The 72,089-nt window shown below is 46.0% G+C and overlaps 1 protein-coding gene and 1 pseudogene across 1 annotated transcript; both read right to left on the reverse strand.

The window, feature by feature from the left end:
* Window positions 1-13,447: 13,447 nt before the first annotated feature.
* Window positions 13,448-18,897, reverse strand: LOC133922168 (probable protein S-acyltransferase 14). Its single transcript, XM_062367377.1, has 7 exons — window positions 18,401-18,897; window positions 17,174-17,417; window positions 16,975-17,066; window positions 15,731-15,854; window positions 15,551-15,636; window positions 15,406-15,471; window positions 13,448-13,971 (listed from the first exon to the last, which is right to left on the reverse strand). The coding sequence occupies exons 1-7, from the start codon at window positions 18,614-18,616 to the stop codon at window positions 13,846-13,848; spliced, it is 954 nt and encodes a 317-aa protein (XP_062223361.1). The 5' UTR covers window positions 18,617-18,897; the 3' UTR covers window positions 13,448-13,845.
* A 10,780-nt stretch (window positions 18,898-29,677) lies between these two features.
* On the reverse strand, window positions 29,678-42,690 carry LOC133923093 (cocosin 1-like; annotated as a pseudogene).
* Window positions 42,691-72,089: the final 29,399 nt, after the last annotated feature.

The raw sequence follows: 72,089 nt of genomic DNA on the forward strand, positions 1-72,089 counted from the left end.
ATCTCCCACCATCCTAGAGTCCTCGACCGCCCCGTGAGTCTCGTGCCCGCCTAAATAGGTTAGCCTCCACCCACGATCTTTCCCATCGCCTCAACCCATCGAAACCCGAGCCATCTCGCTAAGATCTAGAGCGCTGTCATCACCATAGCCACTGCTTTGCGTGATCTCATCGTGAAGCCACCCTAGCGCCTCTTGCCCCCAATCGAGCCGCCCAATAGCTTCTCCACAGCCTTCTAAGCACGTAGCCGCTATCACCTTCTCCTCTTGGCCAGTGGAGCTGCTTCCTGTCGAGATCTTGAGAACCATCGATGTCTCTGTCATCACCAAGCACTCTCCCGAGTTGAGCCAAGCCTCCAATCGAGTTTGTTGTTTTCCCCTTGTCGAGACCGCCGCTCATCGTCGCCACCGACAAGCCAGAACACCTTCCTGGCGATAGTCTGGCTGTGCGCCGTCGTGTTTTGCTTAGTGCCACCATCCTTTTCTCCTCCAGCCACCCATAACCCGCTGAGCCGTCTGATCTAGGATGCATAGCCTTGATTATATCTCAGGATACCCCCTTGGTAGCCAACAGGTAGTCGCCACATGTCGCTTCTTTAACCCAGTCAGCAGACCCTGCCATGTCATCAAGCCACCTTAGTGCGACATCTTTACATTACTGACGTGTTAGCCCAATCAGGCCTAGTCAATAGCTAAGTCAACACAAGGCGCAATAAAATGTGTTTTTAGCATAAAAGTAATTCCAATAATTCTAGTATTAATGTAATTTTGCACTTAAGCCCCTAAATGTTTCTATTTTTACTTAAAAGCCCCTATCTTTTTATAGTTTTGTCGGAGGGTTAACTCCTCAAGCGGGGATCCGGAGGAACCCCCTTTGAGATTTGGCCGGGGGATGATTCTGAATCCGCTTTGTAGGTGAAATAAATGGGAATAAATGAGATGCAGGTGGAGGCGGATGGTCGGATGCAGGAAGTAGTAAATGCTCAGGGGATTTTTAGACAAGTTTGAGCCGCACTGAGCGTAACACCCTAGTCCTATGTGTATGCTATATATGCTCTGAGAATGTCTCTTTGAGGATCTGCTGGGTTACAAGAATGTTTGTCTAGTCTAGAGCTTCGTGCTCCTTGTTCTTCGAGACTTGTCTTCAGCTCAACTTGAACTGAACTTGACCTGGTCCGTCTTTCTCCGGGGAGCCCGCCCCGCCTATATACCCGCTGGGGCGGTAGCGTGCCCAGAAAGGATGGCACGAGTTCCGAGGCACCATAAATAGAAAGCAACCATCATGGGCTGCTGTGCGAGGTGATGGGGAGGGTTGAAAACTCGCCCCCGTCCGGTCTTGTTCGTTATCATGCCGTTTTTCAACGGGCGCCGCGGGGAGGGCCCACTGGGCAGCCACCGAGCAGCCCGGCGTGCCCGCCCGATCAGAGCAAGCCTGACACAGCAAGGCGGCAGGTGGGGCGCCTCGAGCTCTGCGACGGTATCCCGAGGCGCACCGGATGATGCGCGATGGGACCCGTGCATTAAATGTCCCCACGCCTCCCTGTCAGGCCGTGGCAGGGACTGACAGCAAGCGTGGGGGGGAGCAGTTGGAAGTGACAGGCCACACGCCCTCTTAAATGCGGCATTGAGCCTCTCACCAGTTGACAACTCACCGCTGGGCCTCTGTGGGGACCACCGGCGAAGGACTTCTCAGGCCCTCAGGGAACCGAGTGCTCAGGGGCCACTGTTCGTAGCTCCGAGCACTCTCTCCCGGATATGCCCTTTCTTGGTACTCGGGGAACCGAGTGCTCGGGGGCCACTGTTCACGGCCCCGAGCACTCTCTCCCGGAATTGACTGTTCGGATCCTCAGGGAACTGAGTGCTCGGGGGGCCACTGTTCACGGTCCCGAGCACTCTCTCCTGGAACTGGCTGATCGGGTCCTCGGGGAACCGAGTGTTCAGGGGCCACTGTCCGCCGCCCCAAGCACTCTCTCCCAGAACTTGGCTTTTCTTATCATCGGGGAACTTGGGTGCTTGGGGGCCACTGTTCGCAGCCCCGAGCACCCTCTTCCCGGTACTTGGACTTCTTGGGTCATCGGGGAACTCGGTTACTCGGGGACCACTGTTCGTGGCCCAGAGCACGCTCTCCCGGAACTTGGTCTTCTCGGACCTCGAGGAGATAACCCCCGAGGGAGGGCGCCACGTGGCACTCTACTGATTCTGGCATCGGGACTCGAAGACCCCCGGTTCCTGTGTCACCGACAAGTTTAGACCCTAAACTTTTTATAATCTATTTTTACAAAAAGGTCCACAATCTTTCTATTTATTTCAAAATAAGTCATTTTCTTTTTCAGAGTTAACCCTAAACTTATTTTTAGCGTATCTTTTTTGTCTTAGCTCATTTTAAATGTTTTGGGCTCAAACTAATCGGCTGCCAATGACCTATGTTAGGGTTTACATAGGTATTCCCTTATCAATCCTTGAAACCTAAGTAGTTTAGGTTTAGGTGTCTTTTATAGGTAGAAATGCTTAGTCATGCTGTCGGGAATATCGGGAAATGTCTTATACTTGACTAACGATCACATGTAACAATGATGGGAAATATGATGCTGAATTTGATTTAGGAACATTGAACCTTAGGCCTTGAGCAAAGAGGTGTTTATGGTTTGTCATGGTTATGTTGCTGGTTAGTATTTGCTCAAGTAACCTAAATAAGGACTGGTTTGTGGAGCGACAACCCAAGAAGTGACGTACCAACAACGAGGCCGATATGGGTAAGGCTTTACATACTAGTTAGAGTTCTTTCCAGTGTGTCTTGGGTTAGCACAAATGGGAGCTTCTGGGTTGGAAGAAAATTCTGTAATCTCTGGCGGTGAAACCCAGTGGGCAGATGCATATATGATTAGATTCTGGTTAGTGGAAAATGCCATACAGTGATTTCTTGGTGGCACACCACCGGCATGTGTTAAGTGTTTCGTGAACACGGCAACATGAAATTCACTGACTTGTGGGAAAAGCTGGACAACCACTGCAGAGTGTAAAATTTGATATATCAGTCATGCTCACAGTCCTGAGAGACTTGAATTATCACATGATTAGTTGGTCTTGGATATGGTTGTGGAATAGTCATGGTTATGGTATGGTAGTATTGGTGGTACTAATGGTTATGGTTTGCAAGGTGGGTAACCTTGGGTAATAGTTATTGGGTCATCTAGGTTACATTCACTTAAATAATTGTTTAATACTTTTCAATTATATTATTGTTCTTTTCTTGCATTTATACAAATATACCTTGTGTTAGCCTATTTTTGTTGAAAGCCTGCATATCATTACTTTAGCACACTTGTTGAGTACTCTATGTGCTCACCCTTGCTATCTGCCATAATACATTTGCTGCTCATTGGAGGACTTTAAGGATTTTCAAGATGACGACCTAGTGTTTTAGGAGCGTGTCTTCTGGTCGATGCCTATAGAAATGCTTGGTCATCGATACATTTGTTCCGCTGCTGCCGTTTAGTTTACTCGTTTGGTTAACAGAGTTGTTTAGGTGATTGTAAGTAAAAATATTGCTTTTGTTACTTCACCTCTGATGTCCTTATATATGTTAACCCGCACTTAGTTTTGTCCATTAAAACTAGGTGTGACACATGTCGGATGGTGCTTCGGCTCACCGGCGGCAATGGTGAGCGACAGAATAGCTACAGGTGCTCATGGTGAACTCGTTTGAGGGCTTACCGAGGGCGACATGACTCGGGAAGATGCTTGGAAATGGTAGAGGTGGCAAGGGAGCTCAGGATCTCGACAGGAAGGTGGTTCTAACGGCCATGGAACCAATTTGATGACGGCAAGAGCTTCAATGAGGAGCGGCAAAGCGATTGGGTGGCTCGGGTGGGGCTAAGCGGTACTGGAGCGGCACGGCTGTGAGCTCGACTGAGGGCGGCAGCTATGGCGATGGAGGGCTTGAGATCTTGGTAGATTGGGCATGGGTTTCTATGAGTTGAGGTGATGGGAAAACCCGAGGGTGGTAGGGGAATATATAGGCAGGGAGAGAGGTAGTGGGTTGGTTCAGGACTCACTCCAGGTGGTGGTGGTTTCTTACTTGGACATAGCGGCGCGATTGACTCAGAGTCCTTGTTTAATATGCAATTTGTTGGAGATAAGGACGACAATAGATTGAGGGGCTCTTGGGAATTTGATTAGGAGAGCTTCTGGAAGATTTGCCATTAGAGTTAGAAGATGGTGGAGGTGCACTTAGCTACAGAAGCGAGTGGCGGAGCTGGGCTGACCATGGAGCATGGTTGGGCCGAGGTGCAACCCAAACAGGGTGAGAGGTTAAAGAAATCTGGCTCAGCTGGGCCAAGCCAAAAGGGGAGTGTAGCCGAGTTTAGTTTTAGGTTTTTTCTTTTTATTCTTTTCCTTTTTTCTAGGTTTTTCAATAAACCAGAAAAATGCAAAAGAAGGCCAATAAAATTCTAATAAATCCAACAACTCAAACAAAACCCTAAATGCCTATTTTTAGCATCAATGCATAACAATAAAAATACATCCTAAGTCAAATTAAACTTATTTTATATAATAGGGTTTAACCAGTTAAATCCAAATTAAAATCTAGAAAATTTTAGGAAATTGCAATAATTGAAAATCAGGTTGTTACATAGCGCTTTTTCTTGGCATGAGTATGGCGTCCTCTCCCTCCTCATCGTCGAAGATGACAATGGTTTCGATTGGCTTGTCGCTTGGGACGCGAGTGCCGATTTCGCCTACTGTGGTGCCTCTCTGGTCGAGCGGTACCGTGGGCATGCTTGCAAGGTTGGAGCCGGTACTTGCAAGGTTGCAGCCGGCAACTATCATGCTTCCAGCCTTGCAGAGGGAGCCGCCCCGCGCCGCTTTGTCTCGATCTCCAGTTCGATCGACCGCTCCAATCGAGATTATCAATATCTTTGATGATGAAGGGGAGGTCAACTGGGATCTCCGGGACAAGGAGATCGATGAGGAGAAGGCGAAAGCAGAGAAGGAGGCATCCAAGGTGGGGAAGAAAAAGACCAAGGAGGAGGGAAAGAAGGCCACAGAGTTCTCTTCTCTGACGGCTTGGGGGCATGCTACTACATCAGCTTCCAAAGCGGTAGGCCGTAGATGAAGCACATACATCGCGTCATGCACCGCTGCTAGGGCTTGTGGTTTCCTCGATAGTCACCTTGTATTTTTTTTCTCCCCTTGGTTTGCTCTCTCAGGGTTTGTTTCTTTGTATGTCACCTGTTTGTTGGTGCTTCTTTTGTAAGCGTCTTTTGGATGTACAAATTATTAATAAGATAAAAAAATTCTTGGACCCACTCATTTTTTCCTTTGATCGAAATGTAGGGCGATCCTTCGAACGTGTAGACTTTCATGTTTTTGTGTGAACCTAAGCCTCCATGCCTCACCTCCTGATCCCTTGCATGATGTGGTTCTCTAGCGGCCGGAAGGTGTGATGGTAGGTATGATTGTACGATACTAGGTGCAACTGGAGTGATGAAGCCTCACATAGGTTTTGGCCTAAAACGATCGTGACAGGTGCTATAGAGGTGCGGAAGGTTTGGATCCTGACACCTTTGGTGGAGGACATGGAACTTATCGTTCTTGGCAGCGGAGTGTGCATCCGATTGTGGGGGCATGAGAGGAGCTCTTTTATGGAGGCAAGGTAGTCTTGGAGCCTAGCAGCAATGGACAAGCGAAGCTGATGATTAAGGCCAAGGGATGTAGTTTGTGACCCCCTCAACCCTGGCTGTCGCTAGGTTCCAGCATGACATGAACATTGTTCTGTCCGATGCTGGTATAGACTCCTTTCCAAATTTGTTATGGATTTCTGACTCAAAGTAATTCATTATGAGCCTAGTGACAATTGTGGCCCAAGGAGGCAGTCCGTGGCCCCTTAGCCATGGTGAGGCTCCAAAGGTAGGGCCATCTGGAGGTGACGCTGATGGCTAGGCTGAGGGAGGCAGTTCGCGACGCCCTCTGCCGTTAATCGTGGCGAGGCTCTGGAGTTTAGACCATCCAGAGCCTGGCTGCAGCTGCCAGAGGTGACACTGATGGCTAGGCCGAGGGAGGCATCCCACGAACCCCTTGGCCCTTAACCATGGTGAGACTACAGAGGTAGGGTCATCCAAAGTCTGGCAGTAGTTGTCGGAGGTGACACCGATGGCTAGGCTGAGGGAGGTAGTCCGTGACCCCGTTGGCCCTCAATCATGGCAAGGCTCTAGAGGCAGGGTCATCCGAAGTTCGGCAGTGGGTGTCGGAGGTGATGTCGATGGCAAGGCCGAGGGAGGCAGTCCGCAACCCCCTCATCCCTTAACCATGGTGAGGATCCGGAGGTAGGGCCATCTGGAGCCCAGCAACGATTGCCAGAGGTGACACCAATGGTTAGGCTGAGGGAGGCAGTCCGTGACCCCCTCGACCTTTAACAGTGGCAAGGCTCTAGAGGCATGCCATCTGGATCCTAGTGGCGGGTGCTAGAGGTGATGTCAATGACTAGGTCGAGGGAGGCAGTCTGCGACCCCCTCGGCAGTTAACTACGATGAAGTTTTGGATGCAAGGCCATCCAAAGCCCGGCGGCCGCTAACGAATGTGACGCCAATGGCAAGGCTAAGGGAGGCAATCTGCGAGCCCCTCGACCCTTAACGATGGTGAGGCTCTAGAGGCCGGGCCATCCGAAACCTGGGGGCGGCAGTTGGAGGTGACACTGATGGCTAGGCCTAGGGAGGCAATTTGTGACTCCCTCAGCCCTTATCCACAGCGAGGCATTAGAGGCAGGGCCATCTGGAGCCCAGCGGCAGCTCTAAGAGGTGATGCCGATGGCTAGGCCGAGGGATACAAAATGTGACACCCTCGGCCCTTAACCGTGGAAAGGCTCTAGAGGCAGGCCATCCGGAGCCCAGTGACGGGTGCCGGAGGTGACATTGATGGTAGGCCAAGGGAGGGAGTCTGCAACCCCATCGACCCTTAACCATGGTGAGGCTCTAGAGGCAGGGCCATCTGGAGCCTAGCGGCATGCTAGCGGATGTGACGTCGATGGCTAGGAGGAATGAGGTAGTTCGCGACCCCCTCATCTTTTAACTACAGTGAGCTTCGGAGTCAGGGCCATCCAGAGCACAATGACGGGTGCTGGAGGTGACGCTGATGGCTAGGCCGAGGGAGGCAATCCGGGACACCCTCATCCCTTAGCCGCACTGAGGCTCCAAAGGCAGTGTCATTTGGAGCCCGATGGTGGCTACCGATGGTGACGCTGATGGCTAGGTCAAAGGAGGAAATCCGTGACCCCCTCAGCTCTTAACAACACGGAGGCTCTGGAGGATAGGCCATCTGGTGCCCGACGGTGGGTGCCGGAGGTGATGCCGATAGCTAGGCCAAGGGAGGAAGTCTGTGACCCCTCGATCTCGAACCATGGTGAGACTCCGGAGGCAGGGCCATCCAGATCCTGGTGGTAGCTGCTAGAGGTGAACCAATGGCTAGGCTCGGGGAGGGAATCTATGACTCCATCGGCCCTTAACTACGGTGAGGCTTTGGAGGCAAGGCCATCCGGAGCCATACGGTGGCTGCCAGAGGTGACACCGATGGCTAGGCCAAGAGAGGCAGTTCGTGACCCCCTTGGCCCATAACTGTAACGAGGCTCCGGAGGCAGGGCTATCCAAAGCTCAGCGACGGTTGCCAAAGGTGACTTTGATGGCTAGGTCGAGGGATCTAGCGACCTCCTCAGCCCTTAACCACGGCGAGGCTCCGGAGGTAGGGCCATCCAGAGGCCGGTGGTTGCTGCTGGAGGTGACACCAAAGGCTAGGATGAGGGAGGCAATTTGTGAACCCCTTAGCCCTTAACTGCGGTGAGGCTTTGGAGGCAGGGCCATCCCGAGCCCAGTGATAGATGCCAGAGGTGATGTTGATGGCTAGGCTAAGGGAGGCAGTCCGTGATTCTCTTGGCACTTTAACCGTGGCAAGGCTTCAAAGGCAGGGCCATCCAGAGCCTGGTGGTGGCTACCAGAGGTGAAGCCGATGGCTAGGCCGAGCGAGGTAGTCCGCAATCCCCTCGACCTTTAACCATGGTGAGGCTCCAAAGGAAAGGCTATCTGGAGCCCAATGGCAGTTGCCGAAGGTGATGCCAATGGCTAGGCCAAGGGAGGCAGTCCGTGATCCCCTCGGCCCTTAACTACGGTAAGGCTCCGAAGGCAGGGCAATCTAGAGCATAGCGTAGGTGAGTGAGGTGACGCCGATGGCTAGGCTAAGGGAGGTAGTTCGTAATCCCCTCGGTCCTTAACCGTGGCGAGGCTTCGGAGGAAAGGCCATCTAGAGCCTGACGGTAGCTACTATAGGTGACACCAATGGCTTGGCTGAGGGAAGCAATACGTGACCTCCTCGGCCCTTTCTGGCGGCTGTCGAACGGAGGGTGCGTTTATGCCACAAGTGTATTCATGCGCGCATGCATGTATGTAACTGTGTATGAAATGCAGTAATTTTTGGGTTAATCAATAAGCTAATCTAGATCATGACGGTATTGGGGCTATGCGCGTGCCACTCCTCTCCGGCATGTAGTAATGCCAGAGGGTTTGGGACCTCGACGATACTGAGGCTATGCCAGTTCCACACCTCTCCAGCATGTAGCAATGCCAGAGGGTCTGGAACCTCGATGGTATTAAGACTTTGCCCGTTCCACACCTCTCCAACATGTAGCAGTGCCAGAGAGTTTGGGACCTCGACGATATTGAGGCTTTGCCTGTTCCACACCTCTCTGACATGTGGCAATGCTGGAGGGTCTGGGACCTTGACACTACTGAGGCTTTGATTGTTCCATGCCTCTCTGACATGTAGCAATACCAAAGGGTCCACACATCACCGGCACAGAAGCTATGCCTTGAAGACGCCGGTGGGCCATACCTCCTTGGCACGTAGGCTTCAAGATGCCGGAGGGTTTTGTTACCTCTCTGGCATGGAGGCTATCTTCTTCTAGATGCTAGGGGGTTTTCTTACCTCTTTGGCATAGAGGCTATTGGCTTCAAGATACCATAGGGTTTTCTTACCTCTTCAGCATCGAGGTTGTTGCCTTCAAGATGCCGGAGGGTTTTCATAATGCATCTCCTTTTGCGGAGGTTTTAAGACATCTTTGTTTTGTAGAGGTTTTTCAAGACATCTCAGTGTTACGAATGTTTCCAAGACATCTCTATGTGAGGATTTCAAAACATCTCCGTGTTGCAGAGGTTTTCAAAACATCTCCGTGTTGCTGAAGTTTTCAAGACATCTCCATTTTGCGGAGGTTTTCAACACATCTTCATGTTGCGGAGATTTTCAAGACATCTTCATTTTGCGGAGGTTTTCAAGACATCTCCATTTTGTGGAGGTTTTCATGACATCACCGTGTTGTGGAGTTTTCAAAACATATCTGTGTTGCAGATGTTTTCAAGACATCTCTGTGTTGCAGAGGTTTTTAATACATCTCTATTTTGCGGAGGTTTTCAAGTGTTGTGTGCTATTTGAGCAAACGTGTGACGGTTTTACAGCCTATTGTTTGAACAAAGATATAACTTAAGTTTTATTGTCTACTTTTGAATAGAGATATAGCTTAATTTTTATTGTCTACTATTGAAACAGAGATATAGCTTATGTTTTGTTGCCTATTTTTGTTACCAAATAGTTATTTATTGTAGAGGCCTTCAATAGCTAGGCTAACTACTTTAAATGTACGCTGCCCCTTCTGTCTTGAAAATTTAACCAGCAAGGCAAGCTATTGCTAGGTGGTCATGGGTGTACCTTTGCCAAAATGAGGCCTCCCTAGCAAGGTTGGAGGCCCGAAAGCCCTTGTAGCTCATAGGCTGGGAAAGGGTTGGTCTCTCTGGAATGTGTCGTCCGCCGAAGGGTCTTCGCTTCGCGGACCTTCTGGACACCTAGGACCCTCCTGGGTCCCCAACACCGAGGGCCTGTTGGACTCAATTTTGGCTAGGGTTGTTGGTGTGACTCAATCCTCATCACTAGGGTATTGTACCATCGATGGAAGAGTAGAAGGAGGTAGAGTAGGCTGAGGGGGGCTTGGTATGGTCCAAAGACCTACCTGGCGGCCCGTTTCGGTTTTACGACCCTTGGATCGCCTATCGTCAGCTCTTTCCCCTGCCAGGTGTCCCGCCTACCTCTTGATGTACTCCATCTAGAAGGCTTTAAGGCTTTGGCAATTCTGGGTATTATCCCCATTCCCGGCTCCGTGCAGGATGCACCAGTACCCTTTTCGTGGTACCAGAGCTTGTGGTCGCGTCAAAGGCGTTGGCAAGATATGTGTGTACCAGAGCTTGTGGTCTCTACGGAGCCCCCTTCCATCAAGGGAGGTAGAGGAGGCTGCCCGACAACTAGATTCTCAGAAGGTGCTGGCTCGACAAAGGTGTCATAGGCACTGTCACAAGAGACGCCATGAGAGTGGGCCCAGGTGTGAGTGCCCCTAGGCTTGAGTGCCAAAAACCACTGAAGGGTGGCCTGCATGGCCACGGCCTCAGCCGCAATCCATTGGGGTGCTGCAAGGTCCTCACTACGCCATTGTTGGAAGGCCTCTGCACCGGCTAGTGCCTCCGCGTTAACCCGAGCCTGGGCCATCGCTAGGTAGGCAGTGGCAGGAGGGTTGCCGTTCCGTCTAGAGACAGAATTGGTGGGTGTACATAGCTTGCATGGTTGTGGTGGTCGTGTGGGCCCTCGCACAGGGGTGGCCAATGAGTCGGCCACCTGTGCTGCGGCCTTGGTGATCTTCTTTTTGGGTGGCATCCTACCTCTCTTTGCAATTCTATGTTTGAGTCCCCACGGACGTCGCGCTATTATTGCAAGAAAATGTCTTCCACGAACAAGTGCGGCAAGTGCCTCCTCTAGAGGGGAGACTCAAGCTTGAAGAAGAAGTGGAGAGGAAGGAATATAAGTATACTTATATTTATCACCAAGAGATTCATCCATGGCCAGATAGCCATGGGTCTGTATTTATAGTGCCATTCAGGATATAAGTATACAAATATGCCCTTACAGAGATAGCGATGCAAGTTACCACCATGGTACAGGGACTTGGCGCTAGTCAAATTACGCAACCTGGGATCATGCAGAGTACATTTACCCCTAACTAGAAAATATTATCCACTATTACAATGGTGCAAGTGGTCCTAATGGCAATGTATTAGGCCGACCACCTTTTACGGTGCCGCACTGTCCAGGGTGCCAGGCCGATCACCACTTGCACTGCGATGTCAGGATAACCTCCACTTGCATGGGTATTAAATGCTGATCACTTTCTTGGTGGTGAAGTACACCTGACGGGACCCCTCTGGCTGATCTTTTGCTAAGACCTGACTCATCCTTCGAGCTCCGAGGAGGCTGCCCTATCCTTCAAAGGACAGGGACTCCAGAGAGCCCGCCCAGGCTTCGAAGGGCAAAGGCTTTGGTGAGCCTCGAAGCCTAGCGACCTGAAGGGCCTTCGGAGATCCATGATCCTCAGGCATAGGCTGGCGGAGCCAGGGGCGTCAGGGGTCCTTAATGACAACCCCTAACATCTGTATAATAGAAACAGATGGATTTGTAAAAACATTTGTGCGCTCTAACACACCTAGACATCGGTCATGTTATAGACATGTCTATCTTAGGAACCATCTGTGGGTATTTTCAGTGGCAAGTCCTAAGAAACTATCTATCACACTCTTTCTGCTTTTACTAATTTTGTGGTAGTGTGTGCTAGAACATTTTAGAAGGACACCTCTTACCGCCTCTGCAAAACTTGGCAACTGAACACCAGTTCGATTATCATGCCATTTTTTGTATGACTGAAACACATGACTAAATATAGGGTGATACTTTCACTGTTAAGACTTAAGAGACAAGGTAACATGTGGAGGATGCACCAATCTTCTTTAGTTATCACAATGTGCTTTGAACTTTTGACACTTTTGATCAGTGCACTGGGTTCTTCATTGTTACTGCTGCTACAAAGAAGGAAACTATTGTTAAGCAGAGCAAAAATTTGTGGAAGTGGCCAACTGGGCTTGACGGGCTGGCCCAACATGAGCATGCCTAGGAATGACCCGGTTAGGGCACAGTCAATCAGGCCTGGCTAACTAACTGGGCTGTGCCATGCCATGTTGGCCCAAGCACAACAGGGTGGCAGTAGGGCTAGGTGGCGGGGCAGCACCAAGGCGGCGCAGTAGGGCGAGGCGGCGGTCAGGCGGGGTAGCAGCCGGGCGGGGCGACAACTAGCCGAGGCGGCGACACGGCAGTAGGACGGGGTGACAGCACGGCAGGGTAGGGTGGCAGCCATGCCGTTCCATACTCGCCCGTGCCATTCGCTTGTTTGGTTGTGCCTGTGCCGGCATGACTTAGCCGGGCCAAGCCGTACTAGCATGCCGTACCGAGGCGTTATCCCAGGCATGGCCTGGCTTGTCATGCCAGGGTCTTGGTACTGCTTGCGTTGAGTTGACTACGCTCAGATCATTCAATGGTTCAGAAGTCCTCCTCTGGGGACCGCGCCTTATATAGGGGTCGAGACACCGCCTTAGTCCCGGTCATAGTCAATATGGAGTCCTCCATCTTGTCGGCCAAGGCAAGGCAGCCAAATCCAACCTAGATACTAGTCGTACTCGAATTGGATAACCCGATCAAGACCTTCCTAGTATATGTCATCATGATCTCCGAGTATATTGGGTCTCGTAGACTCGGCTCCACAATATCCGGAGTTGTTAAGCATATGTACGGTGTACCCTGTCTGTAAACAGTGTACTCTTTATGCGCATATACCCTATAGTTAGATATTCGACAGTATCTCTTTAAGAATATTCACACTTTTTATCTCGACAGAGGGGTCTTTTTTTGTTGGGACAACGCATTTGCGTGCCTTGCCTTTGATTTCTTCTTTGGAAAGTAACACCGTTCCTGTTGCCTTTTAAAGTTAAGCTTCCAATTTGTTATATCGCATGCCTGTTAATCTGTATGCTGATATTGGAAGAATTGCATGCTAATACGGTGGGTTTTTACGCCCGATGATAATAGCAAGCTTAGTGAGATTAGTGTGATATTATAGGACAAACCTCTTAATTAACTCAACAATTGATATGCCAGTGAATATGAGTAGCATTTTTCATACTTTACATTCTGATAAAATACTCATGTTCATATTTGTTATTTTATATCATGACAACCAAACTATGTTTATTATGTTTAAATTTGGAATCAATTTAAACGAGCATTTGCTAAAATATACTTGGAACAACATGATTGTGCATCCGTGACGCCAGGAATCGAATGGATATCCAGTACGTGCTACGTTAGCCTCACCAACAAGGGAAAAGAGCATTCTTCGTACGAGACTTGCTACCGCATTTCTTCACTCCATTCGAATCAAACAACTCTTATTAGTCTATACGTACTTTGCCGCAATGGAGGAAAAAATGCAGAAACAATCGAAACAATCCGAAAATTACTTCAGTAATCACTCATCATCGAGTAGATAAATTAACAATCTTTTGCTCTGTTAGATAACAAGCACAAGAATTTGCTTTAACTTGAATACCTGATACATGCGTTACCTGATACACCGAGCGCAAACCTCCAAGCTCCTTTAAGATGCATGAAACAAATTTACAACAGACTGCTCCGGTAGACAAGAACAGGAGCCCTAGAAATTCTTCAACAAAACTAAGCATCAGAAATGAATTCGGCATGCCATCCTGTATAAAAACCTTCCAATTCATCGCCCTGTGTAGGTCAACCATACTGATGTCAGTTGTCAAGGGATGCTGTACAAGTAGATATCAACCATCATGAGACATCCTGGAAATGATGGCATGGCTGTAACATCGAACATGTTATACAGGGGCAATTACGCCCATCCAAATTGTCTAATTACAACCCTTGTCCATCGAAATCTGATCTGACGGGATAATCCAAGCCCTGTAGAGCCGGTATTATTCTTAAATCCTCTTCTGAGTATGCCGGAATGAACCAATACCACTTGTTGTACCCAAACACCTGATAACAGAACATGTTAAAAAAAACATTGCATAATAAGGAAAGCTAATGTGTCATACAAGTATACAAAGGTGGTGGCAAACATGAAAATTGAGAATTAAGTAACAATACACATAATATCGGAAAAAAACCTTGGCTAAGAGACAACAATGCATCAGAAATCTATAGGAAAAAAGTTAAGGCTGTCGATTTTGCAAACATTTCATACGGAGTTGAGATTATCCTGCCAGGCAACATGAGAGGAATTTCACAACTCAGTCTGCCTCTTTCTACAGAATCATATATTTTTCTTTAGGAAATTAGAATTATAGATTTCCACCTATGCAACATGTGCATATACAACATACAGATTGTATACTGCTTAAGTCTTGCCAAATTGACATTGAAAATGTAAAACTACCTGCTGTACATGTACTATATTAACCCTCCAAAATGCCTTGAGATTTATGCCAAGGACATCACAATAATTAGAAAATGGGATGGAACTAAAATTTTGGACATATGCGTCAGGAATGGAAATAGCAGTGGTAGCCTGCCAACCAAACAAAAAAAAAATCTAAATGCAAACTTCTAATTTGAATTTAAAATCAAAGGTAATAGTTAGTTTTGATTTCCTTTTCCTCAATCTAATGAAAGTACTAGTATAAAACTAATGAAGGTTAATTTATTTAGATGAGGCAATGATTCCACGCTGCTGTTCTTATAAATGATAACACGAGCAACCATCAACCTTATCGGCAATCAATGGCCATACGAATATTGAACTTGCTGTATTGTATTGAATAATTGTTAGCTACGCAACATACGTATCAACTAAGTAATGTGGTTCTACAATTTAATGAGCTTGCTTGTCAGTCGGTAACTAGTAAAATCTGGCCATTCAACAGCTGGTGACCGGCCTCAAATTCAAAATTTCAGATGGCAAATTTGGCCGGTATACCGTCAGCGTCAGTAACCGGCTAGTTTTCAGTACCAGCCTGGTTCTGATATTTTTCACATTTGAGGTTTTAATCCTTCGTTTGCATCCACTGTGAGGCACATTCGATGGTGGTGATAGTACATACATGTACAAGTGGGAAAGCCACATTGCAATTAGCACCCATATTTTCAGCACCTGTTATGTCAACATTGCCCACAGGCACTAGAAGGAATTGATTCGAGCAGTTAAAACATCCAGACGTCCCACGTGACAGAAAAATTGTATCAACATAGCACATATTAGTTAAGTGGTATAATATAGAGTGCAAGTGTAATGCCGATGCAATTTTCTATTTTAGTTAGCAGAAAAATAGAAACAACCACATAGATTTTCAAGTGACTAAATTTGATCTATGTCAAGGATGTCTTAGAAACATTTCTGGGTGGACTCTGTCAAATTAATTGATCAGATCATCAGAGATTCAGAGTAAACATATAAGGCCGAAGAAGCCTGACCTGAGCAAAATTCCTCCTCCGTCCAAGATCATACTTCCAGAATGGAGTAGTTTTCTTCTCATATGCCTGTACGTTAGTGTAACATATCAGATTTATTCTTTAGCATATTTAGCAGGGAAAAGTATTGGAATGTTTAGGTACTTGCCTCAATTGTTGTTGTGTTAGCAGAAACAAGTGATACATGCATGATCATAAAACCAAGGACACTCAAAGTAAAGGCTAGATTCAATACTGCCAGGGAAAAGGGGAAGTTTCAATAAGGTGACTTCAATTTTTCAAGCAAAAGAGTGCAATGCAGATACTGAACATCGAAGAATGTATTTACCAAAGGTCAGGAATGTGGTTGCAAGTGCTCCAGGAGTTCCTGGAATCTCAACATCACTGAAGAAAGCAATGAAGTGGGGCAATAAGGACAGGGTAACAAGTGCCGTCTCCAGAAAAGTATAGAACTGCATTGTACAAAAGACAAAAAAGAATAACTTAAACACTCTTACATCTAAAAAGAAAATAACAAAGAAACTGATTAAACGATCCCTTATTTGTCAATCAATCATTTTGCAGGTCATAATATGCGAAATGAGGTCACATTGACTAGTGGTTTGGACCCACCATGTCAGACTCATATTAAGGTATCTCAGACAGAAACAATATCATATACTCATTCTACCCTATGAATACATCAGTTTGGAAGAAAATGAAAAATCCAAAAGGAGGTTGCACCAGCACTGCTGACAACACCAAGATCAGAAGCAGTGCACTGGTAGAATATATTATGTTAAACAATAAAGTACATTACTTATTCCTAATCCAAGCATAGAGGAGACCTTACACAAGCTCCTGAAAAGAAATTATGTTCTCACCAAGGCTCCTAAAATCGAAACCTCCACATTTAGTTTTGAAAGGTTCTCGCAGACCATCTGAACTTCTAGAAGAATAATATTATATTGACATTTGAAAAGGATTGCTGGTACATTCAGTGAACTGAAAATGCAAAGGGTGTAGCATGGATCCAATATGGATTATATTGGTGTGCCTATGAACATATGATGATTTCAATTACAATTCAACTAGCGAACTGAGCTGTAGCTCAGTTGGTTCATGCCTCCCGTAGAGAGGACAGCCACCTAGGCTCGAACCTAGGGCGCACCAATTTGTGGATACCTCCCTGAGAAACTGGTTTCAACGAGTTTCCTGGCCAGCCAAAATTCGGTACTCCCCTACCTTAAAATTTAAAAAATGCCCCCGGGGGGTCTCTCCTCGTGGTCAAGAAAAAAAAACATTTCAACTAATTTGGCATTCTTGCCAACAAGTCAAGGCCCAGAGACATCTAATTTCACAAGTTCGACCACTTCATAGTGTGCATTTTTCAATATCCATAGGTCTATCTCATAAGTATGATCTACATACTGGAACAGAAATCAGCATTCTCTATCATGGTCACTAACTCACTGATATAAAAAAATGGATCAATATGTTGATCTCTAACTGGTATAGTTCATATAGCTGTTGCATAAATAAATAAATGTTGTATACTTTCAATGCATGAACAGAAGGTGCTGAGTATCCTACCAGGAAGAGAAGGAAAAACTTGTAGTTTAGCGCCCCAACACAATTCACAACCCATACACAATGATGATCCATCTTAAGCACGCATCTTCCACCTGAGATCAATTAAAGGCATTAGCATACCACAAGACAAGAGATAATTTTGCATTCCTTGAGTAAATCGAATCTGTAACTAAATTTAAAGTTCTGAAGTTGAACTTACAAACAGAACAGTGATGGCACCGGGGTGGCTTCAGCTGGTTACACTTCCTGCAGTATCTGATCCTTGGACTCCCTGTATCACTGAGATCAATAGATTGCTGTGAATTCATGAAACTATTGAAGTTTGAGGTGGACAATGGTGCAGTTTCTCCTCTCTCTTCGTCAACATCTGATCTCCAATTTGGTGGAACACCACCAGGGTCAGTAAACACAACAGAGAAATAACTCCACAGAAGCATGACAAGCTGCATCACCAGAAAAAGAAATGTGTTGCTTTTAAGTGTTAACATACCAGGTAATGGGATTTCAGTATAAAAAAAGAAAAGATAAATGTTTCTTTTAGCATGTGACAGAAAATATCGTGAGAAATAACAAAAGCATTCACTGTTGGTAGGTTGATGGAATTATGTGGACTACTATGGCAATATGAGCAGACCATTATTAACAAAAGTTTTGTGCAATCCTACAGTATGTAGTAGTGTTTTGGCCATTATACTAATAAAGCTTCAAAATAGCCTCCTCCCAATTGCCTAATTCTTGAGAACCAAGCTATAGCTCGATTGGTTGAGTCTCCCATGGAGGAGGACACCCACCCAGGCTCCAACCCGGGCGCTCACAAAAAAGGGAACCTCCCTGAGTTGTCTAGCGTGTTCCTAGTCAGCCAGGGTTCGGGACCCATTTCTTCTTAGGGGCAACGCCATGGGGACGTCTCTCCCCTAGTCTAAATCGCCTAATTCGCGTACCTTGTATTGTTGGCCACCTCTCAATTTTGGCTCAAGCTCTGCCACTGAACATGAGAGCAAAATGAGGCTACGTATTAATGGAGACCTAATTATACTTTTGTTTTTTCAAACTAGTTGAGAGTTTTGAATCAAACTAAAGAATTAAAGTTGAGCTTAAAAAAAAAACACTGGTATTTCATGCAAAAGATGCAAAGAAAAGTAAGCAAGACATTCTAGCAAGGTAACACTAGATGAATCTCTAAGAACTCCCTGAATCGAGCTGCAGCCGGAAAGACCATACACTGACTAGAGAAGAAAGATCAAAGAAGCACAGCATGAGATTTAATTTCACTCAGGCGCCTAAACCCATCGTCTCTGCATCGAAATAAAAGTCAAAGATCCAACCCCTCCACCTGAAGATCCGGAAACGGAGCACCAAAGGGACTGAATCACGCTAAGAATCACCAAAAGCAAAGGAAGGGGAAGGCAAGAGGCCGAGAGCGCACCAGGAAGTGGAAGAGGAGGAGGACGGCGAGCGCGGCGAGGGCGTCGAGCGCCCCCGTGGCGGCGAGGAGCGCGGGCCCGTAGTTGCAGAGGACGAGGGCGTAGTAGGTGACACCGACGACGGCGAGGACGAGGAGGATCATGACGGAGCCCAGCCCCCGCAGCGCCGTGCAGAACCTGAACACGTTCCACGCCATCGCCGCCCCCGATCTGTGCATCTCCCTCCTCCTCACAACGGCGCCGCCGCCCCGCGGGAACGGCGCTTACCTATCACCGCTGCGGCGACGAGGAGAAGGCAGGGCAGTCGCGCCCCGTTAGCCGCCGGGTGACCTTTTCTGCGGGCTTCTACCTGCCGCCGCGGCGAATTCGTCTGGGTGTCTTTCCTTCGGGGTTGGGTTGGGTTGAGGGTGAGGTGAGACCGGCAGGGACCGCCGCTGGATTACTTCGTGGCACCCTGCCCCGCCGCACCCTCTTTTGCCTCATTGGTTCTTCCTCACGGTTCGAACACGCTACAATCATGGCTGCGACCGCGAACTGTTTGAGTTTAAGAGCTTATTTGTTTCAGCCGCATATTATAAAAAACAATTTAAGATTTTAAATTATAAAAGATTAAGTTGTAAGAAACTGGATTGTATAAATTGTAGAAGCTGATGAAACCTAAGATTAAATTGTTACCATCTAAATTGTGATTTGAGCTTATTTGTTTCAACTTACATATTATAAATCACAATTCATAATCTCTGGCTAAAATAAATAGGACCTAATATATTAAATTGATAGTTAAAACTTTGTTCCATCTTATTACTAACCGTTCAAATATTAAATGGACTTTGTTCCTTTCTTTGCGACAATAGAAACTACTTCACCACCACAAGCATAAACTTCTTTTTTTAAAAATTAAATGAATTACATTGTGAAAAGTAAATAGTTATGGTTTAACTCTAAAAATAAAAAGAAATACAAATATTCCATGAAAAATTAATAAATCAAATAAACCTCGTTGATGTTTTTCTAAAAAATACTTTTAACTTTTGGAATTCTTTTACTCAAAACTCGGATACTATTATTTTCTTCGGAATTTAGAAAAGGGATTTCTTTGTATGATTGGAAAGTTCCAAATTTTTTTGATAATTTAGCAAAATGTTATATTTGATAATTCATCATTTAATATATTGATCAAGAGAATAATTAGGAAACATTCAACGGTCCACGAGCACTAGCTACCCTCCCCTTGACGCTATGAAGAATCTATAGTGCTCTGCCTCCAACCCGTGCTCAGCTCTAGCCACAATCGAATATGCTTTGTCCAAAGTCAAATTCAAATTCAAATCTCTCATTTGAATCTATCTTAAAACCAATTTTCTTTTCCTTTTTCTTTTCTTTCCCGGGCCAGATTCTTCTCTCCCTCTCTGTTTTAGCCCAAGCGCCAGCCTGGCCCGGCCTCTGTTCTTCTCCTCTCTCTTCTCCCTGGCACGGCCTAGCTGGCCGTTTTCACTTGCGCGCGCTCGGCCCATCCGCGTGATGCCCGCGCCTCTCCCCCCTTTCTCCTCCCTCCAGCGTGACACACCCGTTGTCGGTCATCGTTTTTCCCTCTTCGGCAAATATCCTATGCACCTGACCGAACTCCACGATCTCCACTCTCTCTTCTCTCTTGCTCTCTCTCTCTCTGCTGCCCATGCTCACGCACCTATGTCCTGCCACAGCACGACCTCCGCATCCACGATCGCGCGTGGATGACGCAAAGCGCCCATGCCGCTAGAAATATGGTGGGCACCGCTTCGCCACCTCACCACCGCGCTGCCACTGATGACCGCATGACGTCATGCGCTGCACCGCCTTGCCGTGCTCCCTCTCCCTCTATAAATAGAACCGTTCGACCTCTCTCTCTCTCTCTCTCTCTCTCTCTCTCTCTCTCTCTCTCTCTCTCTTCGTTTCCCCAAGTCTCCACCACAGCTCACGGCACCACGCCATTCTCTCCGCCTCGACTCCGCCATCGCCGACCTGCCACAATGTGCTGCCGAGGAGCCTTAGGACCTTGCCGCCATCCCTGTGTCGCCATGCGTTTGCCAGAAGCCCGACGGGAGCCCACCCGCACCAGTAGCTGAATAGCTCCACCACCGCCTCTTCGACGGATCACCAGCCGCCACCTCGCCCATCGCCGTTCTTGCGCTCGGTGAGCCTCCCAGTCCCCTCGTGTGTCCACATAGATAGCATGTCGCCTCCCCAAGTCCTTTCTTGGTCGGTTGCCGTGCGCCACCATGTGTTGCCTTCTGCCATTGTGGTTTTGCTCATCGCCGGCATGCTAGTGCACCATGTGTATGGCCAGCCTTCATGCTGTGTTGCCTAGGGGCCTCAGGCCCCATTTCTTTACAGGTTGGCACCTCCCAGTTGCCTAGCGGCCTCAGGTGCTGCCCATTTTACCCGCGTCGCTGCCCTCTCCTTCGGCCACCATCTAGTGTTGTTCTCACCGCTGGCCGCCATCGATGAGACCGTAGACATGTTCCCTGTAGTGCCTAGGTGGCCGGTGTGAGCTTCTCGTTGAAGAACTCCAGCGGGGGCGCATCTCTGGAGAACTCCCCCATGCGCGCCGCCGTGGATTCCTTGCCGCTGGCCATTTCTCCCTCTCCTCCATCGCTTGCGCGCCCGTGCGCCTGCACGCTCACGTAGACCGGCCAACGAGTCATAGCTCGACCTGACTGAGTGGGTCAAGGCTCAACCTAGTGGCTGGCTGGCTAGCCTGGTTAGCCCAGCCGCCCATTGGCGCGCTCCTGTGGGCCGGCCCAGCTTCCAAGCCCATTATCCGACTAGCCCAACCTGAGTGGACCAGTACTGTGCAGTTCACACCCAGTCCGGCCCATCCAGACCCGAACCTAGCCTAATCTGAGCCCAATTCAGCCCAAACAGTTATTGTTCATGTGGGTCCCATCGAGTCACTATTCATGTGGGCCCATATTACTATTCAGTGGGCATCACCTGTGGGTCCCAACTATGAATAGTGTAATTTTATAATTTCTCTACTTAATTTTAGATTAAATCTTTCAGGAGCTATAACTTCTCCGTTCTGGCTCCGATTTCGGTAATTCTTTCGCTGAAATTCATCTAAAGTTAAGATATACTCATCTATCACGTTGTGATATCTATTAGGGATCATTTGACATTCCATTTGGTGTTATTTAATTCTTCTTTAGTATAGTTGTTATTGATCGTAGTCGCAATTGCAGAGCAACCAGAGTTCTGTGAGGAGTGCGCGGGAAGTGTCAGGAGCGAGGAGGATTCTGACTACAACCAAGAATTCAAAGAGAACTTCGAAGAAGGCAAGCCCTATTTCCTTGATCATATTGAACATATGTTTTCAAATAATTTACATGATCAACTTAAAACTGAACTTATATTGCATGTGTTATGTATTGCGCTTTTACAAACTGCTCGTAGTAGTTAATCCTATTAAACACTTGCTATGTTATAAATGTTATCATCCAAAACACATATCACCTAGGATTACTTGTTGTTATCTTTATTAATGATAGACGATGCCTTGATATCTATTATGCTTAGGATTGAATATGTCTCCTCAGAGACGTCGCTTTTAAAACATCTCTCCTCAAAGATAAGATTTACTGTTATCAATAATAACTCATATACCATGAATCCTTGATGATTGTGAATTCCGTGATGGTTGTGAAATCCTTGATATCGTGTGGGATATGATGGGAAGATGTGTAAAAATAGGTGAAAGCTACTTTGGCATGGGTAGGTAGAGTAGTACTCTGGACGAGGATGCTCTTGGGGGCTTGAGTTACCTTTGTGGTATTCATTGCTAGAAGATACCTTCTCTGGCTGTTTAAGTATCAAATCATTTCGCAGTCATGCCTTAGCAACCCCGTGCAACCATGCATCCTGAATGGGTAGGACTTGACTTCTCCTTCACCGAACTGAGTTGGGCACCATACTAGGAGGCTGGGAGTAGCGAACAGTCAAGTGGCCATCTATCCCTCTGTTTGGAGGTTGCTAGTACCAGCCTAGTCTTAAAAAGGGGACTAGCCTTCAATACATGGACTCTGGCGCTTGGGGGTAAATCTCGTAGAAAAGGTCAACAGGAAAGGTGTTTGGAGAGTCTCGGTATCATTTGCTCCTCCGCTTTCAATGGTTGTAAGCTAAGCATATCGCGTGGATAAAGCTGTACAATCTCTGTAGAGTGTAAAACTGTCTGAATAGTCTTGTCCATGGTCATGGACATGCGAAGGCAGAACCTTTTTTACTAGACTCTGCGTGCGTGCATCTTGATGAGTGAGTGTGTGGACTAGATGTCTGTGTGATGAGGTTGCTGGCTAAATCCGCCAGGATCTATGTGGTACAAGAGGTACACCAGATGTAATGGAAGGTACTACGGAGTGAGGTGTAGCCCCTCCCAGGATCGAGAAACCCCTAGATATAGCATGTTAGCTGGTTTTAAACTATTTAAATTGTTTTAAAGTCAATCATACTTTACGCTTAAAACTAAATTGTAAAGCCTTATCCTTGAATCACCCCTTTATTCATCTATCAAACACCTTAAAGTAGTATAAGGCTTGCTGAATACCTTCCATACTCATCCTTGTTGTCATTTAGATGAGGAAGTCGATGCTAACTTCGTCATAGGTGAAGACAAGGATGAAGAATAGTCTTAGAAGTCGCGCTTACACCCTAAGCTGCTTGTGGCTTGGGCTTTTGCTTTCCGTTGTGTTTTGTTGGCCTCTCGACCAAGTTTGTAATATACAGTGTGGTTTGCAAACCTTTTGTACTTTGTAACTTTAATAATTATGTACGAAGTTTGACTGTGATACTATAATTGTTATATTGTGCGTATTAGCTACTTAATCCAGAGATAGATACTGGAGGCACAGGAGAACCTGGGTTCGAGGCCTTACATGATTTGGCGATGCCTTCCTTCTCTTCATCAGAATATCCAGTGTGTAGGGTAATAGTGTCCATGACTAACCTTTATTGTATGGCCATATCCGGTGAGGTTTGAACGCACACACCAGAACATCCTGTGTGTACAACATCTTCAAACTTCAACAACAATATCTTTGTATAATTGCTCAGGTAATTACTCTGATGATCACCAGAACATCCGATGCTTGATCCTCCGATGCACTCAATGGATCTTACAGTGTGTACAACTTCAAAATTTTGTATCAAAAATCCTCTCTCTATAATTCATCTAGTGAATCCTCCTATGTTCATCAGAACATCCGGTGAACATAGCTTCAATTTTTCTCTCTGTATAAACCTTCCGATGAATACTCTGATGCTAATAACATCATATCATCCGGCGTTAACCAAAATTTTGGGACTTCTCCAAATCATTCCAAACTTTGATCCGTCTTTGATCTTCGCTTTCCTGAGCTTCAACTAAGCTACCTAGTGCTAGATTTAACTAGTGTGCATGGTAGCTACCTCTTTAGATCATACTAGGTCAAACTACTATTCTTAACCCCTTAATAGTACAGCCAACAAATGAAAAACAAGAAATCTATCTACTCTAAGTGTCAACCCAAGTCCTTGTGACACTTAGAACTAAATAGTCATTAATTTCCGCGCATATCATTTGCAGATAACCATAAAAACCAATATTCAGGATGAGAATACCTAAGAATTATTATCATGATCTAACTTTCAATGAATCCTATAAAACAAACGTTAGTCACGAAGATCATGTTGTCATTAGTCATCAAAACTTAAATTAAGCACCTAGATACTTACATACTAGCTTGACAGAACATTATGCAACAACATCTTCAACAAAGAAATGTTTTGGTTTAGAGAAAGGGAAGAATATTAAGTCTTTTAGGAAAAAAAAGCTCATGAGAAATCCGCATTGCAACGAGAATTTGTACTAAAAAACTTAGTGTAAAATTTGCAATTGCAACAACAAAGCATCAATATTCCAAAGAATTATGCAACAATTCATGGAACATGTGCAACATATTTAATAAATGTGCACAATAAATACAATAAAATAGCACAAGGACCAAAACAATGAAAATTAAAATTGCAGTATTTTCGACAAGAGATGCAACAACCAAACCCAAACCAAAAAATGCATGCAATGTCCCTATTGAAGCAGACCTTTTGTGATTAGATGAAGATGAGACCCACCAAATTCAATGAGGTTGATCCGTGTAGGCAACAAATCATGTGGTTCCAACCACCCAACAAGAACTCCAGCCATGGCCTCTGCGTGCGTGAGTGAGTTATTGAGAGATAGATAATCGCCGTCTCCATGGGGGAGCAAGCTGGAGGAGAAGCTGGGTGGGCGTAGCAAACATGCTCTTGGGGAGATTGTAGCGATCATATTTAAGACATGTATGTAATTTTAGTGATTAATGATAACATAGTCAATGAGACTAACATGTTTGTCAAGTATATATTTTAGTAGGTCTCATGGATGCAATACATGAAGAAGCCACCGAAGTCGGGACAAAGATTAGCTGAATTGGAAAAGTCTCAGGAAAAATGTGCACGTTGGATGCTTTGGTGATAGAGATGTTGTACACGTTGGAGCTTTTCAGCTCTTGGCACTTGTACACACTGGATGGTCCGGCGCTTGAAGTTGACAACGCCGGAGTATTTCTGTCAGAGGGAAGAAAATCGAAGAACACGCCGGAAGGTCTGACGATATGAAGTTGAATACCCTGGAGTATTTCTTGCAGTGAAGGCTGCAAGTGTTGAAGAGTGAAGATCAACATGTTAGATGCTCCGGTGCTGTGAAGATCTACTTCGTCATCTACTTATGTGCCCGATTCTAAGCTTTCAAGGACGTCTCACCACCAAGTGATAAAAGCGCATACTTAAGTGCCTCAAGCACACCCTTGAGTATGGTCTTTGGTTCTTTGCATCCTCTTCACTTTCTCTTCAAGATTTTTTGGATGCAGATTTTGCTAGTTGTAGAATTGACAGGAAGAGTTCCTCCAGTACTTGTCATTTCTTGGTTACTTCTCTTGTTTATTGGCCTTCTTGCAAATAGTCTAGTGTTACGTAGTCAACTGCTGAAGCGGAATATATTGCTACCGCTAACTGGTTTTGTTAGGTTTTGTGAATGATTGCTACTTTGGGAGACTTTGGATTAAACTTTAAGAGTGTGTCACTCCTATGCGACAACACCAATGTTATAAGCCTAGCCAATAATCCAGTCCAATATTCCAAAACCAAACACATAGATGTGATATTCCACTTTTTGAGAAACCACAATGAGAAGGGAGACATTGAGCTAAAATACATAGATACCCAAAACCAGCTTGCTGATATCTTTATCAAGCCTCTCAATGCTTCTAGATTTGCTTTTTTGAGGGGCGAGTTTACAGTGTGCCATTCCTATAGCATTGCGTGAGGGGGAGTAGCAACTGTGCATACTCTAACTTACTTTTGTTGTATATGTATTGCATAACATCTTCTAAGATAAACTTAGTAGCTGAGCTTTGGCTTGTATGTGTTCAGCATTTTCAGTTTGCTAGACTTGGATTTGGACTAAGTTGAGTAGTAGTGTTGATCAATCTTTTAATCTTAGGCTCGTCTTGATGTTTTGACATGGAATATTTCAAGCAAACTAGCTTTTCTAAAAATAAAATTTGGTAATTTTTGAATCATGTAGACAATAAAATGCTACATTCTTGATCACCATGTTCGTATTGTGTTAAGTCTAGTTTGATAAATATCTTGATCTAGGATTCTTGGTTCAAAATAGTGGATTGTGGAATATTGCACTATATTTTTTTGTCTTTGTCAAATGTTTAGCTCATGATAGAACCTTGGGGAACATGTGTTCCTTGTGTCATAAAGACACTTATTAACTTGATCCAAGTGAAAACTTGATAATTTGTATAATCTTGAGCAATCAAGTTTATTGTGATTAAATAAGATTCAATACGGTTGTCTTGAAGCCTCGAGGTATTTGTCGTATCCAATCGCGCGGCACTTTGCATGGATAAGAGACAACTTGAGTATAAAAGTAATAATATTGAAAAATTTGCCAAAATGATCAAATCTGTTTTAATTACTTGATCTAACTAAGTCTTGGTTTCATATGTGAGCATTTGCAAAGCCTTCTATCTTGAATGCTTATTTGCCTACGTTAAGATTGAAGTTGGCTAGTTCTTAATGCTTGTATTGCCTCGACGCGAGTGAATGCTTATGTGGTGATATCATTTAACATGATTCGACTATGTGAACCTAAATGAGCCAATAATTCTTCAATTTAGCTTGTATAGCTTCATGTTCTTGTGTAACTGTATCTTTTTGAGCATTTGTGCAATTGGGAGCTCCTCATTCCACTCATCATAGCCCTTTAAAGTTTCTAACTCTTGCAAATGCTTTGTGGTATACTTCTGAAAGCTCATTAGAATTGCATGTTCATGGATTGCATGTTCATGGATTGCATGTTCATGGATTGCATGGTGTGTTTGCATTGCCAAAGGGGGAGAAAATTAGCTATACACAAAGAATTCTGCATAAATGAAAAAGGTAGAAAATATGCTATAATGAACCTATGCATTCATCAAGGGGGAGCATTTGAGTTTTCATTGCGACTTTTGGGTTTACGCGGTCTTCTTAGGCCAAGTGACATCTTCTTTTGCTCTGCCTTGAGTTCGTGATCACTTGGATGAGCTTCTTGCATTACTGCAGAAATGATCATCAGTGCCAGTTCATAAGAACGAAATGACACTGATAGTTTGAGTATTAGTGCTAGCTAGTGTGACAAGCCGGGACTGATACTTTTGTAGGCACAAATAAATTATGCATTCAATAATACAACATTCAATATCCAATTTCAATTTTGTATTCAAATATATGTAGGCATTCATCATAGGAAGATATATACACATGGATCACAAATAGTTTATCCACATCCAAACATAATAATGAGTTCATCAATATCGGTTCATGGTTATCAGTTGGCACTGAAGTATCAGTACTGATTTGTTCCAAGAGCTAGCACTGATACTGAGTATCAATGCCAGTTTAGCCCGGTTCGATCGTTGATCGAGCACGGGAAGTTATGAACCGGCATTGATACTTCATCAATGATGGTTCTATCATAACCAACACTGATGGGGCGGCACAATGACTTCTTCTGTTGTAGTATTGGTTTTTTCTTCAAACCAGTTCTTTGTGCTTTGTGAAGTTGTCAATGCACTTATCATGGGGGAGATTGAGAAACCAAGTTAAAATATGTTTTAGTTCATATGGATGAGTGATTGACAATGGTGTTAATTTAATTTGATTATTTTGAGATTGCATTGGCATGGTTATCTACTATAATTATGATCATAACTAACCAAAGCTGTAGAGAAAATGAAGTTGGCGTGTTTATCTTTAAGTCTAGGAAAATTGTACACACCAGATGATCCGACACTGAAGAAAATGAATTCATCGGATAATCCGGCATTCATATGCAGTACACGCCGGAGCATTTCAACAAAGGAGAAAAAATTGAAGTCCATGCCGGATGGTTCGGCGTTGGGCATTAGTGAACGTCGGAGCCTTTCTTGTAGAGAGGTTGCAAACTGGCTTTAGCAGACTTGTATACGTTGGATGGTCCGGCGCTGGGCGATGTGAACGCCAGAGACTTCGTTGGAGTAATTTTTCCAGAGAGGGTGCAAAATTGGTTCTAGTAAGAATGGATGTGTCGAATGGTCCGGCGATAGGCATGAATACACGCTGGACTAATTCTTGCAGAGAGGATTTCAGATGGCCTAGTCTGCTGAGCTGAAGCACTGGATGGATCTAACATTCAGAAGGAGTGAACGTCAGATCATTCGTTGTTCACGATTTTTTAGAGATGTGTCATTTCTGTAGGGATTTTGATTTTGACTAGCTTGTGATGGAGTTAAATGGTGTAAAATGTAGATGTTTGCTTGTCTCATGATGTGTAGGTGGTGGATGCAACTTGGTGGCCAATGGTAGGAAGATCGGGGCTAAGCCAAGAGCTTGGTGCCCAACAATTGAGGGAGCCAAGCGGAGTCAAGTTGATCCCAGATGTACACGTGGAGTTCAAGCAAAGCATGAGATGGAGAATGAAGACAGCGTGTTGACAAAGTCAAGCAAAATGAATACCGTGCAAGTGATAAGACAGTCTGAGGGATCGAGAGTGGGAGCGAGTTGCCAGCGATCAAGATCGCAAGATGGAGTACACTTGTCGTCATCGGGATACTTGCATAAGGTGTATGCAAGTGGTTGTGAGTCACGCTTTGAGAAGCGTGCAAGAAGGTTTCCCAGTATGGTCGCAAAAACTGTCGGATGATGGAGTGCACGTGACATCATTGTGAAGTTTGTGTCGAGGCGAAGCTAAGCCATGAGGTTGCCATGGCCATCTAATGGATGGAGAAAAATTCGGACAAAACTACCCCGGTGGTAGGTGGAGTGCATTGTAAGGGAATGATAGTTTAGGGACATGGTTGCTTAAGGGTTAAGCAAGCCCTTAGGCTTATAAATAGAGGGGTATGGCTGGTGGAAACTAAGGAGTCTTGGAGAGTTTTAAGAGCCTTCCACTTGTGTTGTGTGGAGAGAGAGAGGAGTGCTTAACCTATATTTAGGTGAGAGCGTTTATTAGAAAAACACTTTGTAATATGTCAAAAGAGTGCATTCCTTTGAGCTTCATGAATAGACTATTTTTGCATATGCTTAAGTTCATCTGTTTCTAGTCTCCTATCTATTTTTGCATATGCTTAAGTTCATCTCTTTCTAGTCTCCTACTTTTGATCTAATGTTTTCGTGCAAGTTCTTAGTATTTTCTTGTTGATTTTTTTCTAGAGAGTTGCTCGTTTTGGGTCATGTAAGAGGTATTTTTATTGTCGCTAGAGGATTAATAATCTAATTTGAGTTGATCTTGAACCATCCTAACCCTTTAGATCCATGAACTTGAGGAATCCCTTCTTCCGGTGGCTAGTTTTCTCGTGTTTAGGAGTTTTTTTTAAGTCATTTGATTCCTTGTGCTATGACTATGAATATGGCTTTAACTGGAACATAGAGTTCACATTCACCTAAAAGGAGCGTTGGTTTTAAAAATTTTGCAATTTTCTCTTGTCTCTTTGCTTTCTCATATGGTTTTGAGATGCGTTGGATTGAGAAATGAGAGAAGACCATCAATTTTGAAAGAAAATTGTTAAATCGTCTATTCACTCCCCGCTAGTTGCCTATCTCGATCCTCCATAACTTAATTTGTTATGAAAAAAGAGTGTAGCACAGTGACATCCCTCCCTACATTACTCAAACTCTACGGCCACATCTGAAGTTACTACTCACTGAGCTACCCGCCCAAGACCAAGCTCGGCATATTGATATTCCTGCTGGACGTGCCTGGGCTCGAACACAGCCATCTTGCCGCCGCGGTTGAATTTCAGGCTCCTCGATTCCTCCCTCGATAGCCTATAGGCGTTTGCGAGCACGTCGACGGGCAACGCACGGAGAACCGACTGCTTCCCTGCGATCTGGCTGTCGATGGCGTTGGGGTTGGTCTTGATGGACCCCAAAGCGAACCCTTTACTACTACGAAAGCAATTTTTAGAGGCGGGTTGTAACCCATTTCCATATGCGTTTAGCCAATCCACTTGGGATCGAAGGCATGTGGAAATGAACGATGTCCACAGGCGCAAAATAGATCGCCTGTGGAAAACTATTTTGACAGGCGGTTATCTTAAGGAACCGCCTCTAGAAAATGTATTTCCATAGGAGGTTCCTTAAGATAACCGCCTGTGAAAATTATTTTCCACAGGCGGTTCTTTAAGCTAACCGCCTGTGGAAATGGTTTTCCACATGCGGTTCTCTTATGGAACCGCTTGTGAAAACCTTTTCCACAGGCGGCCCACTAAAGATTTCCGCAGGCGGGTGACATAAGGACCCGCCTATGGCATGTATTTCTTAAAAAAATGAGCATATATTTTATTCCCTCCAGATTTCACACAATTTCAATACATATTTCAATATTTAACACAAGTACATTAATATTCACAAGTATTTTTACATCAGAAGCCTATATTGCTAAGAGTCTTTCTTCTCCCACTCACAAAGCCTTGGATGGCTAGCTAATTCGCCTCCGAGATCAAAGAATTTGCCACTCATGTGGATGATTTCGTGCATAATAAACCGGCACATGTTACGTTGGACGTTTTGGATATCTTTGTCTGTAAGAGAGAGGTTGATACGTTGGATCATCTGTGCATGGAATGAAAACACAACTAAAAGAGTTAAAACACTAAAACACTACTGATAATGGAAATATAACCAAATAAAAATATGCAGGCACAATGATGACTTATGTCCTCAGGGTTCGTTGTGTACCTCCCGTTTACCCTAAGAAATTGGCAAACATAGTATCCACAAAGAACGCTATCGAAACCTTGCTTGTGGCACTTCAAATAAAAACGCAACGTATTTGTTAGTTCAGTAAGACTCTTCGTCATAAATAGTGAGATACAAGCATTAGAAGTGTGTTATTACCGGAAAGTGTGTACGGACCGTCATCGCATCCGGCTTGGCCGTATCGTGTATCCCACCTTTCGTTACGTACCACTTGTAGGCCCTATTCGAATGCCAATAAGTAAGTATCAATTCATAAATGATTTATAAGAATTATATGTATGGAGATTTTCTTTACCTCTGTATAACGTCAATGAAACCTTGGTAGGATTTTTGTTGAAGATCGGTTGAGTCAAGGACTACAATTTTGCTCAACTTCGGCATCAACATTATACAAATATAGTGGTCGCTACATGAATACTTATGTTAGATTATTGATTGATCAATTAAGTTGAATACTTATGTTAGGTTCATGACGTATCACACTTACTTAGAGTTGTAGGGAGCCAAGATGTAGTCCTTGTCCTGCATTTCTAGCATAGCTCTTCCTATATAGGTTGATATTTCAAGCCTGCGTATTTTGGTCATTTCTCTAATGACCATTGATTTCTCCTTGTTACTCTTCCCCTTAATCTTGGGGTCATCATTCCTCAAGTTCACAACCATGTTAGGTTGGGAAATTCGTTGCGGATTAATGAATCCGACGGGTGCCTTCAACTTTTCCGCATTGTTAAATTGTATCCTATAGAACAAGTCACTAGTTATTAGCTTCTATAGCATACATTGGTAGATATATGAATGTACATGCTTATGAGATTGACGTCGAGTTTGTTGCGGTGGAACAAAGCGTGCATGTCCTTAAAATCCGCCATGAGATAGGAGTCTCCGCTTAGATAAGCGTTAGCGGGGACAGAAGCAGTGATTATGGAGAACCCCGCGCGACATGCCCTCATGTACCATTCGTGGAATCTCCTCATCTCCCATGGACCTTATTGGAGTTGAAACAATGGCAGAAATGGCTTGCCATGCTCATATTTCTCAGGAACATCCGGTGTAGGCAAGAAATCCAACTGAGAGGTAGTTAATGTTTTGCCGGTCTCTTTCATGAGATCGCCCGTCCCTAGAGATTACTAAGCGGATGATGCCTTTGATTTTGATGAGGACAGAAGCCACCTCTTAACCAAAGATGGTAGAGTCTTTTCGTATGAGGTAACCATGACAGGGACTCTCTGATGCTCAGGTAATGTGGCAGAGGCACAGACGCTGGAGGCAGAGGTGCCGGAGTCGCAGACGATGGAGACGAAGACTCCTGAGGCATAGATACTGGGCGCGGGGATGAAGGTGTTTGAGGCGGAGAGGCTTGGCTCTGGGCCGGAGGTGCCTGAGACGGCAAGGCTTGGCTCTAGGGCGAAGGTGCCTGAGGTGGCGAGGCTTAGCTCTGGGGTGGAGGTGCCTAAGGCAGCAAGGCTTGGCTTTGGGGCGGAGGTGCCTGATGCAGAGATGCTAGACGTGGGGGCGGACGTGATGCTGGCGATTGTGACTTCTGATGGCTGAAGATGATATCCCGTCTGAGCCATAGAATGAAGTTACGAATAACCTCATCGAGAATCTCGATACCCTCAGGTGTGCTAATGTCAAGCTTGTACTTCATGAAAAGTGGTTGTACCGAGTCCACTTGTACCCTGCTGTAACCGGCCGGAATATCTTGATTGTGAAACACATAGCCTGGAATGGCCTGGCCCGTGGCAGCCTCGACAGTGAAGTCTCCCCTACCAACTGGAACATGTAGCATGCAAGGGGTAGCCTCTGTGATATCATCCATAGGATATCTCTGGTTATCGACTTGCGTGGACTCGACGCTACTCCGAAAGCCTGGCCTTGTTGGTTGCTCTATCATCATTAATGCCTCCTTTTCCTTCTCCTTTTCATTCCACATCTTCATGATGAAACTTAACTTGTTCTTGTATCTCTTCCGCTAGGGTATTCTTATATCTATTACAGGTCTTGTACTGGACCGCGGCATCTGGGAACCCATGCTTCCAGCCCAGTTTTGATCCGATGCCTCGAGTGTGATCCGGGTGTTCCTTGTTCCCCAGGGCCTTGGTAAGCAAGTCATTCTCCCTGTCCAGCTCTAGAGACCCTTCTTTAGCAATCCCTTGAATGGTCTGGGTCACCTCTATGGTCTCGGGGCTTTGGAAGGCAAAGTCCCCAGACTCGGTTCGTTGTGACCGAGCGTAGACCCAGTTCCTACTTCGCTCGTCATAATTTTCCAAAGGGTTGGGGTTCCCAACCCGGGCAGTCTCTTCTTCTTGCCTCCTCCACTCAGGAATTTTGGGGGCATACCCAGACGATCCCAGGTGATGGTGGTGCTTGTTCTTCTTCGCAAGGTGCTTGAACGATTCACTCAGTTTGATGGCCTTAGGTGTGGTCTTCTGCCTAACAAACTCTGTCCATTGGTTTGGCATAATCTTTCCGTATTTATTAAAGGGTACCAAGTTCTTCTTCACGAAGTCCTTATTCAGCTCACTCTTCCAGCCCTGGAAGCTCTTTCCCATAGTTTTCAATGCATTATGTTTGGCTACTTCCTCTGTTCCTGAGGGGGATCGGATGGTTCTCTACAATGTTGCCCACAGGGACTCCTTCGTCTCATCCGGCAGCATCATCAATCAGTTGTAGTGATTGGGAGGTAGTCCTTGACAAGAAATCTGCAACTATTGCGGAATTTGGCGCAGGCCTCACGAGGTGCAATAGGCTCCCTTTCAACATCGATCTGTGTAATTGTATAAATGCCAGACGATAACTTGTTTCTACTACGCTCGCCCCGTCTTCGTTTTAGCGTACCCCCAGAGGGACCCGAAATTTCGGGCATAGAGGGAGCGAAAGGTTGTGGTGCAGAATGTTGTGGTGCAGATAATCGACACGAAGATCTTTGCTCCCTACCCTCTAGAGAGAAAAAAGGAGAGTTCACATAAACAAAAAATATTCCTCCATTTAATAAGTATAAAATGCATTGACTCAACTAAATACCTCTTCGGCAGGATCGTAGTCGTTGTCACTTTCCCGACATCGGATCTCCCTATCGCACATAACAGGGCTCAAGCTGTGATACGAGCCCGAGCTTTCGCTGCTATTAGAGGACAACTCCTGTGGGCTTGGGCTCCTATCCAACCTCTTGCTTGCATCTGCCCCATCTTGTGCCGGGACGCTCTCTATTGGGAGTGATCTCTGTGCCGGAGAGCCCTCTATTGCGAGCATCCTCTGTACCGGGGCGCCCTCTATTGCGAGCGGGCTTGGGCTCAAACCCGACCTTCTGCCTGCTTTTGGTTTCTTAGGGGTAACTGTCCTCTTATTCCTCATGGTACTTACTCGACCACTGGATTATTATTACCTAGAAAGATACCATTGTGAAGCAAGATGCAATAATATTATTTTAGATTAAAGAAAAGGAATCAATGTGTTTTAAGCAAATTGTTGATAAATTTTGATAGATCCTAAAAGATTCTCTACATCATTGTCTTCTCTACTCAATCCTAAAGGACCCTTGGAATCCTCGCCAGCGCGACAACCCATGGCCTTTTCTCCACTATTCTGCATCTCCGGTCGATCTCCTGCTCTCTAACGAGGGAGTACAAGGAGCTCGTACTCCCTCGTTAGAGTGCAGGAGATCGAGCACATACCAATCTTGTGCAAGATACCAATCTTACTGCTCAATTTTGTCGCATAGAATGAACGGGTATAGTAGCTGGAATGGATCTTGGAAATACATAGCATTCAAAAGAAGTATATTTTATTTAGAATGACATTCAGAACAATTTTGTTTTGAGTAATACTTGTATGGTATCTCTTGAACAAAAATGTTTTTGTCTAGCTGATCATAATTTGTCGCTAAAAAAGGTATCTACTCACTTGACATAACACAATGTTTATGAACTTTGTATGAATTTAAATCTTAAATTAGTGATATACTATTTTCCACACAATATTAGTTATCAAATATGGACGCGACCTCTGGGAAAAAAAACTGGCAATGAGATAAGCTCAGTAAACCAAGTACCCTAGAGCTGAGCCATACATTTCGTTCTTGAACAAGATATCTTTTAAACAAAGTAAATGACTTCAAACAAAAAAAATATGGCCAGTAATGGCTTCAAACAAAGTAAACCAACTAAACAAGTGTTAAAACAAATAGATTGCTCTCAGTGCGGGTTACCGAATTAACGGCCATCCAACGCATACTAAGATTTACCGAATAGTGTAACAAATCACCTCTAGAGCTAGGCCGAGCTACCCAAGTTAATGATCAAGTATAAAACGAACTTAGAGGAATTATCACCGATGGGGTTTGTTTTGTCGTAGCGCTACTTTATCACTTTCTGTAGAAGCTCCATCAACCAGAATTTGAGCACAGAAAGGTAAAAAGAAGGCCTGAATGTGACCAAATTCTAGACTTCGAGGACATTGCTAGAGTAGGCAAAAACTTAGGACAAAAGACTGAATCTTGCGAAAGTCAAATGGTGTGCTTCCACGAGGATGGCACCAATCTAGGTATGCAGGAATGAAATGGTAGTGGGGATAGTTGTTCTTGAATTGATCTTTTGGGGTTAAAGATCTGTAAGAAGACCGACTTCTAACAGATTTAAAATTGTGGGATTCAAGACTTCAAATCTCTCACAAAACATTTTTATAATAATTATTGTACATTATGGCTGTCAATTGGGCTTTGTCCAGGAAAATGACTTGGTTTGAGACACATGCTCCGGTATTCATGTGTAGCTTCCTAAAATCCTAGTATTATCCCTGAATAGGGGGATTATACAACCCTTGATCCGAACAGAGCACATAGAGCAAAAATGAAACAAGATCACAAACTAGCGACTATGTCCTAGCTCAAGAGCACAAATGAAACACTAAAAGAACTTAGCCTACTATCATCACAAAGCTGAGGTGCCTACCAGCAAGGCCAAAGGAAACAGAAAGCTCAAGGCGCCAAAGGGCACCAGCACTGACCAGACCAAGCACTACAACGCCCACCGAACAGAGCACAGAGAGCAAAAATGAAACAAGATCACAAACTGGCGACTACAGCCTAGCTCAAGAGCACAAATGAAACACTAAACGAACTTATACTGCTATCATCACAGAGCTAAGGCACCTACCAGCAATGACCAAACCAAGCACTGACCAGACCAAGCACTAGGGCGCCCATCGAACAGAGCACAGAGAGCACACAAAGCTGAGAACATATATTCACAGAGCATGGTGGCACGATGGCTGGGCATCACAGAGCATAGCGGCATGATGGTCGGGCATCATAGAGCACGGTGGCACGATGACCGAACATCATAGAGCACAAGAAAGGACCATGGCTCGGCCGGAGCACTGGCTACGATGGCTCGGCCGGGCATCACAGAGCACAAAAAGGACCACAGCTCGGTCGGAACACCGGCTACAATGGCTCAGTCGGGCATCACAGAGCACAAGAAAGGACCACGGCTCGGTCAGAGCACCGGCTACGACGGCTCAACCGGGTAGAAAGGGCAGATGGCTACTCACCGAGCAGTTAGGGTTAGGGGGCACGCGCGGGGTCGGGGTACCTGGCGGCAGCGGTTCCTCCTCGGTGGCAAGGTCCTCCTCAGTACCTCGGGTGGCAGCGGCTCCTCCTCGGCGCGGAGGATGGAGAGGGCGTGGCTCCTCGTCGGGGGCGGCAGACGGAGTGGGGTGGCCCTCCTCGTCGGGGGAGAGTGCGCGGCGGATGGAGGTGGCGGAAAGCTCTAGAGGCAGCCTGGTGGCGTGGGAAAAGTAAGTAAAAGGCTAGGGTTTTCGGGGCCTTGCTCGATTAGATATATAGTAGTCATTTCCACAGGCGGTTGACCTTAGGAACCGCCTGTGGGAATCATTTCGGAAATGATTCACACAGGCGGTTCCTAAGGTCAACCGCCTGTGGAAACGTATCTTTTTTCCTATAACCGGTAATGATTATTGTTTTGGGAAATTTTCTTCTATTACATATTAAGCTTCTTAAATTAAAGCATATAATTTGAATATTTGGATACAATATTCTATTAGTTTTCTAACGATGTTTGAGGCGGTCCTTGATTGTGGATACATTTCGAGTAAAATAACGCAAAACATCAACTTGTTTGGTTACAATGATATTTTCAGAAACAGTACAGTATTCAGCAACGTACTCTAACAGTTAAAGCATACAACTTGAATATTTGGATACAATGTTCTATTAACTATTTGCCTTGAACTATTTCCCTTACACCATCAAGGCGCATGTAGGGCATCACAGATCTATCTAGGGTTGCTTCTACAATTTTGATCTTTTCTGGATCTCCGAAAGGCGGCACGTTGTTGAACTGATTATATTCTTCCTCATCCTCCACATTCTCAACTCCGATAATTCTTTGTTTTCCAGCAATAACTACGTGCTTCTTTTCATTCGTGGGGTCGATTATATAGAAAACATGTGCAACGTGATCAATGAGTACCCACGGATCATCTTTGTGGCCTACAATGCTGAGATCGATAGTTGTGAAGCCGTAGTTGTCCACCGCCACACCATTTGGGTGTTTGACCCATTTGCACTGAAAGACGGGGATCTGTAGATTCACTCCATAGTCGAGTTCCCAGATTTCATTTATGAACCCATAGTAGGTGACCTTTAACCCTGTTGTGTCATAGGCTTCTATCCAAACGCTGCTATTTTGGGTCGTGCTCTTCTTGTCCTTTGTTTTGGTATAAAACGTGTACCCATTAATATCATACACTTGCCATGACGTAACTAAACTTGATGGGCCACAAACCAACATTTTCACATTTTTGTTATCTATAGATTCACCATCTGAAAGGTTTTGGTTCTTGAACCATGTAGTGAAGTGATGCTTGTGCTCTTTCAAGATCCAATCATATGAGCGGCCTTGATTTTCTGTGTGAAGCTCATTCAGGTGTTTCTTGATGTACGATGCCACTATCTGGAGCTACTGCAAGATGGTGAAATGGGCTTCTTCCACTGCTTTGTAATCATGATCGATGCATCTTTTCTTTCCTTTGGTCCCTCTCCCAGACAACCTCCCCTCATGTCGAGATACAGGTACACCAATCGGTTTAGAATCTTTTATGTAATCGATGCAACACTCAATGACTTCCTCGGTATTGTAGCCCTCGATCATGGAACCCTCTGGGTGAGCACAATTCCTTACATAGCTCTTGAGAATGCCCATATACCACTCAAACACATACATCTGATGAAAGAATACAGGGCCCAATGCAATTATCTCATTCACGATGTGAACCAAGAGGTGTACCGTGATATCGAAAAAGGATGTACGGAAGCACACCTCAAGTTGGCACAAAGTCTCTACCAAGTAACTATGTAAAGCACCCAGTTTTTCAGCATCGGTCACCTTCTGAGCAATTGCGTTGAAGAAGTGACACAACCGTGTGATGACCAACTTATGTACCTTGGCTTGATACCCCTGATTGCAATAGGGAGCATCCACGTCATTATCACATGACAATAATGAGAATTTATGCCGATTAGCTTCAAATCTTTCATCGAGACTAGGTTCTTAATGTTGGATGAGTAACCAGTCGGGACTTTCACCCCATGTAAGCACTTGCACAGTGTCTTTTTCTCCTCAACTGTCAGAGAGTAGCTAGTCAGGGGAAGATAATGTTTCCCATTTGGTCTATCTTTAGGGTGTAGCTCTGGCCTGATTTTATCATGCATCAAGTCCTTACATGACTTGATTCCATCCTTTGTCTTGCCCAGTATGTCCAGTAAGAGGCCAAAGATGCTATCACACACATTCTTCTCAACGTGCATGACATCAATGCTGTGACGGACATCCAAGTCCTTCCATTAGGGCAAATACTTAAAGAAAATCGACATCTTCTTCCACAGCATACTGGTCGGCGTCTCACTTTTCTTCCTATTTTTACCCTTCAGTAACTTCCAAAAAACAACCTTGATGCTATTGATCATTTGAAACACTAATGCCCAACTGCGAGGTTTTGGGCCAGTACCTTCCTCAACCATGTTGTCAAAATGTTTCTTCATCTTGAGGTATCTGTGAGTTCTGAGTAAGAACCGTCGGTGTCGTGTGTACATTACCTTCTGTGAGTATGGAATGTACACAGACGTGGTTTCATCCAAGCACACTACACATCCTTGCTTCCCTTTAACCTGTCCCGATAGAGAAAAAAGGGCGGGATAATCATTGATGGTAACGAAAATCATGGCTTTCAGCATGAAGTACTGTCGTCGGAACTCATCCCACACTCGGACCCCCTCGTTCCACAGTTTCACCATATCTTCCATCAATAGTTCTAGAAACACATCTATATCGTTGCTAGGTTGTTTCGGTCCTTGGATAAGAATGGACAGCATAAGGTACTTTTGCTTCATGCATAGCTATGGAGGAAGGTTATAGATGACCAGGACCACTGATCAAGTGCTATGTGAGGTGCTCATGTCACTGAAAGAATTCATTCCATCAGTACTCAACGCGAACCTTACATTCCTTGGTTCTTCAGCGAATTCTGGATACATGGCATCGAACTTTCTCCATTGGCTAGCATCAGCGGGGTGTCGAAGCTTAGTTCCATCCTTCTTGCACTTATCAAAATTCCAACGCATCAGTTCAGAGTCCCTAGGGTTTCAGTACAAATGTTGCAAGCGGGAGATCACTGGTAGGTACCACATCACCATCGCAGGACTTCTTCTCTTTTTCTCCACGTTGGAAGAAGTGTCTTCTTCGTCACGACCAGCATTACTCTTCTTCTTCTTTGCGTTTGCGGAAGCATCTTCATCTTCACAATCATCATTCCTCTTGTACTGACTCGCATTGCACACTGGACATCTATCCAACGCTTCGTACACTTTACGGTAGACGATACAGTGGTTCGGACACGCGTGTATTTTTTGCATATCCAATGACAATGGGCAGATAAACTTCTTCACCTGATAAGTGGTGGTGGGGAAGGAGTTAGGCTTCGGAAGCATATTTGCCAATAGACTCAATAGATCCGAGAAACTCTTCTCGGACCATCCATTGCTGGCTTTCAACCTTAGAAGTTCAAGCACCAAATGCAACACCGTAAACTCCTTATCAGAACCCTTCGATTCCTCATATAAAAGTTCCTTTGATGCCTTCTATAACGCCTCGAAATTATCTAAACCTCGCGTTTCCCATAAAAAATGCGGTTTTGCATGGTGCAACATTTCCTCCAGATCAAAATCAGTATCATCATCCATCATAACATCAGTGTCGCCTTCGACTACTCCCTCATCATCACCATCCACTTGATCAGCAGCAATGTCCTTATTTGGTTCACTTGTACGTTGTTCGTCATGATTGGACCAACATGTGTAATCCTTAACAAAACCTCTTAAGATCAAGTGTGATTTGATTATGTTTGATTTGTCCCACAATTTCTAGTTCTTGCGGTCAGAACATGGACAATATATTTCCTTTGTCTTTTTAGTCAAAACGTCCTTCTCGGCGACTTCAATAAAAGTAGAGAGTCCTTTGATGTATATTTCTTTATAACTTGGCGTATCGTACATCCATGCTCTGTCCATCTTTAACTTCAACCACAAAATTAGATACATTAATTAATTAATTTAAAAATAAGAATAAAAAAGATTTTTTTTAGAAAAAGAAAAAATAGGCATGTTATGATTATAATATGTCTACACAATTGAATCTACATTGGTATAAATTTATAGCTCAAAATAATATGAATTCATTATTCTCACTCACTCTCCCTAGAGATCTAGGTCTAGAGAGAAAAAAATTCCCATTTATGATGAAACCTCCTAAAGTTAAAAAACTTCAAATTCTAGCTACATTTTTGAAATATAATGATAGAATCATATGAATCTATACAATTGAATCAATATTGGTAATAAATTTTAGCTAATTTGATGATCTAAATGGCAAGAACCATGAGCATCTCTAGATCACAACTAAACCCTAATTAAGGCTTAATCTAAATCTAAACTTAAAAAAATACTAGTTAGGGATAAGATATCCTTATCTTAGATGGCTCCTCCAAAAAATTCAAAAACAAAATCTTCCCCTCTTACTTTCCAAATACGCCGTCACCTTGAGCTCTACTATTCGAACAGTAGAGCCCTCTGTCTGAATGGAGCTTCCCGATTGGATGCATTATTTATAGAGCTATTTTCACAGATGGTTTCTTATGTGAACGGCCTGTGAAAATACTTGAGAGAATTAGTTTTCATAGGCAGTCTACAATTGCACGGGGCCGCAGCTACTTATTCAGATGATTTGTCCTATAAACTATCTATAAAAATAAAATTTAGGTGTCTCAAAAATAATTTTTTAGTAGTGCTTCCTGTCGTGCCTTCACCACCACAGCAAAGTTCTGCGGGATTAGCAGGATCTGCCTCTGGCGGAGCTCGCCGTCGAAGACGCTCCCGCCACGGTTATCCACCACCTGCACTCGCCCCTGGCCGACGGTCTCGTACATCACCGTGTGCGCGTTCACCGTCCAGTACGGAGTAAGCCGGGCGTTCTGCAAACACGAACCACGAAATGTGAGATTGTGTGAGTTTTGTAACAAATAGCAATCAAATCTTAATTAAGTTTGTGCTTTTGCACTTACGTTTTGAAGAACATTTCTGGTGACACTCATCTGGATGACGTTAAGATGGGGAAGTTCTGGGGGTTGGCCCTTGTGATCCTCCCAGCTCGAGGGTTGAAGATACCGGTGCACTGCGGGTTGTTGACGTTCTTCCTGAACTTCAAGGAGAACATCGTCTCATCTATGCCGTTCGGCTGCTGATACCTCCATGCTCCGCCGCGGGGCGACGCTGACTGCCCCTGCGTCATGTATGACTCATATCCCTCACCCTCCTGCTGCTGCAGAGGTTCGGCTTGGAGAGAAGGCTGCAGCGCCTGCAGGCCGCGCGCGACTCTGATGATGTCCCCTCTCGGGGAATTCTGGGCTTGGAGTCTGCTTGCCACCTGCCGGCTCACGCCGAGGGCCTCGGCGAGTAGTTCCTGGCTGAATCCGCCGAAGATGTTCTGCCCACTTCCCTGCTGTTCGGCTTCGTACGAGTATTGCTGCTGCTGCTGCTGTTGCCTGCCGGTCTGTCCGGCCAACAAAAGTTTCTGCACCCCGCTAGTTAAGTTGTGTATCCATTAATACCATATTTTTTTGGGAGAAAATATTGAATACCATCGTTATTTCCATCCTGCGTACGTACCTTTACTGTAGGATTGAGTTGGTTGGCGCTGTTGCTGGTGTCGGAGACTGCGACAACAACCACAGGAGTTTCGCCGTTGTTGTGAAGCCAGAGAGGCACGCCGGCCGGCATTGCGATGACATCGCCCTGCCGGAACTGCTGAATCTGCTGGTGCTCGTCCCTGAAATTCTGGCTAGACTGGCCTTCACCTGCCGCTGCCATCTGCTGCTCCAACGGCGGCCACGTCGATTGGAACGTCGCCGGGCAGCGCCGTCCCAAAGATTCCCTTGCCTGCATTATTTGCCACAACTGATCAGTAACAAGAAGAACACCGAGGCATGCGTGCAGGATTATTATCAGTATAGCAAATTAGGAAGTGTTTATCAAGTGGAAACCTTTGACGACGTAGAACAACTTATTGACATTGCCGTAAGCCGGCAAGAGCAGCCCCTTGCTCTCGATGACGAGGCGCCTCACGTCGATGCCCGCGCAGCGGAACTCATTGTGTGTTTGGGTAGTGTGGAGCTCCATGGAACCAGCTTCGAACCTCATCTGACGAGTCGGCTCGCGGGCCGCGAGGTGCTCGAAACGGCATTGCTGCTGGCTCGCCTGGGAACCTCTGAATCCACGAGAGCTTTGAAATGGGCTTCCAAAGGAGGGCAACTGCGCGAGGGACGCTTGGAAGAAGAGAAGAAGGCTAAGGGACAGTGGGGCAATGGTAGGGATGGTAACCATTGTTGTCACTATCCGATCGGGATCATCTGATTTCACCGACAGGTGAAGTTAGATGATTTTAAATCGCTGTGGACCATTGGATCACTACAGTATTGGAAGTCATGGTACTGTTCATTAAAGGTGATTTTAAACAGTAAAATCAGCATAGTAAATTAACGGAAATGCTAGGTATTTAAAGTCATACTACTGTTCATCATCTCATATTTTTTCTGTTTCTCTCTGACTTTATCATAGATTTTGATCTGTTATTGTTAGGTTCCTACTGCTTATGGTGATAACTAGATGTGAAGAGGAGAGTAGGTAAAAAAGGGAAAACAAACTCACTTGCTTCCACAAAAGGCAAAGCATGGCTTTCGAGTTCATCGTTTGCTGGACGCTGCAAAAAGAGCTCAATGACAATTCTCAGTTAGGTACAAGAGTGCTGGATCGTCTAACACATTCATATGCTCATTTTAACTTGGAATACAAGTACTAGAGAGGTCCACTTTCTGTTAGTGCACAGCGGGAATTATGCAAGAACGTTTCGCCGTGGTGCACTGATAAGTGGGGAAAAGGTTTGGATAGGTACGTGATGACAAACAAGAAACGGGGGTGGAGTGTATTAGGAGTTCCTTGTGCAAATGTAGCACGGTTAGAAAGACACACTTTTGTTAGAAAAGAGCAAGAAGGTATGCAACAAGTAGTCGTCGTAGTGCACGGATAAGAAGGAAAAGATTTGGATAGGTATCATCAAAAGATATGATCGAGCAAAAAGAAATAAGTGATGAGTCAGGATTTGTGTCATACTTATGTGGCATGTATGTTTGTATTGATGGCTAGAGCATACTACAAGAAACACGTGTATCACAACTACCAGTAACAAAGCTCTTTGTGGAAGTGTAATGACAAAACATATTGTTTGATTTGAACGTGGGGGCGGGGGGGGGGGGTCACTTTATCTCTTAGTAGTAGGTGCCCTTTTTGTTTTTGTATTTTTTCGTTTCCTAAGATCAGCAAGATGGTGCTTCAACATTTGAGTTTTCATACATGTACCAGTAGTGACTATAGTTTGTTTATAATCTACTATAGACAAAAATTTTAGCATCATGCTTCGTATGAATTCCGAGATATGTTACAGAAGAAAATAGTTTAGCTCATAAGCAGATGTATAATACCTCCTGTACCTGTGGAGGGCCGGCCGGCTACCGCTGCCTGGCTGCTGACTGCTGCAGCGCAAGAGAAGGAAGGAGAGGAAGAGAGAAAAGGGAGATTTGTGATGGCCCCTTTCAGGTTGGGATCCTCGACTTCGGGGGGTAAAGTTAGAAGAGCATTCATCCCCATTTTAAGCTATCTAATCTAATCTATGTGCTAGGTCTAGGAACGGGGCGAGGCAGGGCCAGGTGTAGCAAGAACGCACTTGACCCAAAACCTGAATCCAAAAATCCGACCTGAACTCAAACTACTTGACAGGTGCAAAACTACACCCAGCCTCGAACCCTACGGGGACCCACGAGTGATGATTTGAACAGGCAAGTGAGGCAACAACTGAAGAACATAGCAGGTCACATGTGCATTTTGATTTTTTAACAAGCTATCCAGGAAATACAGCAAGTCTCTAATAGATATATAGAACCTATAAAGTATAAAGAACAAGCATAACATAGAATCAACAATCAGCATGCAAACAGAAGTACAAAACATGATTTTATCATCATCCTTACATAATAGGAAACAAATAATAGTTTCGCAAGTCACACTTGACAGTATGCAAGTTGCCAAACCATCACTTGACAGTCCTAATTCCTAGTTCCACACATGACAGGCAAATCACAAATAACAGTTTCATATATGACAATATGCAAGTGGAGAAGGCAAAAAGCTACAAGCCAACAAAATGAGTAGTGCATTACTAGTTATTATAACACATGTCTTGCCCAATGACCAAATAACAATTAACAGATTGAAAGTTAAGCATGGAGTCACAAACAAATTATAGAACTTCAATTCTTCCTCCAATTCTTCATTCAATCAATAATAGTTGAATCAGTTTCCTCCTAAATACAAGGAGCACAAGTAGCACACTCATGTGTTAAGTAGTAAGTATGGATCACAATTTACAAGAATGATAGAATGATATTACCATTTCTTCCTCGTGTTCCTCGAGGCAAGTCTTCGATGCATTTAAAAATGTTGATTGATGCCCTAATAACTCAATGTTCACAAGTTAGTGCATACACATGTCAATTTTTCAGAAGTATTAAAATATAGAATTGCATGTAGACTATTTTTACATAACATGTCGGTTCGAGACTAAGCTTGCATATACATAAGTGCTTCTACCATTTGTGGTGGAAGACTACTTCTAGATGGACTAATTATCCTCCCACCAGTACTAAAGACTGACTCGGATGCTACTGTTGTCACGGGAATTGTCATAACATCTCGAGCAATCTTTCGCAAAGTAGGATATTTGAGCCCTGCATATTGTCACAAGTGTATGACGTCCAAATCTTGTGTTCTCTATAGCAGCGGCTCCTCCAAGTAAAAAATCTAACTCTTTGAGCACATAAGAAGACATCACAGCTGGTTTCTTTGCTATGTATTCATCGAACGTGCCAATCCAGTCATCATCATCTTCGGTCTGAGCAATAACACTAACTCTAGTACCAACACCATCTGTTGTTGCAATACACTCCATGGTATCTTAGTGTTGCAACACCAAGCTATACAACAAGTCTCTAACTTTTTCAATGGCTTCCTTAGTTGTGCTTTTTGTCCCATTAATTTTGAGGAAAAGAGCATTCAACAATTCTAGTTTGTATCTAGGATCTAGGATAGCAACAACAGCCATCAAACCATGAACATCTAACCAATAATTATTAAATTTCTCTTTCATCAACTTTGCCATCTATCTACCTTAGGGTTGCTGCTAGCTTGCCACTCCCTAATAGCCAAATAAACATTGCATATTTTGGGAAAGAAAAGATTTATTGTGACATATCTAGTGCCTGGCAGTAACTTAGTTACATCATAGAACATCTTCAATCTATCACAAAGCTATTTAGCAAATTTCCAATCATCCTTACTTGGACAAGGAGTAAACAACTTATCACGCTAAGCAAGGCGTTCAAATACCTCTTGGTACCCTAATGCAGTGCTAAGCATTAGATAAGTAGAATTTCATCTAGTTTTACAATCAATAGCAATTCTTTTTTCATATTTAATATTTATTTGGAAGCCATTTTTTCAAACCTCTCATGCCTTTTTGGTGTGGCTGCCCAAAATCCAACACTATCTCTAACCCTCTCGATCCCCTTCTCCCTTCTCCAAGGCATGCATTCCATCTTTCACAGTCAGATTTAATATGTGTGCAGTACAACGCATATGCAAAAATTTACCCTTCAACATACAAGTGTCAAGTGGCAACTTATTGGTCATTTTCTCTATGAGATTATCGTTGGTGCTGCAATTTTCAAGTGTTATAGTGGACAGATTCGTCTCAATATGCCAATTCAGGAGAACTTCATGAAGAACATCAATTATAACTTTGATGGTATGGGGAGCTGGAACATAATTGAAACTACAATGTTACAATATAGGAAACTTTCCAGAAATGTTTACAGAAACAAGAATGTTGTAATAGGAAACATGAATGGTTACAAAAGCTTCAATATTACGCCACAATGAAACCTTTTAGCCTCCACTCATTATCAAGATGATGTGCTGTCACTGCCATGTAACCTTTCCTCTGATGATCTTCTACCACATGTCCGTGGTGATGGCAACACGAGATTGGCATTGATGAAAGTACTTGACCATAGACTTCTTTTGCACTTCATACCTATACGCGATGTCCTTCCTAATTGTGTTTCTAGACACCACTTTGAATGCAGGTTGCAATACAACATAAAACTTTCAAAAGCCAATACGGTCCACAATAGATAGAGGGTACTCATGGACACATATCATTAGTGCAAGTTCTTTCCTAGCAACATCTTGATCAAAGACATATTTCTCTAGAGTAATTATCCCATCCTATAGGTTTGTTGTTAACTTAAGACTAGACTATTTTAAGTCCTTTCTAACTATTGGCGGAAGAAAATGTCTTCACGAACAAGTACGGTGAGAGCAACACGAATGGCTCAAGCTTGGAGAAGAAGTGGAGAGGAAGGAACACCAAATGTATTGATCGTCAAAAGATTTGTCCTTTGGCTTGATGACCAAGGGTCTATATTTATAGTGTCATCCAGGGTGTAAATATACAAGTATATCCTTACAGAGATAGCGATACAAACTATCACTTTCCTTCATAGACCCAGGACTGGTCAAATCACATGGAATGGGCCTAGGTAGGATGCATTTACCCTTAATCAGAAGATATTATCTACTATGGAAAATATAGAGGCGCAAGTGGCCCGAAAGGCGTGGTGCTCGGTCGGTCACCTATTGCAGCGCCGCACTACCAAGGTGTCAGGCCAGTTCCTACCTGCCCTGGGATGTCAGGATGGCTCCCACTTACATCAATATTAAATGCCGGTCACTTCCTTACAGGTAGAGGACGGCTGGCGGGCCCCCTCTGGCTGATTTTTCTCCAATCTTGATGACTCACTCCTCGAGTTTCACGGAGCCTACCCAGGCTCCTGGAGGCTGGATCTCACAGAGACTAGGGCTCCGCTGAAGCCCAGAGATCTGAGAGGCCTTTGGGGACCCGAGGTCCATAGGCACAAGCTGGCTAGGCCAGGGGACGTCGGGGGTCCTTAATGATAACCCCAATAGTAGCCCCTCACGAGGGCGGCTAGCAAAGCGATTGGCCCCGTGGTTTTTTTTTTCTTGGAGCAGGACCTCTGGTGGTTCCTGGCTCCATAGCTGATGGCCTATGGTCCTTTGTATTACTTGAATTGCTTTGGAAGGTCTAGTCCAATCAAAGTGAATTGACTATTCGACGTAAGGGGGGACATTAAATGCGACCTACGATTGATGGTGTGGTTATGCCATGTGGAGCGATAGTGGGTTACGTGCCACCTCATCGTTAGAGTGTCATGGGGAGCGGTTCTGGTCCCCCATGACCGTGGGCTCGTGGGTGAAGAGACGGGGTGCGTGTGCGTTTCCCTAGGGGAAATAACTCCTCCCTTATCTTTATAAGGAGAGGGTCTCGGTCAAATGGCATCTTTTCTCTATGCCTTATTCTCATCTGCATCTTCTTTCAGCCCATCCTACCTTATCACGCGCGTGTGTCCACCGGTCACTGTTCTCCCATCTTCTTTGCCGCCTAGCGCCTTTCTCTGGAGCGAGAAGCAGAGATCATGGAGGAGTTCTTGAGCCCGGCTACTACCGCAGAGCAAAACCAACGAATAAGCATGGTTGGGAGCTAGGAGCGGCACAACCGCATATGCCTTTGTCTCTAGGTGGAGGCCATGACTTTGTCAAACCCGCCAAAGCCCAAGGCCACCGGGAAGTGGAGGCACGGGGTTTGTGGCGCCGCAGCCTCCATAACTCTCAATAGCACACTCCAAGCTCAGCCCCCACCGACCTCTGAAGGCTCGTTGGCTCGCTCGGTGGCTGAGCCATCTGAGGCATCGTTGGACGGGACGAAACATCGGAGGCGGGTTGGGAGCGTCAGAAGCACAAGCGGCCTGGCCAAAGACTAGGCCCAGCCTAGAGGAGGTGGGAAGGGCCTAGCCCTTTCGGAACTTGCTGGCCATGACCAAACTAGAGGGGGAGGTGGTGAAGCCTTCTTGGATTTCCGCACAAGTTGGGGGCTGATGGCTTCTGACAATGAGGAGGTCACAGATCCTTCGGCTGGAGAGACCAGAGGCATTGGTAAGGTAGCTCCCGCCCCATAGGCTTTTTTTCTGTCATGGTGATGCACAAGGAGTCTTGACTTCTGTAATTTCCTGGTGTTTTTATAAGGCATGGGGATAGATGGGTCCTCAAACCCCATTCCTAGGGTTATATGGCCTTAGAAAGAATCAACGACCCTCCGGAGGTGTCCTCAATTGTTGGGGGGAAATAAAACAGCTTGAGGATAATGATTGAAGATTACTATCTAGGTCCCTCCGAAGCCTTGATCTCTAGACCCTCAGCTAAAGGCTCGACCTCCGAAGTCATCAGGTCCCTTCGCGGTACCTCTTCGTACCTGCGAAGCCTTCCCTTGGCTTAACCGGCTCAGCCTCCCGAAGGCTCAGCCTCCCAAAAACCTAGCCTCCTGAAGCCTCGGTGCCCCGAAGCCTCGGCCTCCTGAAGCCATGGCCTTCCGGAGTCCTGCTTCCCGAAACCTTCACCTCCCGGATCCATGCCTGCCGAGGCCCCCGCCTCGGGCTGCTCGGGCCGCCTTTCCGAAGGCTACAAGGTGAGCAGTAGGCCTTAGGAAAGATCTACCAGAAGAGGAGCACTAGTCGTGCTTTGTCTGCAAGGAAGTGAACGGCATTAAAAGCCTAGGCTGATGGACGCTGCTCTGACACTCAGACGTAATGGAGGCTATCCTGACACCCCTGACAGTGCGGCGCACTCCAGGGGGTAGGCATCACGATAGTTACCATGGTGAATATTTATCTCCCTAATAGGGTAGAAAGTAGTTATCCAGGATAAGGCCCAGTAATTCGGTCAGATGTCAGATATTTGTACATTATGATAACTTGTACGCCAAGCTACACACGACCTTATAAATGGGGGGCCATGGTCATCTGGGCAAGGGGTCGGGCAAGATAGCAAAAAAGACATAGAGGTGAAAATACACCAAGTCACGCTATGATACTCCCCCCAGAGCGATCTATTTTTTCTACCATAAATACATTTGTGGTGTTTCTTCCTCTTAAACTTTGTCTCTAAGCTTGAGTCTACTTCTTAGAAGAAACTCTCACCGTACTTGCTGGGGCAAGATGAACTCTTGCTCCAACATCGATATTCACTCTGGAGGGCGTGATTTCAGCCCCACAGGATGCTGAGCTGGTCCATGACGTGGCTTTGGTGACCAGTGCTGGTGGCGCTAAACCCTTTGCAAAGGGTGCCCCTGTAATAGTGGAGGGGGGCCCCGGCCTTGAGGTCTTGACCCCGAACAACTTTGTGTTGCCCTCGGAGGTGTTGAAGGCTCTCGCCTCGGCCTTGTCTCTCCTTGGGAGTGCAAAGATTAAGCAGACGATGTCCCGGGGTCCTCTAGGGGAAGTGGAGGCGCACCTGGAGGTAACAGCCCTGCAGGTAGGCAGTTAACCATAGTTTCTTGGATCAGACATCAGTATTTCGGAAGCTCATCTTATCGTTCCTATGCTATGTTCTACAACAACTGATTTTGGCGAGGAGGCCACTATGGCTCGAATGGCTTCAAAGGATAGTGCCCAGGGCCTTCGAGTTACGGTGGCTGAAGTTCAAGGTATGTTGGAGGTTTCTAGGGCAGCGGAGGAGGCACTTTGCATGGAGTGCCAGGTGCTATACAAGCGCGCATTGGAGGCGGCCTGGGCCACCCATAGTGCATTGAGCGGACTCAGAGGTGAGGCACCACTAGTACCCTCCAGCCCAGAGGCGTTGGCCCAGATGCTGCGTTGGCTCAGGAATGCCACGGAGGTGATGACCGACGTTGCTGAGGTCTAGCGCATGTGTGGCCTTAGTGCTCCAGCTAGTGTTGCTGCACCAAGCGGGGCTTTGCCAATTTGAAACGTTGAGATAGCCAGTTCCAGACTCCATGGTTAATAACTTCCGATCCAAGACACTTCTGGTGGAGATCTACACAGCTTCGGACAACTTCTGCCGGAGGGTATGGACACTTTCGGCCGAGACGCTACGCTAAGGTATATGGTAGCTCGAGTGAAACCGGGTGCCAAAGGGACTTCCCGCCTGGGCCCTTTTGTAGGAGTTCGGGCTCCCCGCCAAAACTCTCTAGACATACAACCATCATCTGAACATCCTTCTACTCTGGTCATCGCCCCGCAGGAGTAGTCTTCACGTGTGTTACGAGCTCCGCAGCCAGAGGTGTACTTCTGAGTAGGCTACTTTTTTGTTTTCCTTCTCTTCTTACAAGGGGTTGACAACTTAGTCTGCTGACCGCCCTCTCCCGCTTCATGTATTTTGACCTTGTTGGAGCCATGTCTGTCTCCTACTTGTGATTGTTTGTGTTTGTGTTGTTCTGGAATGCTCGTGCCCTGTGGCTGACTTGAGTAGGATTTGTGCATACAGGTACAGTGACCCGAGGCCAGAAGGGGCCTTGCCTGCTCTTGGGATGCCACCTTCGAGGAGGGGTCTAATGCATCCGGAGTATTCAAGGAGTGGTGGTAGGATCGCTTTGTTTTGCCTCATGATTCCCAAATGGCGCATGGATCCGGAGGTGTCCGCTGATGTCTTGGATAAGGAGGAATTGGAGGACCCAACTCCTTCTATTCCTGCTCCTGCCTCAAAGGTGTGTTTCATTGAGAAGTACGACTGGTGGATAGCCTAGGAGGTCGTTGGTCCGCATGACTCTCGGCGTTGTATTCTTCAACGGGGTCCTGACGGAAAGGTGCCTTAAAAAATCCTCGAGTTCATCATGGCCAAAGTAAAGGCAAAGGTAATATGAACAAGGGTTCCCGATCTTCCGAAAGGTTCTGGTAACTCTCGATTTGGTGGAAACGAGACACAAGTCGATCCGGCTTCCGAACAACACGATCCGAAACCCCGCAATCGCAGCACCACGTCTCCTCTGGTTATCAACCGGCGTTGCACGGTTGACCTCGCCAAGAAGGCTAAAATCCTTGCCTGCGAATCGAAGAACACAAGCAAGAACAAGGAAGAATGCAACCAAATTGCAGATGAATGATTAATCTCACGAGTTGGGGTCTCACAAACCGACGAAACGGCGAAACTGTTCTTGACAGAATAATCTAAGCAAAACCCAACCCTAATTAGGGCGGTGGCTACTGTATATAAAGGATTAGGGTCGGCCAAGGACCCCTAGACGCGTCCCTAATAGACTCCAACACGATACATGGCCCAACGGACCAAAAACGGTGACGCAGCACCGGGACAGATTCTGGATGCTGACTTGTTTTGACGTTTCCCGTTGACTCAGAAGGAATTTGGACCTCAAACCAACGCCATTGGTTTCCTTATGAAATTATCTTTCCAACCATATGTGAATCGTCGAAAACGGAGTCCGGATGCATCCTGGGTGTCCGTTTTATTGCTCGCTGGTCCTGGAGGCCGAGGCTGATTCGGACTCGAGTTGGACTGGACCTCCTGCTGTTGTTGGACGTCCTAGCTGCTCCTCCACGCCTCCAAGCCTTCCTCTATGTGTTTCCTTGTCCTCTCCATGATTCCTAAACAACACATAATCATTAGGTAGTAATCTATTCTCAAAATTATATAAAGAGTTGCTTAGGAACGAGCTCACCTCTAAATTTAATTGTCGTGCGCGAGCTCTTGTGATTGGACCTTGAAAGTTCAATGGAGGATCATTGTATGTATCCGAGGGAGTGATGTCCTCATCATCCTCCCCCTCTTGAATTGGAGTCGTCCTCGACTCAAGCTCATCATCGGCTCCCAAGTAAGGTTTCAAATCTGCAATGTTAAAAGAAGGACTAACCCCGAACTCGGGTGGCAACTCAAGTTTATATGCATTATCATTTATTTTCTCAATTATCTTATAAGGACCAGCAGCTCTTGGCATTAATTTAGACTTACGCAGCTCTGGAAACCTATCTTTTCTTAAATGTAACCACACTAAATCACCCGGTTCAAGTTTGACTTCTTTCCTACCTTCACTACCAGCAATTCTATACTTTTCATTCATCTTTTCGATATTTATTTTAGTTGTTTCATGCAACTTACGAATAAAATCAGCACGTGCACTAGCATCACTATGTGTTCTTTCAGTGGTAGGTAAAGGCAAAAGATCAATAGGAGCGCGAGGGGTAAAACCATACACTACCTGAAAAGGACTTACCTTGGTGGTAGAATGTGTTGCCCGATTATAAGCAAACTCCACGTGGGGCAAACATTCTTCCCACATCTTCAATTTTTTCTTCAAAATAGCTCTCAACATGGTACCCAAAGTGCGGTTCACTACCTCCGTTTGGCCATCAGTTTGTGGGTGGCAAGTAGTAGAAAACAATAATTTTGTACCCAACTTATTCCATAGAGTGCGCCAAAAGTGACTCAAAAATTTAGCGTCGCGATCTGAAACAATAGTAGAAGGCATACCATGCAAGCGAACAATCTCTTTGAAAAAGAGGTCAGCAATATAAACGGCATCATCACTTTTATGACAAGGTATAAAATGTGCCATCTTAGAAAAACGATCCACAACAACAAAAATGCTATCCCTCCCCCTCTTAGTCCTAGGCAATCCCAAAACAAAGTCCATCGAAATATCTGCCCAAGGAATAGAAGGAACAGGAAGAGGCATATACAAACCATGTGGATTCAAGCGAGACTTAGCCTTTTGACATGTGGTACAGCGTGCCACGAACCGCTCAACATCTCTCCTCATCTTTGGCCAAAAGAAATGTGTGGCCAACATATCCTCCGTCTTCTTAGCACCAAAATGTCCCATCAATCCTCCTCCATGTGCTTCCTGCAACAACAAAAGACGAACGGAACCAACTGGAATGCATAGACGGTTAGCTCTAAACACAAATCCATCATTGATCACAAACTTGTTCCATATACGTCCCTCTTTACAGTTCAGCAATACATCTTTAAAATCAGGATCAAGCACATATTGTTCTTTTATTGAGTCAAGTCCAAAAATTCTATAATCAAGTTGGGACAACAAAGCATATCGTCTAGACAAAGCATCAGCAATTATATTATCCTTCCCTTTCTTGTGTTTGATAACATAAGGAAAAGATTCAATAAATTCAACCCACTTAGCATGTCTACGATTCAGATTATTTTGAGAACGAAGATACTTAAGCGATTCATGATCTGAATGTATAACAAATTCTTTAGGCCACAAATAATGACGCCACGTCTCTAAAGAACGTACAAGTGCATACAATTCCTTATCATACGTAGAGTAATTAAGAACAGGGCCATGCAATTTTTCGCTAAAGTATGCAATGGGCTTACCTTCTTGCATCAAAACACCTCCAATGCCAACTCCACTAGCATCACATTCTAGCTCAAAGGTCTTACCAAAATTTAGAAGTTGCAGCAATGGTGCGTGCGTAAGCTTGTCCTTCAAAGTGTCAAAGGACTCCTCTTGTGCCTTACCCCAATGGAACACCACACCTTTCTTTGTCAACTCGTGTAAGGGGGCAGCAATGGCGCTGAAATCCTTCACAAAACGACGATAAAAACCTGCAAGTCCAAGAAAACTTCTCACCTGTTTGATGTTTTGGGGCACCGGCCAACTCTTTATGGCTTCAATTTTCATCTCATCCACCTCAATTCCCTGTGGAGTAATAACATAGCCAAGAAAAGAGACTCGATCCGTGCAAAAGATGCACTTCTCAAGGTTACCAAATAAACGTGCATCACGTAAAGCATTAAAAACAGCACGTAAGTGATCCATATGTTCATCCAAAGACTTGCTATAAGTCAATATGTCATCAAAGTAAACCACCACAAATCGTCCAATAAAAGCTCTTAAAACCTCATTCATCAAACGCATGAAAGTGCTAGGTGCATTAGTTAAACCAAAAGGCATTACTAACCACTCATATAATCCGAATTTAGTTTTGAAAGCTGTTTTCCATTCATCTCCAAGTTTCATTCTAATTTGGTGGTAACCACTACGCAAGTCGATCTTTGTAAAAATTACAGAGCCACACAACTCATCAAGCATATCATCAAGTCTAGGAATAGGATGGCGATATCGAATAGTAATATTATTAATGGCTCTACAATCAACACACATACGCCAAGTACCATCTTTCTTAGGAACCAAAATCATAGGAACAGCACAAGGACTAAGGCTCTCACGTACATACCCGCGGTCCAAAAGCTCTTGGACTTGCTGCTGAATTTCCTTAGTCTCCTCGGGATTGGTTCGATACGCAGCACGATTTGGCAATGTTGCTCCCGGGATCAAATCGATTTGATGCTCTATCCCTCTCATAGGTGGCAGTCCCGGGGGTATCTCAGCTGGGAAAACATCCTCATACTCCTGCAAAAGGTTAGTGGCAGCAGGAGGTATCGAACTAATAACATCATCAAGCGAATACAAAACTCGTTTGCAAACCAAGGTGTAGCAAATATCATTATTAGAAATTTCAGCAAGGTCACTTTTTAGTGCAAGCATAACACCACCCTTCAATTTTATGCCCTCTACCTTAGAACTAGGTGTAGACTTATCCTTTTTAGGTGGGTAAAGAGAATTAGCAACTTGCTGATTTTCAGATTTAGTATCACGCAAATTAGCAGCTCGTTCTTTATCAGCTTGTACAATTTCAGCAGGGGTCATAGGAACCAAAGTAATTTTCTTTCCTTTATGCATAAAAGTATATGTATTACTTCTACCATGGTGTATAGCATCATTATCAAATTCCCAAGGTCGACCTAATAAAAGTGAGCAAGCTTCCATAGGTACCACATCACAGTCAACATAATCAGCATAGGAACCAATGGAAAAAGAAACTCTGCAAGTTTGTGTTACCTTAGCTTTTCCAGCATCATTAAACCACTGAAGATTATATGGATGGGGGTGTTGGCGTGTGGTCAAGCCAAGCTTCTTGACCAAATCTGAACTCACCAAATTATTACAACTACCTCCATCGATGATGACACGTGCTCGCCGATTTTGGATGACGAAGAAAATCTGGAACAAGTTATGGCGTTGCAGCTTCTCTGGTTGTTGTACCTTTGTGCTGAGCGCCCGCTGCACAATGATGCTCCTATAGGTCGCTGTGTCATCACTGCCCAAGATTTCGTTGCTCTCCTCAACAACTGGTTCTTCTTCTTCTTCAATGTCAGAGGAGCTGATGTACCCATCTTCCGTTGCAATGTATGCCCGCTGACTTGGGCAATCCTTCTGCACATGACCGAATCCATGGCAGCGACGGCATTGAATGCCAGAGGTGCGTCCCGTTGATGCAACAGAGGAAGCACTCTTGGAAGGTCCCTGCAAAACAGAATTTTTACCTGAGCCCGAAGGTCGTGTAGTGACAGGATTTGGTGCCGTAGCTGCTTGTTGCTTGCTCGCTGGTGAGGGAGCCCTGTAAGTGGATGGTTTGGACAGCCCAAATGATGGTCCTGTGCGCGGCGTGTATGTGGTGCTGGCCTTGTACTTGCCCTGCTGCTCACGCCCCTGCAACTCCTTCTCTGCAAGCATAGCAAACTGAAACAACTGGTTGACATTGTTAAATTCTTTATAATCAATAATATCCTGGATTTCACGTCTCAAACCCGAATAAAATCGACAAATAGAATCTTCGTTTCCCTCTACTATGCCACAACGCATCAAGCCCTTTTGAAGCTCACCATAATAATCCTGCACAGATTTATCTCCCTGTTCTAAGCGCATCAATTTCTTACGCAAGTCTCTATGATAAGATGGGGGAACAAATCTATCACGCATAGCAACCTTAAGCTCTTCCCATGTACGAGGTGTGGCACCATCTGCAGCTAAACCAGTCCACCAAATAATAGCAAAATCTTTAAACTCACTAGTGGCTTGTCTAACTCTATGTTGTTCAGGTACTTGATGGGCACTAAATTTTTGCTCTACTGTCATCTCCCAATCAAGATATCCCTCAGCATCATAATGTCCCGAAAAAGAAGGTATAGTAAATTTAACCTTAGCATAAGGATCTTTAGGAGCTCGATTATACATACCTCGATGGTGGTGGTGATGTGGAACGCCACCCATACCTGTGGTGTTAGTACGAAGACGACGCCGTAATCTGTTTTGCAATGTCGCCGCTGGATCAACATTAACATCGTCATCATACAACTCATCACCGGTGTTGCTTCCATTCACATCTTCGTTGTGCACAGGACGGTTTTCCAAAGCATTTACCCTGTCGGTGAGCTCGGATAACCGTTTGTCCACCCGCTCAACCGCGTTTGCGAGTTTCATCTCAATTATCTCTTCAGTGACAGCCTTGATGACTGTCTCCCTCATCTCCTTCTGAGCATTGTCTACAACAGCTTGTAGCTGCTCTTGGCTGACACACTCCTTGAAGTCCTTTGGCGTTTTATGTCCTTCAACTGACATTGTGGAAACAAACACAACAACAAACAGTGAAGGTTATCCCTAATAATCGTACTACAAAGATGGAGTGGTGCCTCTCAATCAAGATCAGCAAAGGTAGACACCTTACCAAGCTCTTACCAGGGTTCTTACCAGCAAAGCAAAGGATACCTGGAAGGCGTGCGAGCGATTGCAGGGATGCAAACCAGTGCTGTTCAGAAGAATCTGTGGGGCTTGGAAGGCACACAAAGAGAACAAATATGTATATGTGGAACACAAATCAGAAACAGATAGTAATGCTGAATTATAGTCCCAAGTACTTGTTCTCGTTGCTGGCCTAAAGTGTTGCAAGTACCAAGTATGTGTGTTAAACAAGGTGGAGAAACAAGTATGATGGATAGCAAGAGCAACAGAAACAAAGAACTAAACAGCACACGCTAACACAGCTCACTTTGCCCTTCTCTATGTGCTCCTCTAGATATTGTTCCTCTTTTGCCCCTCTCTTTTTTCTATTTTTTTGGGCTGTCGTTGTTTTTTTGGGAAAATTCGACTTTTTCTTTTTATTTTTTTGATATTTTTTTTCACTTAGGAGTACACAAGAGGGAACCACAGAAAATTTGAGCTTAAACAAGTGAAAGACGTGGCCTGTAGAATTTTCTGAAGTTCAGCCGTAAAATGAGAAAAATATTTGGGAATTGAAAACTCAAACTTCGGAGGCGAATTTGGGAATTCTGATTTCGCCGAACCCGGCGTAGCGGGGGACGAACGGATCCGAAATGCTGTTTCGATGCGAAAAACTCTATGACTTTTCTGAAAACGGAGTTCGTATGCGAAAGTTATGCCCGATTTGAGAAACGACTCTGAATTAGAGGACAAAACGGGAAGAAAGTGGGGAAAATATGCGACGGAGGCTAGGGTTTGATGGAAACGGTAGGGGAAAACACACGAACTGGACTCTCACACGACCTAACCAGCAACAAGACCTTGACCAGGACACAAACTCAACACGACGAACTCTGAAACTGAAATATGCAAAAGCTAAAGGCGCGGAAGGGTTGTAGGACAGGAAAAAAAAACGATATGGCAGTGGACTATGGAACGAAGGCGAAAACACTCGAAACTAAGGGTAGATATGAACCTGACGGTATACCTGAAGCTCTGAATACCACTTAATATGAACAAGGGTTCCCGATCTTCCGAAAGGTTGTGGTAACTCTCGATTTGGTGGAAACGAGACACAAGTCGATCTGGCTTCCGAACAACACGATCCGAAACCCCGCAATCGCAGCACCACGTCTCCTCTGGTTATCAACCGGCATTGCACGGTTGACCTCGCCAAGAAGACTAAAATCCTTGCCTGCGAATCGAAGAACACAAGCAAGAACAAGGAAGAATGCAACCAAATTGCAGATGAATGATTAATCTCACGAGTTGGGGTCTCACAAACCGACGAAACGGCGAAACTGTTCTTGACAGAATAATCTAAGCAAAACCCAACCCTAATTAGGGCGGCGGCTACTGTATATAAAGGATTAGGGTCGGCCAAGGACCCCTAGACGCGTCCCTAATGGACTCCAACACGATACATGGCCCAACGGACCAAAAACGGTGACGCAGCACCGGGACAGATTCTGGATGCTGACTTGTTTTGACGTTTCCTGTTGACTCAGAAGGAATTTGGACCTCAAACCAACGCCATTGGTTTCCTTATGAAATTATCTTTCCAACCATATGTGAATCGTCGAAAACGGAGTCCGGATGCATTCTGGGTGTCCGTTTTATTGCTCGCTGGTCCTGGAGGCCGAGGCTGATTCGGACTCGAGTTGGACTGGACCTCCTGCTGTTGTTGGACGTCCTAGCTGCTCCTCCACGCCTCCAAGCCTTCCTCTATGTGTTTCCTTGTCCTCTCCATGATTCCTAAACAACACATAATCATTAGGTAGTAATCTATTCTCAAAATTATATAAAGAGTTGCTTAGGAACGAGCTCACCTCTAAATTTAATTGTCGTGCGCGAGCTCTTGTGATTGGACCTTGAAAGTTCAATGGAGGATCATTGTATGTATCCGAGGGAGTGATGTCCTCATCAAAAGGATATGCAAGCTACAAAGGCTTTGCAGAAGGAGGGGGAGGAGCTGGACTTTTCTGCTTTTGATACGTACCCCTTTCCCGACAGAACCTCCGTCTTCTTGAGCTCGGGGGGACTCTATTTTGATAGGAGGTCTTCGTGTGGGGGTACCCATGTCGCCACTTCATGCACTGCTATACAAGTCAATCCTCTAGATCTCAAGGCACCTCAAGGAGGCATGCTGATCCAGTGCCCTCCACATCCCAAAGTGCTCCTGTGAGTCACAATAGGCTAGCGTGTTTGTTAGGCATGGATTCAATGTATGACAGCTAGCCGAGCACAATATTTGTATGTGAATAAACTCGCACTGTATTAACTTCGCTCTTTGCCTTTATAATTTTGATTGCACTGATGCTTTGTTTGTCTCTCCTTACCCGCCCCCTCGCATTCTATGGCTGCTAGCAACCGGGGGGTGCGATTTTTTGCGGGGTACTTAGTTGCGTTACGTGCGAGTAGAGCAAGACTATCGTTGGTTAGTGATTTGATGCATCACACATCTCTAGTATGGAGGCTAGGCCTTCAAGATACCGAAGGGGTCAGACGACTTTGGCACAGAGGCTTTAAGCCTTCAAGATGCCAAAGGACCTTTTTGGCATGGAGGCTAGGCCTTTAAGATGCCAGAGGATTCAATTTTTGTTGTTGTTGTCATGTAGGCTATGCCTTCAAGATGCCGGAGATTTCCCCCCCTCCGCCATGGAGGCTAGCTAGGCCTTCAAGATGGTGAAGGGTCTTTACCTCTCTGGCACGGAGGCAATGCCTTCAAGATGCCGGAGGATTCTATCGCTCCACCACTGAGGCTAGCTAGGCCTTCAAGATGGCGGAGGGTCTATACCTCTTCTGCACTGAGGCAGTACCTTCAAGATGCCGGAGGGTTCAGTCGCTCTACCATGGAGGCTAGCTAGGCCTTCAAGATGGAGGAGGGTCTATACCTCTCTGGCAAGGAGGAAATACATTCAAGATGCCGGAGGGTTCTACCGCTCCGCCATGGAGGCAATTCCTCCAAGATGGCGGAGGGTCTATACCCCTCCGGCATGGAGGCAATGCCTTCAAGATGTCGGTGGGTTCTATCGCTCTACCACAGAGTCAATGCCTTCAAGATGGTGGAGGGTTTATACCTTTTCCGCATGGAGGCAATGCCTTCAAGATGCCAGAGGGCTCTACTGCTTCGCCATGAAGGCAATGCCTTCAAGATAGCGGAGGGTCTATACCCCTCTGGCACGAAGGCAATGCCTTCAAGATGCCAGAGGGCTCTACTGCTTCGCCACGAAGGCAATGTCTTCAAGATAGCGGAGGGTCTATACCCCTCTGGCACGAAGGCAATGCCTTCAAGATGCCAGAGGGTTCTTCAGAGATCTACGCGTGAGGAGAGTTTTGATGTCTTTGAGGAAAGGTATAACTTAAGCTAAGTTTTGCTAGATACTGTTTCAACAGAGGTATAGCTAAAGTTTGATAGTCTACTGTTGTCAACGAAAATCTAGTTGCAACATAAGTTATGACTAGGTCGGATGACTATGCTTAGCACATGTCGAACTAAGATATAACTTATGTTTTAATACTTACTGTTGTCTGCCTTTCCGCCACGGAGACTATGCCTTCAAGATGGCGGAGGATCCACCCGTGTTCGGCACGAAGGCTAAACCTTCAGGATGCCGGAGGGTTCTGCCTCTCCGCTATGGAGGCAAGGCCTTTCAGATGGCGGAGGGTCTACAGGATACAACTCTAGCTAAGTTGTGTATGTAATGTTATGAGGGAGCATCTATTTGTAGTAGATAAAAAAACTCTAGCTCAGGTGGCTATTCTCAGCATGCGTCAACCTAAGGCTATTAGCGAGCCATGTAAAGGTTGAAAGTGAACTATAATGCTGAATTGGAGAGGTGCGTGATAGGGCGTACCTTTTTTGGATTAGGCCACTCTAGGAGGCATGAGCATGGGGGCCTCCGAATGATGCGGCACCTGATTACCGGGGGGTGAAGGACTTCTACACATAGTACTTGCGGAGGGCCTCCACGTTCCTACTGTGTTCCAGAGAGGTCCCTTCAGTGTCCGCCAGATGGTAGGAGCCAGGCCTGTTTGACTCGAGGATAAGGTATGGACCTTCCCATTTGTTGCGCAGTTTTCACGGAGCTAGGGCACACCGGAGTACTAGATCTCTGGCTTAGAAGCTTCAAGGGGCCACCTTGGGATTGTACCTGGCCTTGGTTTCAGCAATGTAGTGGTCAATATTCCGAACGACATGGAGACGTGTGCCTTTAGTAAGGTCAAGGGAGAGCTCTCTTTCTCCAGCAATCTGTGGCAGTTGCACCCGAAGTGAGCGTCCTTTAATCTCGATTGGAGTCATTGCTTCATCACCATATAGGAGGCGGAAGGGGGTGAATCCTGTGGGTCACGTGACTGTGGTGCAGAGGGACCACAAAACTTTTGGAAGCTCTTCGACCCATACGCCTCTAGCCAGGTCTACGAGACAACGATTTAGGACTGAGAGAATGTTGTCGTTAGTGCGCTCGATGGCCCCTTTGGACTGAGGATGATGGATGGAGGTGAAGCACAGCTTGATGTCGAGGTTGGCACAAAATTCTCTGAACAACCCAAAGTCGAATTATGTTCCGTTGTCGACCATGAGTTGTCGTGAGATGCTAAAGTGGCAGATTATATTTTTTCCAAAAGAGCTCCTGGACATTCTTCGATGTGATTGCCGTGAGGGGCTCGGCCTCGACCCATTTGGAGATGTATTCCAACACTATCACCGCATACTGAAGGTTGCCCCTGGTGTAGGGGAATGGTCCTATCAGGTCCATGCCCTAATGAGCCAGGGGCTAGAAGGGAGCAATCGGCTGCAGGGGATTCGGGGGCCTATGGCTCCGACGTCCCATCCATTGGCATCCTTGGTAGGTGCGGATGCATTTCTCCACATCTGACATGATCACGGGCCAGTAAAGCACCTGATAGAGTGCCTTGTCATCTAGGGCATGGGGCGCTAGATGATTGCCATAGTGGCCTTCATGAATTTCTCGGAGGAGGTCGGTCCCCTCCTGCTTGGTGGCATAGCGAATGAGGGGAGCGCAGACCCCTGCTTTATAAAGGGCACAGCCAACCAAGAGGTATCCTCTGGTGCTGTTCTCAATGCAGTGGAGCGTGACCTGGTCGTCCGACTCCTCCGTTCCACTCCAGAAGGAATAGAGGGGAGCCCCCCAGTCCAGGGTTTTGATAGGGAGAACAGTGATGGCCGTCTTGTCTAGGGAGTCAGTTGCCGGCTGGTAGAGGGTCTCAAAGAAGGTGTCCAATGGTAGGTCTCTGTCTCTGGCAGCAGCCTTTGCCAGGGCGTTGGCCTGCCAGTTGTCTGTTCGCGTTATGCTTTGTACGGTATGCCGCGGATAGACCCTTTGGCCTTGCGAATGGCCTCAAAGTATCCGGATAGATCCTGATGTTGAACTTGGAAGCTCTTGTCCACATGCCCAGCGATGACTCGGGAGTCGGTCTTGATGATGACTCTAGCAGCTCCTAAGGCCCAGACCTTCCAAAAGCCCAGGAGGATGGCTTCGTATTCTATGGCATTGTTGGTTGTGTTGAACTCCAGGCAGGCTATGAACTCGGCCCACTGTCCTGTGGGGGAGATAAGGACCGCACCAGCCACTGCACCAGTGGAACCATAAGCTCCATCAGTGCATATTGGCCATACATCCGGAGGAGGGGTTGTGGGGAGTCCTGCATGTGCCGAATTCCATTCGGCGATGAAGTCAGTCAAGACCTGTGACTTGATGGTTGTACGAGCCACAAATTTTACCATGATGGGGGCTAGCTCCACTGCCCATTTGCTGATGTGAACGGTCACCTCTCGGTTGCAAAACATGTTGCCAAGCGAGTATGAGGTTGGTGCAGTGATGTCGTGGGCGAGGAAGTAGTGTCGGAGCTTGCACGGGGCCATCAAGAGGGTGTATGCTATCTTCTCGAGCTCGGTGTAGCGCGTCCTAGCCCCAGCTAGGGCCTCCGACACATAGTATATGGCCCTTTGTGCAGAATGACCCTGACCCTCATTCTCCTCTTCCCGTGTTAGGGTATCACTGATAGCGGAGGCAGAGGCGGATAGGTATAGGAGGAGCCCTTTGCCAGGGAGAGGTATTGTGAGCGTCTTGAGGTCGGAAAGGTGGGACTTTAGGACCTCGAATGCGGCCTATCACTCCCGAGTTCACATGAAAGGTTTAGAGCCCCTCAACGCTTTGAAAAATGGAAGGTTATGTTCAGCTGATTTAGCGAGAAAATGGCTAAGGGCTGCAACGCAGCCAACCAAACGTTGGACGTCCTTCGAATTGGTGGGATGTGACATCTCCGTGATGGCACATATCTTGCCAGGGTTAGCCTCGATGCTCCTTCGGGAGATGAGGTATCCCAGCAGCTTGCCAGCCTTGGTGCAAAATATGCACTTCTCTGGGTTGAGACGCATGCTTGCTTCCCAGAGGCTGTCAAATGTTTCTTGGAGGTCAAAGACATGGTTGGCCTTGAGCTTGCTCTTCACAATGATGTCATTGACATAGGCCTCGACGTTGCAGTCCAACTGTTATTCCAGCATCTTATGCACTAAGCGGGAGAAAGTGGCCCCTAGCATTCCAGAGGCCGAAGGGCATCTGGACATAGTAGTATACCCTGAAGGGGGTAATGAAACTAGTCTTGTTCTCATCCTTCATAGCCATCCACACTTGGTGGTATCAGGAATACGCATCCAGGAAGCTCAGCAACTCACAGCTAGTGGTAGGGTCCACCAGCTGGTCAATGCGAGGAAGGGGGTATGGATCACGGGGGTAGGCTTTGTTAGCAATGAGAATTCGATGTACATACACTATTTCCCATTGTGTTTCTTAACCAGGACGGTTTGGAGAGCCACTCGGAGTGAATGACCTCTCAGATGACGCTGGCCTCCAGCAACTTCTGGACTTCCTCCTTTGCGGCCTGTGCCCACTCTGGGGAGACTTTGCGGAAACTCTGGTGTACAGGCCTAGCCTTTGGATCGACCCGAAGGGAGTGTTCGATGATGCAACAATCGACTTGAGGAAGGTCCTGTGGGGACCATGCAAAGACATCGAGGTTGTCCGCAGGATGGTCAGGAGCTGGGCCTCCTTCTCTAGGGTGAGGTCTGCCCTGATTTGGAAAGCATGATCGGGCTGGTCCGGATGTGTTGGGAAATGCCTTACATCCCCTCCGGTCGTGGCTTTGAAGGGTCACGGTGTCTGGGATATGCTGAAGGGGGGGGTCTTCGAAGCTCTCTTGGGCCACGATGTGGATGTGGCAGCCATGGAAAGGAGTGGGGTGTCCATACTCAATGTGCCTTGCCAAGTCTTAGTCGTCGTGGACGGATATCGGCCCCTGGGTTCGGGCATCCTTAGCCAGAGGTAGTAGTGATGGGGGATGGTCCAAATTTTTTCAGAGTCCCCTAGTCGAGGATGACATTGTAGGCATAGGGTACGTCCATGACGTCGAAGGTGATCACCTTGGCCCACACTGTAGAGTCCTCACCGAAGACAACCAGAAGCTTGATTTGGCCTAGGGCGTCAAGAGGGGCCCCATTGAACCCCTGCAGGGGCCTATGGGCTGGAGAGAGCCGGGTCTATGGAATGTGGAGTTGGTTGAAGGCGTGTATGAAAAAGAGGTCCACTGAGCTACCTCTGTCGACTAGCACCAAGGCTTCGAAGTGAGGAAACTTCACTCCTTCGGAGTCCTCAGAAGCGAACGTTACGGGGCGTCAGCCCATCCAGGGGCCTGACGGTAGATGCTAGTTGCTCCGATGTGGTTCACCCCATGTGCGTAGTCATGCTGCTACTGTTTCAAGGAGCATCCTGAGCTCCCTCCTCCTGTTAAGGTGAACAATTTGCCTGGCCCGGGGCCCCTCATTGTTGTAGTGCTGAGGAGGGTTATGCAAGGCCAGGTGATCAATCTAGCGGCCCACTGTTGGTCTACGACCTTCGTGCCGCCCATCATTGGCCCCCTCTGCCACACTGTGGGCTGCCTGCCTCCTAAGGTATTCCTCTTGGAAGGTTATGAGGGTTCTGCAATCTTCGGTTCTGTGCCCACATCCCACCCCATGTAGAGTGCACTAGTGTCCCTCTTCAGGGTACCGACCCGGGGCATGGTGTCGCTCTAGATGGGCTCCGGGGAGCCCTCGGCCATGGCCCCTAGGACGGGTTCGGTTCAGAGCCTCGCTGCCTTGGTTGATGTGTGGATGCCACACCATTGTCATTGCTATCCCTTGAGGGCTCCGGAGCCATAAGCCTCCTTGAAGCCCCTTTTTGCTGATGGGGGAAGAGGAGCATGTGAGGACCCCACTTGCGAGTGCGACTTCTCGGGCTCGATGCTAGGGGTTGTGGTATCTTGCATGAGCCTTCGGTGGAACTTTTATTCCTCTACACATGCATATTCCTCGAATTTGCACATGAGGGCCTCCACCGAGCGTTTGGAGTGCTGGTTCAATCGATCGTACAGGGACCCTTCAGCCAGACTCTAGGTTGCGGTATCGATAACCGATGAATCCGATATGCCTCTAATCTAGGCCTTGGTTTGGGAAAACCTCTAGAAGTAATCCTAGAGGGTTTTGTTTGGCTGTTGCCTGATGGTGAACAAGCTTTCGAAGGTCACTAGCTCGATGAAGGTGCCCTAGAAATTGTTGCAGAAGAGGTCTCAGAGTTGGGCCTAGGCGTAAACAGTCCTGAGCTCCAGTTCATAGAACCATCAGATGGCTACCCCCTCTAGGGTGAGGGGAAAGCACCTAGACATGGCGGTTGGTCCGCCTCCACTAGCCTCTATAGCGAGGGTGTAAGAACGTACTAATTTGTTCGGGTCTGAGTCACCCCTGAATTTTGGTAGCTTCAGGGTCCAGAATCCCTCCGGGAAAGACACAGCCTGCAGGTCTCTCTGCAGTTGGGGAGTCATGGTCTTGTAACAGGGCCTCCCAACGATGGGTCTGAGGCTCCGAAGCCCGCGCAACAGCCGCAAGGGGAGCCTGGTGGTGACAGGTTGTGTCAACAAAGCCCTCAAAGCCTAGGGTGGGACAGTGCCAGCCACTTAGGAAGCGGTGGTGGTCACATGGGCAATTTGCTGCTCGATCCGCAAGGATGCCTATAGCTCCTCCAGCTAAGTCTGGAGGGCTACCAGGTGTGATTGCTATTCAGCCAAGATGGCGTTCAAAGCGGCGGTGCCGTCTATAGCCCCTAGGGACGCTACGATCCCTTGCCATGCTGCTCCTATCGGGCCTCCGCAATACGGGGCCCCCAGCGTCAACCACAACTAGGGTCATGGCCGAGCCGGTGGTAGCCACAGGGCCCTTGCTCCCCTCGTTTATTGGGCTATCGCTAGCGTGGCCTATGCCTGGTCATGCGTACCTTCGTACAGGGCGTGACTGGGGGATTGGCCACTGGTGCTACGGCCCTGGTGGTCTTCTTCTTTGGTGGCATCCTACCTCTCTTAGTATTTCTATGCTTGACTCCCCACAAACGGTGCACTGTTGGTGGAAGAAAATATCTTTCACAAACAAGTACGGCGATAGCACACTCACACGAAATGGCTCAAGCTTGGAGAAGAAGTGGAGAGGAAGGAACACAAAATGTATTGATCGTCAAAAGATTCATCCTTTGGCTTGATGGCCAAGGGTTTGTATTATAGTGCCATCTAGTGTGTAAGTATACAAGTATACCCTTACAGAGATAGTGATACAAACCGTCGCTATCCCGCATGGACCCAAGACTGATCAATTCACATGGCATGGGTCTAGGTAGGATGCATTTACCCCTAATCAGAAGATATTATCTACTATGGCAAATATAGAGATGCAAGTGGCCCGAAAGGTGTGGTGCTCGGCCAGTTGCCTATTGCGGCATCGCACTTCCAAGGTGTCAGGCCGGTTCCTACTTTGCCCTAGGATGTCAAGACGGCTCCCACTTACATCGGTATTAAATGCTGATCACTTCCTTATAGGCGGAGGACGGTTGGCAGGGCCCCTCTGGCTGATTTTTCTCCAGTCTTGATGACTCACTCCTCGAGCTTCGTGGAGCCTACCCAAGCTCTGGGAGGCTGGATCTCATGGAGACTGGGGCTCTGCTAGAGCCCGGAGATCTGAGAGGCCCTTGGGGACTTGAGGTCCATAGGCACAAGCTAGCTAGGCCAGAGGACGTCAGGGGTCCTTAACGATGACCCCCAAGAGTAGCCCCTCGCAAGGGCGGCTAGCGAAGCTGTCGGCTCTGTGGTTTTTTTCTTCGAGTAGGGCCTCCGGTGGTTCCTGGCTCCGTAGCTAATGGCATATGGTCCTTTGTATTACTTGAATTGCTTTGGAAGGTCCAGTCCAATCGAAGTGAACTGACCATTCCACGTGAGGGGGGCATTAAATGTGACCTACGGTTGATGGCATGGTTACATCGTGTCGAATGATAGTGGGTTACATGGTGCCTCATCATTTGAGGGTCATGGGGAGCGGTTCTGGTCCCCCACGCTGAACCCAGCAAGGTATTCTCATAACAACCTCACATAATAACTAAACTCGGGCAGTCAGAAGAGATAAACCAAGTGTGGTTAGTAAATGTAGATCAATCGTGGTTGATGATTTAAACAAAACACCAAACATGAAATGCATACTTCTACTGAAGATTTTGGGATGATAACATTTGCTACACGAGATGTCTAAGATAAACTTGTAAACAGTCTCAAACCCAACACAATTGTAAGGGTGGGAATCTACCTTAAAGCTGGATCAGTTGGTCGATGACTCGCGCCGGCCTAGGGTGTTGGTGTCGATGTTGGTCTCCAAGCGCTAGGATTAGGTTGATGATCAGCAAAACAAGAGTGGTCGGTGGTGGTCGATGGTAGATGAGGTGGAAGAGCTAGATCTGGTGGTGGCTCAGCAAAAAACCATGTAACTGAGGTAAGTATTGTTGGTGTAAGGAGAGGGAGAAGAAAGCAAAAGAGGGATAAGGGAAGGAGAATGAGATGGTACCACAGTTGACTCACCGGTGTGATGGTGCCAAAGGGTAGGAACTAGGATTCGTGGTGGGCCGTGGGAGTGTCAGAGCAGGTGGGTGAGCTCCGGCCAGGCATGTGGTTTAACTCATGGTCTCGTGCCGAGCGGTCGAGGTGGGCGGCACCATGAGAGATCTGGAGGGCGTTGGGCCACGGGAGCGCCAGAGCGAGCAGGCGTGAGCTGGGTGGCACGGTTCATAGCCTCACACCGACCACCGAGCAACCGAGGTAGGTGAAACTAAGGGTGCCTTGCCTGGAGATCTAGAGGGCAGCAGGACGGCTGTGGAGACGCTAGGAGCAGGTGAGCGGCGGCGGAGGCATGGCGTCTGCCATCTGAGCAACCGATGATTGGGTGTAGCAATTGGTGACCTCATGAGGACAAGGCACACGGCACACCGCACGCAAGCAGCCATCTAGGGTTCGCACAAGGAGTCGAGGAAGCATCTAGGCGTGGGCTCTAATAGGGCCGCTGGCCGGCTAGGGCTCCCCGCGCTAGGTGCTAGGCCGAATGGCCGATGCCCCATGTCCTACCTCGGGCGGCCATGGAGGCCCGCAGGTCAAATCTTGCCCCCGACACCGACCGACCCCATATGGGGGCCCCGACCCATGAGCCCCTACGGGGCAAATTTTGCCCACGCCCCCGCCACTGCTGGTGCAAAACCCATGGTGACCCGACCTGACCCGTCCTGTTGCCAGACCTATTGTATGCTCGATTCTCTGCTACAATTTGTGTGCAGAGTGAAACAATTAAAATATTATTTATAAGCAGTGATGATACAACAAAATCGCTATAATTTTGCATCATCTCTAACAGATACTCTAAAAATTCATCCACTATAATACTATTACAGCATTCCTAAAACTATTATAGTACTCTCTATTTTTTCATCCCCAATAATTACCCTATTTCCTACCTTTCATTACTCTCCCTCTCCCTCGGGTCCACATTCATCCTCTATGAACAGTGGTGCGGACATCTATTTCATCCAACAAAGTTACGGTCTTCTCCCTCTGCACCGCTTCACTGCATCAGCACTATACCAGTCAATACAGCATCCGTCGGAGCGCTTTGCGGACGAGCGACGTCGAGTAGCATCCTCACCAGCTCCTTCACTGTAGTGGTGGATACGATTTCTTCTAGAGTCCGCCTTACTTGCAAAGCCTCATCACAAATAAATGTGCATATTTGACTTCACCAGCCCAGCTATAGAGCGCGTCTCGCTCATAGTGCCCCGACATCCGATGGAAACTCTCCATTGGAAGCTCCTGTTGCAACATGAAAAAACAGCATCTACACCATCGACCAACATTTTCAACATGAGAAAACATGCACCGAAATAGATAACTGCCATCCGATTCGAAGAGATCCTCACAATAAAAATTCCCATTGCAACAACAGAAACCGATGACCCTCGTGCTCGCCCTAGCGAGGTCGTCTTGTGAGGCCTACTATAAAAATTGCAGCAACATTGAAACAAAATCAAGATTTCACCACTAAAACTGATGAACTCGACTTGATTCCACCACAACATCAGAAACTATTGTTCACAACAGTGAAATACAACATCCATAAACGTGAAACAAAAATGCAACAATCAATGCTCCTTCCTCTGACTAAAAAGAACTCATCATTATCGTGCTAGTGAGGCTCATGCCATGGAGCTAGCCTCGAGGAAGATGACATACCGTGACCTAAAGAAAACAAATTTGTGTTGTTACACTGCAACATTTAGCTGTAACGACTGCAATATTAAAAAAATGGCAACTGCAATATTTTTGTAACCAAAGGTGAAACAAATCAGAGATGCCATTGAAACAATCGCCATGACAAAAAATTAATTTCAAGATGTAATGCTGCAACATCCCAAATTACAATATCCAACATTTCGAATCATGTATTGAAACAAAAGAATCACTGTGACAAACCACTCGAGCTCACAGTTTGTCTTTGATGGTTGTCCAAAGCATCTGTGCCTTACCACACAAAGCAATGCCATCCTGTCTAGAATGAGCTCCTTGCCGCCCAAATGGAAGCTGCATAGCTAGGATTGCACTCTTTGCCTTCCAAATATGAGAAACCAAGTTGAAATATGCCATGATTTGCATGTGATAAGTCATTGGCAACGTTGGATTTGAAATGATTTTGATTGCCATGAGCTTGTTTGTGTGTGATCTTGTTTATGACTAACCAAAGTTTGAATTGTAGCAGACTCTTTCAAAATCCAGGAAATTATGCCTCACCGGAACATCCGGCGTGTGGGTTTTGACCACACCGGATAGTCCGGTGTTACAGTGAAGTGAGCACCGTAGCATTTTCAGTGCTAAAGTAGAAATAGAAGCAAATACCAGATGGTCCGGTGATGGACTTAGAAAGCGCTGGAGTATTTTCTGCAGAGAGTAGATTTTTTGTGCCAAGTTTGAATATGTAGGCCAGATTGTTCGGTGCTGAGTTTGTGAACACCGAGAAATGCGCTAGATCTTTTGTTGCAGAGAGATTGTAGAAGCGTGGTTCGGCGGATTGGCACACGCTGGATTATCCGGTGATAGACATAAGATCACCGGAAGCTTCCATCGGACCTTTTCTGCAAAGAGCAAAAAATTTCTGGAACAAATAGTGCTACACTTACCGGATGGTCCGGTGTTCAGGAGTAGAACACACCGGAACATCCAGTGTTCACGTTTTCTGTAGGATGTGCTTTGAGTTGAAGTTTTTGATTTTGTGCTAATCTGGAGATGTTTTAGGGTGTGGGAAAATGTGTTTGCATGTTTCATGTTGTTCACATGATGGACGCAACTTGACAGTCGACAGTAGGTGATCGGGGCTAAGTGGGTGCTTGGTGCCAGACGATCAAAGAGGGCTGGGCGAAGTCAAGGGTGATCCTAGCTGTACACATGGAGGCCAAACAAAGCATGAAACAGAGGATAAAGACGGCGTGCTGACAAAGTCATGCAAAGAGGATGCCGATGCAAGTTACAAGGTGGCCCATGGGATTAGGAGCAGGAGAGACTTGCTGGCGATCAAGATCACAAGACAGAGGACACACATCATCATCGGAGCACTTACTTCAGATGGAAGCAACTAGCGGCTAGTCACGCTTTGAGAAGTGTGCTTGGGTTCCACGGTATGCCCTCAAAACCATGGGAGGACTAGAGGAGTATGTGGCATCATTGCAAAGCTTGTATCGTGGCAAAGCTAAGTCATAAAGACGTCACGGCTGTCAGATGAATGGAGAAAAAAATAGACTAAAATACCCTCGATGGTAGGTAGGAGTGTACTACACGATAGGGGTATTTTGAGAAAAAGTTAGGAAACTTAGGGGTCAAGTTTTCTAGGCCTATAAATAGAGGGGTAGGGATATGGGAAAGGATGAACCAGCCATTTGAGCCCCTTGTGCCACCCATATGAGAGCGTTATGCTAGGGTTTTAAAGGAGAGGAGGACGAGAGCTTAGCCTGTGTAATAGGTGAGAGTTTTGAGAGAAAAATCTTTGTAATTTGCCTAAAATAGGATTGACCTTTTTGAGTAATGAAGTTTATTTTGTTACATATGCTTGAATTCCCCTCCTTCTAGTTTCCCTCTCTTGGTTCCCTTACCTTATGTGCAAAATTTTCCTTTTTGGTGTTCATTTTCATTTTACTTTTTGAGCTGAAATTTTAACATCTTGGGATGTTGGTCTTCTTAATACTAAAGGCATAAAATTCACATACACATGCATATGCGATAGGGTCTTGAATTCCCTTGCCTTTAGACCATCATCTTGAAAAACTTCTTCGCCCGGTGTTCATCCTTTGTTCCTTGAGTTATCGTTTCTCAAGATTCAACCTTTGTGTGGGAATGAGTCATGGATTGATTTGTTGTGGAACCTAGTGTTTGATTCTAACCATGAGACCCACCTTTTGTGAATCTTCAAGTTTGGTTTTTGATTTTTCTCGAAAACTCCAGATTCCCCGGTCCCATCTCCAAAAACTTCGGATTGTCTGGTCCCTTCTCCACAGTCTCTGGACTTTCTGGGTTGGTGCAATTTTTTTTCGCTACGTGTTTGTGTTGCATTCTATTGAGGTTCTCTTTTAGAGGTGTGTTGGGTGATCAAATAGGAGAAGGCCATCAATTTCACCAGAAATCTGTTAAGGTACCTATTCACCCCCCTCTAGTCGCTACTCTCATTCCTACAATTGGTATCAGAGCTAGTTTGATCAATTGTTGA

Source organism: Phragmites australis, chromosome 6 (assembly GCF_958298935.1).
Source record: "Phragmites australis chromosome 6, lpPhrAust1.1, whole genome shotgun sequence".
In the NCBI taxonomy this organism is placed as follows: domain Eukaryota; kingdom Viridiplantae; phylum Streptophyta; class Magnoliopsida; order Poales; family Poaceae; genus Phragmites; species Phragmites australis.

Bases quoted from the DNA above. Each gene is read 5' to 3' on its own strand.
- LOC133922168 (XM_062367377.1), bottom strand. From the start codon at position 18,616: ATGCACAGATCGGGGGCGGCGATGGCGTGGAACGTGTTCAGGTTCTGC. The intron at 17,067-17,173 runs GTAAGTTCAACT...AATTGATCTCAG, and splicing joins GTGCCATCACTGTTCTGTTT to GTGGAAGATGCGTGCTTAAG. The intron at 15,637-15,730 runs GTAAATACATTC...TTTCCCTGGCAG, and splicing joins AACCACATTCCTGACCTTTG to TATTGAATCTAGCCTTTACT.